We start from the raw sequence: 67961 nt of genomic DNA, 5'->3' as shown, positions 1-67961 counted from the left end.
ATGCTTCCCGACATAGGCAAAACAAAAGTACAACAGATGCATTTGATGAGTATTACACGTGTTGGAACAGGGATCGTAGGGTACGTATGCATCAAGATATATAAGTATATTATCAGTAGCAGCAAATCTACAGTATATATTGAAATTAATGCGGACTAGAAAAAACCAGAGGCGCCATCCGGGGTCATCCAACCCACCCCCAAAAACAACACATTAGCAGTATAGATGAAGGAGTTTAATCTGCCGCTATAGTATTGGATACAGAGGAAAGAAAACACTAGTCTGGGGATACAGAATAATACAGTCAAGCATCTGGTCTAGCCAGGGATATGGGAAGCATAAATCAAAAATGTCCACCCAAAAAGCCCAAAGCAAACCCCCCACATAACCCCCCACCCTGTACAACCCATCCCCAACTAAGGCGTACCTGGATCCCCTAACCATACCCCCCAGATACTATAGCTACGCTATACTAAACTATACTAACCTATAGAACCACCCCACCCCCCAGAAAAGGTAGTAAATTAGTGGTAATAGCCAATGGTAGTCCTAAACCACCTTATTAGCCCTCTTACCCACAACTAACTTACCCCTCATACCCTACCCACCCAGCCATTAAGAATTGTAGTCATATAAGCTAAAGGATTTAGTAAAATGGAAAAAAAAAAAAAACAGCCAAACAAATAATCCCACCCAAATTGAAGGATAATAAACAGTATGGACTGATTGGGGCAACAAAAAGGATAATAGGACATGTATCTAACAAAGGCATTACATTAATGGAACAAAACTAGACTAGTTCCCACTCTCCCGCAAGAAATGGCTGGAACTGCTATTGTAGATGCAATATTGCAAAAACTGACAGAATATAGTACACAAGTATACGAATATAAAAAGGACACAAAAAACATTAATAATAGAAATTGAAACTTTGCATTGGGAAAACAGACATCACCGATAGGCCCACAGTTCCATGACTTCAGAGATTAGAACCAGGATGCCGGACTCCTCCCATGGTGGTCCAGGATATGCAAAAGTAAAACCAGTGGCCATATACAGCAAGAGTCGGAATTTCAAGACATCGGAGGGCCGTATATAAGTTGACATTTTGGTAACCAGGATCATGCATGTGGCCGCAGGATCAGTTACAAAAGAAGAACCAGCAGGATATTCATGTAGTTGAATAAAAAAACGTAGAGTTGCCTTTAAGAGCAATGGAATGCTATTTATGTGAACCAGATCTTCTTCTGAGCATATAGCTACAGGATAGCAAGTATCCTTACATCGGGACAGATTCATCCCAGAGCACTTATCCTGGGAACGATTTGACATGGGAGCAGCAGGGACTGTGATATCATGTTCTTGAGTTATATCCACCCCATCTCCCACATCACATATATCATGAAGGTCGGAGAGCGAGAGAACATCCCCCCGCACATCAGTGAGCCTGCCGAGCAGCCTGTCAGTAGAGGCATTTATAGCCTGTAGGATTAACTGAAGAGAAGCCTCCATATTAATATGCAGAGTATACACAGCTGGAATTCCAAATATGCAGGTATACAGATTGGCTGCCGTGGAGGAGCTCTAATAATGACGGAGGTGGCTAGCACACCTCCGAGTCTGCAAAGAAGAATGGCAGCTGCAGAGTTTATTGTGCAACTGTATATTATACAATTGGCATAAATGGCAACAGTGGGTTTGGCAGTAAAAACTGCTGTATGGAGGAGTGAAGCAGAACAGTGCTATCTGGTACAAGCAATGTTAAAAGGTCCGCGGCTTGGGATGAGTGCAGTGGTTTTATGCCACTATCAGCATGGAGGCAGAGTCATAAGCAGGCAGCGCTGCTGAGCAATTAACATATCACTGGCAGCCCCAGGCCACAATACTGTAGGTATAGTGCGTGTAATGGGGCAGGTTACTGTGTATTGTAACCTGCTGGACAAGGATGGCTGCTGCCTGTCTCCTACCCCACGCTGCGTGGTGGGTCCTCCCCCGACTCCAGGAGTCTGGATATAATGATGCTGGTAGCTTTAGAGAGCCGTGCGGGAGGGTATGAGGTCCGCGATAGCAAGGAGCGCGTCGGGTGAGGATGTCACACAGCCGGATCGTGTCCTCCACGAGGTGCAGCAGCAAGATGGCGCCCACGTCAGGCCTCCGCCCGGGAGCTGCAGGATGTCAAACCTCAGAACTTGGCCCCGGATCCCCTTAGAAGTCACCGGAGATGCTAATGATAATCCAGGCAGCTTCCCCTACCACCAGAAGGCTTTTTAGATGAGCGCAAGTAGTCAGGATATGTAAAACAGGATAACTGTAGCGGGGAGCAACGGGAGAAAACGTCTCTTCACATGTCTGCTGAAGCCCCGCCCCTCACCAGGGCAGCATTTTCCTGATGAAATCCCCTCCACTGGAAAAAAGGGCAGGACACAAAAAAGGTGCAAAGTTTGCTATAAAAAGGGAATAAGAAAGCAAACTATTTTCCAGTGTGACACTTGCCCCGACAAACCCGGCCTATGTATGAAGGAGTGTTTTAAATTATACCACACATCTATGGATTATTAGGTTCATAATTTCACCGTGCTTCGGGGGTCTTGCTAATGCCACATAGCACCCACCATTCATTCCACCAGAATCTGAGCCACAAAATCCAAAAATCACTCCTTCCCTTCTGAGTCCTGCCATGCACCCAACTGGTATTTTTTGGTCACATGTGAGGCATTGCCGTACTCGGGAGAAATTGGGGCACAGATTTTGGGGTGCTTTTTCTCCATCATACCTTCTGAAAATGAAAAATTTTGAGCCAGAACTGCATTTTTGTGTAAAAAAATGTAATTTTTCATTTTCACTGCCCAGTTGTATCAAAATTGTTGAAACCCCTGGGGGTTTGAAATCTACACTATACCCCTAGATGAATTCCCTGAGGGGTGTAGTTTGCAAAATGGGGTCACTTGTGGGGGGGTTCCACTGTATTGGTGCTTTGGGGGTCTTGCTAATGCGACATAGCACCCACCAACATTCCACCAGAATTTGTGCTGCAAAATCCAAATATCACTCCTTCCCTTCTGAGTCCTGCCACTTTTTGGTCACACATGAGGCATTGCCGTACTCGGGAGAAATTGGGGCACAGATTTTGGGGTGCTTTGTCTCCTTCATTCCTTGTGAAAATGAAAAATTTTGAGCCAGAACTGCATTTTTGTGTAAAAAAATTTAATTTTTCATTTTCACTGCCCAGTTGTATCAAAATTGGTGAAACCCCTTGGGGTTTGAAATGTACACTATACCCCTAGATGAATTCCCTGATGGGTGTAGTTTGCAAAATGGGGTCACTTGTGGGGTGGTTCCACTGTATTGGTGCTTGGGGGGTCTTGGTAATGCGACATAGCACCCACCAAAATTCCACCAGAATCTGAGCTGCAAAATCCAAAAATCACTCCTTCCCTTCTGAGTCCTGCCATGCACCCAAATGGTATTTTTTGGTCACATGTGAGGCATTGCCGTACTCGGGAGAAATTGGGGCACAGATTTTGGGGTGCTTTTTCTCCTTCATACCTTCTGAAAATGAAAAATTTTCAGCCAGAACTGCATTTTTGTGTAAAAAAATGTAATTTTTCATTTTCACTGCCCAGTTGTATCAACATTGGTGAAGCCCCTGGGGGTTTGAAATGTACACTATACCCCTAGATGAATTCCCTGAGGGGTGTAGTTTGCAAAATGGGGTCACTTGTGGGGGGGTTCCACTGTATTGGTGCTTGGGGGGTCTTGCTAATGCGACATAGCACCCACCAAAATTCCACCAGAATCTGAGCTGCAAAATCCAAAAATCACTCCTTCCCTTCTGAGTCCTGCCATGCACCCAAATGGTATTTTTTGGTCACATGTGAGGCATTGCCGTACTCTGGAGAAATTGGGGCACAGATTTTGGGGTGCTTTTTCTCCTTCATACCTTCTGAAAATGAAAAATTTTGAGCCAGAACTGCATTTTTGTGTAAAAAAATGTAATTTTGCATTTGCACAGCCCAGTTGTATCAAAATTGTTGAAACCCCTGGGGGTTTGAAATGTACACTATACCCCTAGATGAATTCCCTGAGGGGTGTAGTTTGCAAAATGGGGTCACTTGTGGGGGGGTTCCACTGTATTGGTGCTTGGGGGGTCTTGCTAATGCGACATAGCACCCACCAAAATTCCACCAGAATCTGAGCTGCAAAATCCAAAAATCACTCCTTCCCTTCTGAGTCCTGCCATGCACCCAAATGGTATTTTTTGGTCACATGTGAGGCATTGCCGTACTCGGGAGAAATTGGGGCACAGATTTTGGGGTGCTTTGTCTCCTTCATTCCTTCTGAAAATGAAAAATTTTGAGCCAGAACTGCATTTTTGTGTAAAAAAATGTAATTTTTCATTTTCACTGCCCAGTTGTATCAAAATTTGTGAAACCCCTGGGGGTTTGAAATGTACACTATACCCCTAGATGAATTCCCTGAGGGGTGTAGTTTGCAAAATGGGGTCACTTGTGGGGGGGTTCCACTGTATTGGTGCTTGGGGGGTCTTGCTAATGCGACATAGCACCCACCAACATTCCACCAGAATCTGAGCTGCAAAATCCAAAAATCACTCCTTCCTTTCTGAGTCCTGCCATGCACCCAAATGGTATTTTTTGGTCACATGTGAGGCATTGCCGTACTCGGGGAAATTGGGGCACAGATTTTCGGGTGCTTTTTCTCCTTCATACCTTCTGAAAATGAAAAATTTTGAGCCAGAACTGCATTTTTGTGTAAAAAATTTAATTTTTCATTTTCACTGCCCAGTTGTACCACAATTGGTGAAACCCCTGGGGGTTTGAAATGTACACTATACCCCTAGATTAATTCCCTGAGGGGTGTAGTTTGCAAAATGGGGTCACTTGTGGTGGAGGTTCCTAACTTTTAGCATCTTATGGTGCCTAGAAACCTACATGGTGCCTAAAAAATAATCTCATAAAACGGAGGCTCCAAAATCAAGTAGGTGCTCCTTCTATTATGAAGCCTGTGGTTTGGTCAACGTGCACACTAGGGCCACATATAGGATATTTATGAAAACAAAAGAATTGGGGGAATCAATTTTTGTCACATTTCTCTAGTAAAATGTACTGTGTTCCTTAGAAAAATGTATTAAAATTGCAAATCTGCAAAAAAAATGAAATTTTGAAATTTCATCTACACTTTGTTTTAATTCCTGTGAAACACCTAAAGGGTTAACCAACTTCCAAAATGCTGTTTTGAATACTGTGAGGGGTGCAGTTTTTGAAATGGTATCATTTATGGGGGTGTCTCACATACAAGTCACTCAAAGTCACATCAGAACTGAACTGGTCCCTAAAAAAATCAGTGTTTGAAATTTTCTTGAAAATTTGAGAATTTGCTATTCATATTGTAAGCCTCCTAGTGTCCAAAAAAATTAAAAGGAAGTTGAAATAATGATGGAAACATAAAGTAGACATATGGTCTATGTTAGTTATTAACTATTTTGAGTGGTATGATTATTTGTCTCACAAGCAGAAAATTTAACATTTTGCAAATTGCTAAATTTTCCATTTTTTTACAACATTTTGGTATTTTTCACAAAAAAACACAGACTGTATCGACCCAAATTTACCACTAATTTGAAGTACAATGTGTCACGAAAAAACAATCTCAAAATCACTGGGATAAGTAAAAGCAAAAAAAAGTTATCCCCACTTAAGTGATACATGTCAGATTTGAATAAAAGGGCTCTGTCAGGAACGCAAAAACTGGCTCTGTCAGGAAGGGGTTAAAAGGTTGTCGTTCTTTATTTTCAAAAAATAATAAAGTATTCTGTACATATATCGATTGACATTTTCAATATACTTTCCTGGCGCTGTGGACTGGAATAGTATATTCCTTCAAGGTTTACACGTGTTAATAGTGGATATATGTATGACACATGCACGCTGTGTCTGAATCACATGTATTATACTGTAATGCATATAATCAATACATGACAAAAGAAGGAATGAAAAAAGAAAAAAGTGGAAAAAATGTAAAAGAAAAAATAAAATAAAATCAAAAAATACTAATAGTCTACACACGTGTGTCGTCAATTATCTGTCCAATAAATTGGAGGGTGTGTATACACTGGTTGAATGTGTACACACTGGATCGGGGATTCCTCAAAGGAATAAATGTTTAAACTCAGTCTGTGATTGCGGAACTGTCAAGCGGCGTCCCGCTATTTGTAATCCTCCTTTTGGTGTTAAGTTTTTTGAACGATCAATGATGGTACCTGTATAATATGTTTTCGTGTTCGGGAGCGGCTTCTCATCGGGAGGTGGCTTGGGATCCCAGGGTCCCGGACTTGGGTGCTGTGCCTGTCTACTACGTGGCACCAGCAGATCCGTGTGCAACACGGCTGACCGGGCTGCAGTGAAGGCAGACGCTACTCCCTGTCTGGAGATGGCGCGGCTCACAGTTTCTGGATGGGGATCCTTCGCGGTGACCGCTTTGTCCCCTGTACAGGACCCTGCTTGACCGGCCTGCTCCCCCTCCTCCAGATACTCACCACTGCCGGTACACACGATTCCCGTCAGTCTCACTCAGGTCTCCGTTGCGTGGCGGCGTGTGCACCCGCCGGCTGATTCGACGTGGGATCCTGTCAGGTGTTTGCTTGCTCGGTTCCTTGTAAGTGTGAGTTACCAATGGTGTCTCTGGCCCGGTTTTCCACTGAGGAAGAAAAGAAGGCATAAACCGAAATGCGTTGGAGGGTTCACACGCAACGGAGACCTGAGTGAGACTGACGGGAATCGTGTGTACCGGCAGTGGTGCGTATCTGGAGGAGGGGGAGCAGGCCGGTCAAGCAGGGTCCTGTACAGGGGACAAAGCGGTCACCGTGAAGGATCCCCATCCAGAAACGGTGAGCCACGCCATCTCCAGACAGGGAGTAGCGTCTGCCTTCACTGCAGCCCGGTCAGCCGTGTTGCACACAGATCTGCCGGTGCCACCTAGTAGACAGGCGCAGCACCCAAGTCCGGGACCCTGGGATCCCAAGCCACCTCCCGAGGAGAAGCCGCTCCCGAACACGAAAACATATTATACAGGTACCATCATTGATTGTTCAAAAAACCAAAAGGAGGATTACAAATAGCGGGACGCCGCTTGACAGTTCCGCAATCACAGACTGAGTTTAGACATTTATTCCTTTGAGGAATCCCCGATCCAGTGTGTACACATTCAACCAGTGTATACACACCCTCCAATTTATTGGACAGATAATTGACGACACACGTGTGTAGACTAATAGTATTTTTCGATTTTATTTCCTAGTCCCCCAGACCCCAATTTTGTACCCTTCTAATGCCCCCCACCCCACCCCCATCTACACAACTTCTCTATATGGCTTCCCCAGCTATATATGGCTCTATATGGCTCTATATGGCTTCCCTCTCTCCAGGGCCGGTGCAAGGCACCGGAGCGCCCCAGGCGAGTCGGGCTGGGGGCGCCCCGGTGCCGGGGTGGGGGGGGTGGTACCTGGCGTTCCGCGCTGCCTATTTAAAGCTGGCGGCGGAGGCAGCGGGGGTCCCTGCAGTCTATTAAAAACCACGAGCGCTATCCGCCGGGCTATGCGGAAGCGCTTCTAGTGTGAAAACACTGGCAGCACGCTGATTGGCTGCCAGAGTTTTCACACTAGAAGCGCTTCCGCATAGCCCGGCGGATAGCGCTCGTGATTTTTAATAGACTGCAGGGACCCCCGCTGCCTCCGCCGCCAGCTTTAAATAGACAGCGCCGTAGCTAGGACAGGTACCCGGGCGGCATTTTCCGCCCTCCAGTGGCCGGCGCCCTAGGCAAATGCCTAGGTTTGCCTAGTGGTGGCGCCGGCCCTGCCTCTCTCTTGTTCCTTATTCTGCATACCTTATTTTAATCCTCATTTCCATTCTCATCTCAACCTCCCTGTCTGACAATATTTTTATTTTCTTGTCCCCTTGTCCCTTTTCTTTCTTCTCTTCTAATGTTGATAAACTTTCCATTGTTATGTTCTGTTAACTATGTTATTTTTTCTTATGCAAATATTAGGTTTATGTCTGATACTCATTTATATCCTTGTCATGCATAAACCTCAGCTGTTTATTAACAGTAAACTTAAAAACTGTTCAATAAACTTAAAGTATATGATTAAAAATAAATGACATGAAATTGACATATATCATGTCAAATGCAAAACGGCTGTTAAGTACAGTAATTAAATTGGTGCAATGTAAATTTAAATTACCTTTACGTCTTTGATGTATTGCTCTGTTGCGTCAGCATTTAGTGCATGGGTCATGTTCTTCCTTATTTCTTGCTCTAGAGCACTCACTTCCAGAGATGTTGCCAACACTTCTTTTCTTTTCAACACAAATATCTCTCTTTCATTTGGACAATAGTGATCCTTGGATGATTCTTCCTCCGCTGAATGTAATTCTTTCTCTGTCAATAGCACAGAAGCTAGTTAACTATTCAGCAGAAAAAAAAAATCTCAAACAATCATTTTATTCTACTACAAAGCTCATTACGTTTTTACTTTAAGGGGTACATACACGTATTTTCCTTTTTCGCATTTTCTGAAACCGCACTTTCAGAATCGCATTTTTTCCTGAATTTGCATCTTTAGTGAGATGCAAATTTACTGCAATTAAAGGTGTGATATGGTGCGATTTTTAGTCATGAAAATGTGCGATTTTGGGGACATATGCAATTCTGTGTTAAAAAAATGAAAAAAAAAAATGGATTATCAGACCCGGTTCAAAAAATATGGGAGACATAAAGCGTAGGGGTACCCCGTATTTCTGAAACCAGCCCCAGACTCTTGATCCGATCCTGGTTCCAAAATACGGGGGGACAAAAAAAAAAGGGGGTTCCCCATATTTTAGAAACAGCACCGGCCATATCATGCTCACTGTGACGAGTCAGCCCTGGACGGGGTACCTGGGGGAGTGGGGACCACCCCAATAAAGGGGTCCCCTCCAGGCTTCACCCATCCCGGCAGGGCCGGTGTTAGGGTGTCCGGCTCCCCCCTGCAAACTATAAATTTGCGCCCTTCCATACTTTAAAATAAGGCAGCATGTGACTAAGGCGGAAGCTGAGAATAAAAGTTGTATAATGCCCGTAGTATTATTGCCTCTTATACACATAGGCCCTTATTCTGCTTCACTCGCAAAGGCAAATTCCTTCTCAAATGGACAAAACCATGTGCACTGCAGGTAGGGCAGATGTAACATGTGCAGAGAGAATTAGATTTGGGTGGGGTTATTCTTCAAAGTGAGATCTATATTGCAGTGTAAAAATAAAGCAGCTAGTATTTTCCCTGCACAGAAACAAAATAACCGGCGTCTCCCTGCTTTGCATCCTCTGCTGATCGGGTAGCGCCGGCCCTGTCCTTGGCATCTGTGGGCTGTGGACACTGGGCTTATACGCGTTAATGTGTAAAAAAAAAAAACATTGCTTTTTACAGGTAACAAGTCCCAGCATGCTGGGCATTAATGGGTTCCCTTGGATTTCTAGTCCACCTGTAAAAAGAATGGAAAAAACCCACAGACACAGAGAAAAGTAAAACTTCATTTTACACACACTCATTTTACACCTACAGCCAGCTCACCTTGCAGTCATTGAGGGGTGAGCTGCTGCAGCTGACAGACGGAAACAACGCTGGAGCTTGGGTTTTGTGAGTATACAGTAGGTGTCACATATCTCATATTGGTGGAGGATGGTGGCCACCATCTTAATTCATGATCAGCTGACCAAAAAGGGGATTGGGTGCAATAGTTAAGGCTCCACCATTGAGCTGACCAGCACTAGAACAAGTTCTCACTTGTAAAGCTGGGTACACATCTATACAATCCCTGTTTTCTTGCGACCGTTCGACTGTCCATAGACGTGTCGGACCACCCACAAACAACAGCCGATACGCGCGTACACACCGTATCTGACCATAGTCACCCTGCCTGTTGAGTACAATTTAGACACTTACCACCCGTATCTGACCATAGTCACCCTGCCGGCTGGATTTTAGACACGAACACCAAATAATATTTTTAAAGTAAAATCTTTTATTATAAACTTAACAAACTTGTAAACATTTAGAATATAAATATAAAAACTTTATAATAAATATAGAAAAACAACTATAAACTATCAACATTTTTTAAAGTGGCTGGTAATGGATGGGATCAGGATGATAAGTATCTGTATCCATCCCTGTTTGGGAGTGAGAAGGTGTTTCCCCCAAACCCTGGAAGGGACCACTGGATGAAACTGGTGGTATTGGCACTGGTGAAGGTACTCCAGTTTGTTGCTGCCATGGTTGCGTAGAAGTGTGAGACTGGGGATAGTGGGGATAATGACCTGGCTGGTACATTTGGTGGTGTGGTACTGGGGCAGGGTTGATGGGTTGGAATGACATAGGGGGGTCATCAGTAAGGCGAGTTTGTCGGGTAAGGGTCCTGACACTGGCCTGGTACAGGGTGTCACTGATGATCCGCTCAGCCTCTGCCCTTGTTGCAGGATTTCGTTTTCACAGTTTTTTGGCAACTGCATTCCCCACGTGGTCCTGCTCATCTTCTTCCAATGCCATGAGTCGATTGGCAGACTCCAGAATCTGCTGAGTCATGACCTCAGACGTATCCGCAGTCTGCCTTGGCCTTTTACGGCCTCCACTTGATGGACCTTCAGGCTGCTGCGTGGCTTGATGAGTGCTGGTTGTGGGTGTAGGCATAGAGCAGAGGAGGGGTGAAGGCAGCTGTGACGCCACATCTAGTGTCGGTGAACACTCCTCTTCCACAAATAGAGAAGGCTGTAAAACATACTGTAACAACAAAATCACTGATTTGTTTTTTAAGACCTCTTTACTTCTATATTTCAGTTCCCTCCCACTACTGAGGAGTGGCAAGCTATTGCCCAAGATTTCAAGGATCTTTGGAACTACCCCAATTGTGGTGGTGCCATCGATGGAAAGCATATCCGCATCATGCCCCAGGTAATAGTGGCTCTTTTTTCTACAATTATAAGGGATTCTTTGGCATTGTTTTAATGGCTATTGTCAATGCCAAATATGAATTCATCTTTGTGGACATGGCAGGGTGTCTGATGGTGGGGCTTTGGAAAAGACCATGTTCCATGACAAACTTAAAAGCAATGGACTTAATTTACCAGAGCGGACTCAGAATGTGCATGGTTTAAACTTTGTTTTTGTGGCTGACGAGGCGTTTGCCTTGCACGCCAATGTTGTAAAACCCTACCCACAAAGGTTGCTTAAGAGTGAACGCAGAATTTTAAATTACCGCCTGTCATGAGCTAGGCGAGTGGTTGAAAATACATTTGGCATACTAAGCAATATGTTTAAGATTTTTCATAGTGCCATAAATCTGCAGCTAGATAAAATAGACAAGGTAGTTATGGCCTGTTGTGTGCTGCACAACTATCTACGCAGAAAAACACAGTCTGCACACCCCAATGTTTCAAGCATGGATGACAGTAAACAGGTGAGGAGCCAGTAGGATTAACATGCTTGGAGACCAATCTAAATACAAGAAACGCTACTATGCATGCAAAATTGACCAGAGAGGAGTACTTGCAGTACTTTAATGGTGTAGGCGCAGTGGATTGGCAGGATGACATGATCTGCTAAATTGCTATGACATGCTACCCTTGTACTGTACTTTATTTGTACTTTTCATCTTAATTTTCAATAAATAATTCAAATGTGTGTAATCTATGTACTTACTGTGCCAGAGAGGGTTTCCTCAGGAACTTCAGGGGTGCAAGGTGTGGCGCATGGGGCAGCCTGGGCCAGCAGCCATATTGCTGATGGAGCCCCTCGGCAGCTCTTGGGCCACTGTGAATGCCAGCAGATCATAGTACCAGAGCTTTGGCACATAAACCTGGTCTGCACCAGCCCCTGATTTCTTGGATCCCTCTACCTTGTTCAGCTCCTTTTTGAACACTGTCATCATGTTGGCAATCCTTCCCCGCACCAATTCAATGTTAGCGGTGGGGTAGTAAGGGAGGCTGACCTTCACCAACACCCTCCAGCGCCACAGCTCTCTTCTCCCTTTTCAAGTAATCTCTGGATTTACTATTCCAGAGACAACTCTGGTCTCTGTAGGCCTCAATGAACTCCTTCATAAACTCCACGTTCTTCTCTGCCATTCTCCAAATGTCTGTTCAAAAATAAAACATAATGGACATTACTTTCATGATACACACAACATACATCAATAAAGCATTTGTCATAACAATTAACTGTGGTTGAGTAACTCACCAAAGGAAAGCGTGAAAGGAAGAGTGTGTATTCTGTTGTTTATACGTCCACGTATTTCTCCAAAATGAAGATTCTTTTGTGTCGCAAGCATAGAAAACCTGTTGCACGAATGCAGAGAAAACTGTGTGATTGGTTAATAGCGCTCGAATGACCTGCCCATGCACGTGTTCAGTGGCACAAACAATGTGCCTACAAGAAGCCATGTACTGCTCTCACATCACAAAACTGGCTTTTGACCCTGTATTTGAAAACCACTATAAAGACGGGGTACGCATCAGCCGGCAGGGTGACTATGGACAGATACAGCAAACTGACTGTAGTCGCGTACCCCAATCTTTATAGCAGTTTGCCGTATCTGTCCATAGTCACCTTGCCGGCTGACTGTGTAGACGCTTTCCCCTGTCTTTATAGCAGTCGGCAGGGTGACTAGGGACAGATACGGCAACCTGCTATAAAGATGGGGTGCATGTATATTATGATTATTTATTTAATTATACATGGGGAGAGGTGAACACTTCTTGTGCTGTAGGAGACATCATGCAGCTATGGAACGCCCACATGGGCGTTCCAGCTTTGGCAGTATAGTCGAAAGAACGGGCAGCATATCGATCAAACGTGCGTACACACTGCACTTTTGTTCCGATATGGGCCCGTCCTGTTGGATGAATATTAAACAGCACTGGACCTTCGACCGACCGAATATGGACGTAAAAGACCGTTTTTGGACGTACAGAGGGAGTCGGGACAGCGTACACACCTATACAATCTGGACGGCTGTCCGTCCCAGAACAGAAGAACGGCCCGATGATTGTATAGATGTGTACCCAGCCTAACCTGCTACTGGCACTCGGCTGCTATTCCTTGGTATATTCTGGTTCCTAATTGTGCGCCTGTTTGATAGTTCCAACTAGTACTAGTCTCCATTCAGTCTGCAAGTACCAGTATCCATTCTACACCGGGAATATCAACCAACAAATATAAATGACCATTCTACTCTGTGCACTTTATTAGCAAGTACCAGTTCCCATTCTATATTGTTCACTCATATAATAAGCACAGTGTGGTGCATTCTACTCCTCAGTACTCAATTACTATAGTAAATGAATCTCTTTATCTTGGCGTTACATAATTATCAAACGTGGTCCTCAAGACACCCCAACAGTCCAGATTTAGGGATATCTCACTGAGGTATTCTGTAAGTCATCTGTTCCTAAACATAGATATATATCCTTATAAATGGAATGTTGCAGTTCCTCGAAGACCACATTTGAGAACTACTGGTCATCATCCATCCATGACTGTGTGCGGGCTCTACACTTCATCACTATTCACCCACAGGACACTTGCTTATACCACTGCTAGTGACAGCTTTCCGATCATCAAACACAGTGCTCCCTACTTTGGCACATCCCCTACTTGCAACCATCATTTTAATACAAGTTAATACAATGCAAATGCTGGTACTCAATCACCTCTCACATGAGCCAACCCTTCTATTCCTCATCGGAGGTCACAACCCCCCACATGAGAAGTATACTGACGCTTCCCAATCATAACTCCCACACATCTGTTAACACAATAGCACTGCCATGAGTAACCCAGCTACCATTGAGGCATGAAACATCTAGTGCCAGCAATTACTACTGCCCAGAATAGAATAAAATATGCAGGTGGAACCCTACTTTTACCTACTGCTGTTCCTATCTTGCTATTGGTAGAAGTGGAAAGATAGGAAAATACTAAAGTATCTTGATTAGCAGTTTGTGTGAATATATGATGTGACACGTGAGCTGCCAGGTCCCGTGCAACTCTGCAAGCACTGGATGTCTATTTACCAAACTGTATCTTTGTCGCATTGCGATGCTTCTAGAACTAATACACCCGGAGACCGTGCTGATAAATTTGATACACAACTTTTGTATTGTGTTTGACTGTCTATATCAGGCATGTTCAAACTGTGGCCCTCCAGCTGCTGTGAAACTACAAGTCCCATCATGCCTTGCCAAAGTTTTGCTATTAGGGAATGCTAAAACTATGGCAAGGCATGCTGGGATGTGTAGTTTCATAACAGCTGGAGGGCCACAGTTTGGACATGCCTGCTGTACAACGGAACTTGCATTTTATAAAAGGTTCAGCTGCTATTCTTGAAGCACTTCATGTACAGAGCTTCGGTTGCACACAGATAAACAAGTGATTAAATGCATTTTATGCATAACAAAAAAGATGTCAAACGCTAGAAGAGTCTCTGGCATGTGGCTAACACATCTGTAGTGGGATTACAGCTTCATGCAAGGCAATGGAAGTGGCATGATGTTGTTTATGCGCCATTACACCCCAACATTACACAAATATGTGGTCCATAGACACAGCATCATTGATAAAAAAACAACATTTTGCAAATTGACATATTGTGCATACAGCACATCTGCTTACCTCAGATAACAAATCCTTATTTCACACAAAAACAAATGTATGTTCCAGTGAAGCTGGCATTTTAAATCAGCATTTGCTTTAAAAAAAATATAAAATATTTACCTTTATATGCATCTGCATCATTGTTGGGTGTGTTTGTCAATTCAGTCTTCAAACTATTTCTAAGTCTAAAACATGGAATAAAAATTGTGGCAAAAGGGGCAGTGTGCTACAAAGGAAGCAGGGGTGTGTAGGTAGAAAGCCCAGTGATGTCATGTAGTGTGCCTCCACGACACAGCATCTTTTCACTATTGATACAGATACTGTGCACAGGTTCTCAAACTCGGTCCTCGGGACCCCACACAGTGCATGTTTTGCAAATCTCCTCACAGAATCAAAATAGCTCCACCTGTGAATCTTTTAAATGGTGTCAATGAGTAATGAATACACCTGTGCACCTGCCGGGTGAAGAAAGAGTTTGAGAACCCCTGGTGTAGTGGATGCACAAAGTGACTTTTTAAAATTTGGCTGGATGACTTAAACCAGTAACTTTAAGAGAGTAAACATTCACAACCCTGTCATTAACAAACTTTTGCTCCCTAGTCCCCGGCCACTTACTGGCATCAGTCATCAATACAGTCAAACTCCACCTCCTAGAGACTAACAAACCACACTTGCACCTTGCTTTTTAAAGAAAGTTTTCTACAGGCGTTCTAACTTGCTCAGTCAGGCTGCAAGGAGTGATACAATCGAATCATCATGTAGATAAAATAATAATACATTTTATCCTTCTAATGCAGTGGTGGCCAACCCGTGGCTCTTGAGCCTCATGCGGCTCTCCCCCTTGTAAAGTGCGGCTCCTGCTCCCACTGCTGCCCGCCGCCCACTGTCCATCCCAGTCCCCCCTGCTGCTGGTTCCCTGAATTCCTTCTCCTTCTGAGGGGAGGAGAGTGCCCATCGCGCATCTCTCCTACCCCTTACTGTGCATCCTTGTGACTGGGCCGTCTGCCAATCAGAGCTTTCGGGCCAGCAGCCAATCAGGAGCCGGCCAGCGAGCTTTGATTGGTGGACGGCCCAGTCACAGGGAAGTGAGGGGGAAGGAGAGGCGTGGTGTGCTGTGCTGTGCTCTCCTCCCATCGGTGACATGACAGGAGGACTGCAGGGGGACACCAGACTGTCCTCTCTCTGCCCGGCAGCAGCAGCAACAACGGTGAGCACTGCTGCTGGGAAATTTGCACTGTGCGGGCATAGCAGTTTGTGGCACTGTGGGGGCATAGCAGTTTGTGGCACTACGGGAGCATACCAGCTTTTTGGCACTGTGGGGGCATACCAGCTTTCTGGCACCATAGGGGCATACCCGGCACCGTGTGGTGCATACCTGGCACCGTGGGGGGCATATGTGTATCTGGCACTATTGGGGGCATATGTATATATGGCACTGCACTATTGGAGGCATATTTGTATCACACCCACCCAAGGGGTCAAAATAGACTACACCCCTTTTTTTGGCGCATGCGCCTTTGGCGCGCGCATGATGTCGGCTCTTTAGCTTGACTACCGATATTTTTCGGCTCTTTACCTCTGACCGGTTGGCCACCCCTGTTCTAATGCAAGACTTATTTGGGCTTTCTAGCTAAACAACCCCAGTCCTTTGTAGCACAATGTCCCTTTTGCCAGGAAATATAGTAAATATTAGTAGCAAATCAGGGTGCAGCAGCCAATATAGCACATCATGGGGATTGACATGTCATAGGAGGCAAGGGCATGGCATAACATCTGATACAAGGTTTGTTGGCAACAATTGCATCATCAAGGTTATTCCCCCGTCTTTACACTGCAGAAATTACCAGTATTACACAGCTGTAGAAAGAGGGGGATCAGTATTATGATGCAATTCAGGGTAGGTGACTGGGTGGCAGGTAATGGGCAGCTTTGGGAGAACTGCCAGTACAGTATTGCCATTGATCAACTTTATTTGGAATCTATTAACACGGTCAATACTTTTGTTTGGTGCATTAATTCCCTGAGTTTCTAAAATCTGTACAATTACACATAAGTAATGGGGATCTTGATGCTCTACAAAGAGACTTCACTGTCAGATGTTATACTCATGGCAAGGCTTTCCTCAACCAAAATTAATTGAAGCAGCATTGTCCAAAATCAAATTCATTATTCACACAAATACATCATGTATATTAAAGATACATTATTTCAAAGATATGCATGTTAAAAGCACAATGCCAAGGTTCTGATAAATCTAATTACTGTACATCACTAATTTTACATATCAGACCAAAAACTGCACAAATCAATCTGCACTTAATATCAGACACTCAACCACTAGGAAAATGCATTGCTCAACAATTGTTCTCAAAGTTTTTCAGGCAATTCTGCCTTGAATCCATAAATGCGTCTTTGATGCCCATCAAAAAACTAGCTCAGCACAAGACTCCTGCCTTTTTCTTAACATAGCTGAGCTATGATAAGCAGATCTGATAACTCAACTAAAACACCTTATTCTTTCAAAATATGACATAGCAGATAGCCTTGAGATTGAATACCTGTATGCAAATTGTATTTTTTTCTGAACTTGTCTGTATCCCCCAGGTGCTAAAATTGCTCTTGTTGTGCACAAACACAATGATCAGTTAATTGGCTTGTTAAAAAAAAATCAAAACTAATGTGTTTGGAGCTTACTGGGGCTGATTCGGACTTAAACAGCAAATTATAGCACTTAGCCAAAACTATGCTGTACTGCAGAAGGGGCAGATTTAAAAGGAGCAGAGATGTACAGCATTAACAGGAAAGTGTTCAAAACTTAATTGCAGTGTAAAAAATAAAGCTGTCCAGTATAAGTGGGCTGCAAGCAAAATAATCCAGTATATACCCTGCTTGCAAATATAAATAACCTATTTTAACCCCTTGCACTTAACTTGGTTGCTTATAGGCAGGACTTGCGTGCCAATAGAATTTGTCAAAATAGGTGTGAACATTACCACGCAAACATTTTTATTCATAATGACCTGTAATATTTACCTTACATAGGGAATGTAATCTTTTTTCAAAACATTTTTTTAGTTGAATTTATATAACAAATGTGAGCGATGCTGGCACTTCTAGTCATACTTGTGGTGGATATTTTGCCCATAGGAGCAGACTCTCAGAGGCTCAGGCAAGTCATGCTGAAAGATAAATGTGTGCTGGGGGGAAAAGGGGGGGTTGGGGTTTAATAGTAATGTGTGCTGGGGAAAGGGGGTCATAGTATTGCGTGCTAGGGGGAAAGGTAGTCCCAAGGAGGGTTTGAGAGTGCTCAGACGCTGCCCGGCTACTCTCGTCCCGGCAGTGCGGCTCTGCGCAGCGTGACAATGTGACAGGTCACCAGGGATGTGCGGTGAGGTAAATGGCTGAAAAATCCCTGGCAAGTACCAGAGCCAGATTTGCACACAATATATGAGCCATGGGCTCATATTATACACATGTGCAGCAGTATACACACTGCTGGAGATTCGCTGAGTTTTAATAAGAGATGTGCAGAAAAGGTAGCCAGATGAGGCACTGCCTCACCTGCCATAGACTTTTCGCCTATAAAAATTATTAAAATGATAAAAATAAGAATTTTTTAAAATATTCTTAGTATTTTTGTCATACTTTATCAATTAAAAATGCCGGCATATACGCTAGTATGACAGGGAAGGCTGTGCCTCACCCCACCGCATGCCACTGCAGGTCACGCTACGCAGGCCACAAAGCTGCAGAGCATGTTTCCGGCTTCCCGACACCGCCCGGCACCCGTTTTCACTGCGCGTCCACCCGCCGGATCCTGGCTTCGCCCGCCCACTGGCTCGTGGCTTCGCTTGCCCGGCTACAAAATGCATGCCCAGCTTCACTGCCCACCCTCCCGGCCGCACCGCACATGTAAGTTAATATGCGGGGCGGCCAAGGAGGGTTTTTATTATTAGGGAAGCCAATCCCTGTATCGGGCATTTTTCAATCCCGACTACCAGGATTGGCATCCCTAGTGGTTACCCAGACACTGCCTAGGCATGACCCTATGGTGGTGTCCTCGTCCATCTAATTCCTTGTGGCAACAAGCATTTCACTCCACCCATGGCAACAAGCATGTAATCCCCCATAGCATCAAGCATGAAGGCACTGGCATTGAGCAAGAAATCCCTGGCAAATAACATGTAGGTAAGTGGCACTTATGTGGCATAATATGTAATAGCCATTGCAGTGTATGATATATGTAATGGACACCATGCTGTGTTGCATAATGTGTAATGGGCATAACAGGGTGTGGCATAATGTGTAATGGGTATCACAGGGTGTGGCATAATGTGCTATGGGTATCACAGGGTGTGGCATAATGTGTAATGTGCATCACGGTGTGTGGGAGCATGTGTAATGGGTATCACAGTGTGAGGCATATTGTGTAATGGGCATCACAGTGTGTGACTTAATGTGTACTGGGCATCACAGTGTGTGGCATAATGTGCAATGGGCATCAGTGTGTGGCATAATGTGCAATGGAAATCAGTGTGTGGCATAATGTGCAATGGGCATCATGGTGTGAGGCATAATCTGTAATGGGCATCACAGTGTGCAAAATCAAGAATAGAATTGAAGCAGAGGTGAAAAACAAAACATTATAAGACAGGTCAAGGGGCGGGGCTGGGGGCAGGTCAATGGGTGGGCTGGGGATGGGTCAAGGGGCGGGCCACTGTCTGAAAATCTCTCAACACAAAGTTGGTAACCCTAAGTACACATAAAATTCCAAATCTCAGCAGATGTACTCACTGGTCATTGTATTCCAAGGCAATCAAAGCTTTTTGTTCCAGCTTCCTCACAGTCTGCATTGCTTCATCTACATCTACATTAACAGGTCTCTTTTTCATTCCAGCTATTTCTGACATTAAAACCTGTTAAGTTTTAAAAAGCAGATATATATCAACAATAACTTTCGGGGAAAAGTGGGTGATTCAGGTTGGTTTGCAAAAGCAAACTCCTCCTTTAATGGACAAAACCATGTGCACCACAGGTGGGGCTAATGTAACGTCCAGGGAGAGTAACATCTGCCCCACTGGAAGAAGAATGAGGTTAGGCCCAAAGTTTGAATTAGGCCCTAAGTTTCAGATACCTTTATCGCTATATAATATATACCATGTTTTCTTCCCTCCCCATCATGACAATCCTTTTGTGGGCCTTGTCATCAGCAGATGATTAAAGTCCCACTGGACAAGTTGCGGGCTTAAGTACTCGAACATTGCTGAATAGCGGGGACAGTTACTGCCAGCACCACTATCAGGGGTGGGGGGGATGGACTGACGGGACGCCAGTCCCAGGCATGGACAGAAGGGGGGCCTAGTACTGTCTATCAAGTATAATTTGCCCTAAACAAAGGTCACATTTCCTATGAAGCAATGTAGAGGTATAGTAGTGCCGCAGGTCTCACCAGATTGTAGTAGTGCCAGAGGTCTCACCAGACTGCAGGAGGGATCAGAGCAGGTATTGGTATTTTAGGTATTTGGCACAGCATAAGATGAAATTTTACAACAATTTTGGAAATTTAAAAAAAAATGAATGCCTGGGCAACGCCGGGCGGGTCAACTAGTAGAATATAATTCGGACAATAGATGAATGTCCTCATTCAGTTGTGCACAGAATGAGGATGTACTGTAATTACAACAGATATATTTACTACTTTGAATTGGTTCCTTAAGTTTCAGCAAGTAGAATACAATTGTAATTCTCTAACCAATTACTGTACCTCGTGTTGTATTGAAGATTGAGAATTCAAAAGGTAATCTATGTATGATTCATATGCACTCTAAAAAATATAGGGAAAACAACAACACACAATATTAATAACAATTCTGCAGTAGTAGTAATTAAAATATAGTATTATCAGAATAAATAAATAAGTTAAGATGTATATTATACCAAATACACCATAGTTATTTATCTACCTATTAGCACAAACCTATCACCTACACAATGCAGAAGCAGCTACATAACCACTGTTATAATGGGCCCAAGGCAGACCTATTCCCAGAGTTGCCAATTTGCAGCCCTGCCAATTATCGATAGCCATCACTGGTCGTTCCCAAAATGGTTGACAGACGGCTGGCATTTGTAGACAGTATCCCAGCATTTTTCTGCATGCCAGTAGGAGCTGGTAAGCAGGCTGCAAAGAAGGGGACAGGACCCAGCCGTCCATCGCAAAATACGGGGAATACTGAGAACTCGGCAGATTAGTAAATTAGCCGAGTTCTCACGCCATATTTTCAGACTAATCACAGCCGTTTATACAATGTCCTCCTTGGTTTTGTTTTGGAAGCAAGTTGCCATGTTAAAGTGCTCAAATTATCTAGGCAATTGCTGAAATGCAGCTGTTACAAGAACTATTAATAACAGGCTTTTTCCATATGCATGATATTTGACTTAATGTTAACATAATTAGATTGTGCACACACGGTGTGATTGGTGCCTGCTTAAATCAAATCGATATTAGTGGACCCAGTATCTGGCTGGGCACCAGCGTCGACTGTCAGGGTGGGAGGGACGGCATGTGGGGTGGGGGGGGGGGGACATGCTATATTAAGCAGCATGGCTCTCGTTCTGTCATAGTAGATATAGACCATGCTGCACTGTCTATTTCTACTTTCGATTCAAATAGCGTGGGGCCATGCATCGAGATTGGATTCAGCAAAACATGGTGCAATTTTCACTGCTTTTTTTTCACTGCGTTTTTGACTAGTCAAAATCTAGTGTGTGCAAATCGCATCGGGTGTACACATCATTGCACTATTTTATTGTTTTATTCCTAATCCCTAAGAGCTGATGTGATATTAAAAGGAATATAAAGATAAAAGAAACACATAAGTTAATCTTTATATATATTCGATTTATTTATACTTTTTTGGAATTTATGAGCATTTTTTTTTCTTGAATATTAAATAAATACACAAGAGGGCGCCATTTCTCCTTTTCTATTTTGTAGGACTGACTGAACAGCATTTTTTTGTGAAAAATACAGTTACCTGAACTACAGGGCATATACAGTAATATATCTAGGGCTGGTTTTTGTTTAATGAACGGACTAACATCTAACAGATTATTAATACATTTTTAATAATATATTATTTAAATCTGCATAAGCAATGCACATGTAAATTGATTTAAGAATTTACTGGTATTTCTAATTTTGGAGAAGGCCATGAGCAATTTGAACTATGGCCAGTTAGATGTAGGCCAAATACAGTACGCTGTGTGGCAAGTCAAAATGACCTTGCCTGCACAGTCTATTTTGCCGGGCAATAACAATACCACACTGCCGCGCATCGCTTTCACGCCCAGTGAACACATGGTGCCATTCTGGCTAGCTTGCTAGGTAATTTATTCTAAATTTAGTTAATATTACCTAGCATATCGCACTGTGGGGGTCATTCTAATTTGCTCGGTCCCTGGCGAATTTGCATTGGGGACCAATGTCATATGCGCATGTGCAGAGCTGATGTGTGGGCACCTTTGGCAACCTGCACATGATCGTTATGATAGTCGTAAAATGGGGAGGGGATTGAGGTGGCCAGGGGGCATTTGCATGCAAATGCCCTGTGTTCCCTGGACGTACCCACAAAACGGTGGGTGCACCCAGGAAATGCTGGGCCATCCCCAATGCGAACGCAGGCAGGTGGCTGACGTCCCAGGATATCAGCCACCTGCCCCGTTCTCGGACTGGAAGGTGCAATTCAAGGTCAGCCCAGACTGACTTAGATTTGTGAGCAGCGTAGAAATCATTCCATGATCTGCAATATCCATTCGTAAAGCAGCGGGGATGTGCGGTCCACAATGGGGGGGTGGACATTCGTGCGGGTGGTGGCCGGTGTTGGTTGTGTGTACAAAGATTAAGGTTGATACTTTGTTGTTAGCACCAGATGTTCAAGATAGTAAGGTGGTGGAACACATACAGCAGAATTAAGGGTCCCTTCCTGGTTATGGAAGACTTCAAGGACCAAAAATAAATAACATTAGATGTAGCCTGCTCTCACCGAGTCAAGAGAAAGGAGGTAAGTACTACTTATCTAGGCCAAATGGAGGGGCCCTCGTGGGGCCTGAGCCAGCTGCTGAGGGGGCCATTGTTCACATTTGCAGCACTGCTGAGGCAGGGGAGGATCAGTATGTGGCTAATAAGTGTGATTTGCCGGCCCCAACACAACACTTGTCTATAATATATTGCTGGGCGTTGTATAGCAAACAGTGAGCAAAGGACACAGGTACATATAATTTTATAGAATACACTTGCTAAATATTGCTTCAAAGCTGATTGGTTTTCAAAGACAACTTCTCTCTTTTCATTGCTTCATACATATCCCCCTCACTGCACAACATGTAAATGCATATACACAGCTATACAGGCACAGCCTGCATTATTTGGCAGGGTTCTCACTCCTGGAGCTGCCCCTGTGAATAGCACATGGTAAAGCCTCTCACGTGTGGTCACAGTCCCCCCAGGCCCATTTGAGCTATTGACAGCCCTGATGATGGGAGCCGGTGGAGATAAGGGTCATTGAAGTAAATGCTGCTAATGGGCTCATTGGTGGTCGGCCCTCATAGAAGGGCACAGCAGGTACTCCCATACACAGGCCTTGGATGCACAAGCCACCCCAACAACTTCAAAACTGGGTCTCACTTAGAATGATTTGGGATTTCACCAATTTTTTTTTTTTTTAACTGCATTGTAAAACAGGTTGGCGAGTCTCCTGGGCCCTAGATGATCACACATGTTGCCTAACCAATTATCCAGCTCTCTTAAACCACCATGTGCACTCATATCCTTATCATTTATTCACCATGCTAGGGAGAAGGTCATGGATAAATATGACCAGGCTTCTCTGCCCTTTAGCCAAAATACAATAAAACATTAAAGTTTTTTTCCAGGGAGTGAAACATTGCACATGGACTGGACTATAAAACATGATGGGTTGCATGACAAACTATTACTTATTTTTTAGCAAGACACAAGGATAATTCATCCACATAGAATGTACCAATAATATTATTAGTACAGATATATGTGTGTGTGTGTGTGTGTGTGTGTGTGTGTGTGTGTGTGTGTGTGTGTGTGTGTGTGTGTGTGTGTGTGTGTGTGTGTGTGTGTGTGTGTGTAAAATATTAAATACATATATTACATGTTTACCTTTATTTGTCTCAGTATATTTCCAAACACAGAAGAATCATTGCAAACATGTTTGAATATTTCAATGTAGAACTCCAGATGGGCACAATGTGGAGACCTTGTATCAGGAAGTCTCTGAATAAGAAATTGAAAAGAAAAATAAATTAGGCAACAGACAGGTTAGTACAGTGGTTACTGCATACTCTGGCCTGCATCTACTGTGTCATTTGCCAAATTTAATGTGCCTCAAAATGTAAAAAATCCAATTTATATTACCTAACCGGCTAAGGGCTTCTTTTCCCAGAGTTCACTGATCCAATCGGATCCCTCCCAGTGTCCCTTGTAGCACATGCCTCAGCTGACACATCTGCAGATGTTACAGATGTAGCGCCTGTCATTCTTGCAGGGGCTGGCGGTAGATTCGCCAGCCGCCAGAAGGGGACACACGCGTGCACACGAGACGCACGCATATCCCCTCACTACGGAGCTCCCCGCCGGTTCCCACCATTTCACCGTCGGCCCTCGATGCCCGATTCCACCTCCCCCCTAACCCTGCCTTTCTCCCTGTGGAGACAGGCAGGGTTCGCATCCCCCGCCGACAGGAAACTGGGACCAGTCAGGAAATCCAGTCAGATGGAGTGCCATTTCCCCAGAGGGGGCAGTCTGGAAAGCCCCAGCGCTGAATGAAGGGCGCTCCATTTGTATTTACTGCTACCTTGGTACTAGGACTTTTTACAGGTCTGAAATGTGTTGCGTAAGTGACCCTTATAACTATTCATTTTTATACAAGAAAGTTTTTCTCCTCCAAAAGAGGCAAGTTTCCCTCTGAGTTTGTACTAAACAAAAAGCTAGGTACAGGTCAGGTAATAAATACAACTTTTTGTAAATAACTTTAACAAAAGCCAAACAGTGGGTCTCACTTTCTGCAAAGCAAAGGATCAGACCATAATAACTATACACAAACAAACATACTGTAATAACATTTACAAGATATAATAATAATAACTTACATCTACTTTACTAGATTTATTATGCAGTCTAAAATATGTCCCAGCGTTTCATGGACGTGTCCACAAAAAGCGGTGGGTGCGTCCATGAACACGCTAGGCTTACCCCTGCAAACGCAGGTGAGTCATGACGACATGACGTCAGCGCTCATCCCACATTTGCCCATCTCCGGCCAAATAAAAGTCAGCCATGACTGGCTTTTATTATAGAACGGAAGAGAAATCATTTGATGGTGAGCGACCGCATGCGAGTGGATGTGTATATGCAGCCTAGCGAACAGGTCTGAGTCAGGCCCTTTGTTAAAAATCCTTCCACTTGACCTGAAGGCAGGGCATTGTACACACAGGCTGTTATACTTCAATGTAACAATTTATTTTTCTAAAACAATGTTGCAGAGTCTCGCTGTTGATATTTAGGGAATACTGTATTAAGGAAAGTATCCTAAGTGTCTCTCTAACTTTGCACATCTGCAACTGGTGTTCTGTGTGGGGATTGGGGAGATACAGAGGCCACCAGGCCAGGTACTGTTTGGTACAAAGATTTGGAGAGGTTTTTGATGCCATCATTCCTCTGTGAACTGCTGGGTCCACTTTGATGCAGCTGCCTCCAAACTCTACAAGTGTACAAGAAAAAGTGGGATGGACTCAATCTCAAGGTGCTAGGTAATGTATGGAGACAATACACATATATATCCCTGTTGTTTGCATGCTGTAGGCATTCACAGTCTTATTCGTTCTTCTCTTTGATATGTTAGATTGTGTATCCAGAGTCATGAAATGTGAAAATATAAACACCCAATGTGTAGAATAGTCAATATATCTAATTAACTTCACCAGTGACCCCCTAACTGACTTTGCAGTAAGGTCCATTTGCTGGTTCCCACATAGGACTCCATGTTAAACTTAGAGTCCTATGGTGGGAAACGCCTTATTAATTTCATAACATGGAAGCCTATGGAGGAGCGTACAGCCTATCAAGTGTGGAGCTCCCCTGGAGTTCTGACCTGATAGGCTGAGGGGAGTCCCATTGACTGATATCACTGCGATTTTCCTCAATCTCAGGGAGTAGCTGCTTTTGTACACAAGCAACTCCTTGTGTCCTGCTGGTTACACAGGTGCTCGATTTGTTTTTTTTTTAACCCCTTGGATGCCTACTATGGACCAAAGAGGACACGATCTACACTGGAGGAGGTAAATATAAAAGAAATTCCCATGGGTCCGCATGGGATTCTACTAGAGAACTGGACCAAACCTATGGGGTCATGATAGGTGAGTATGTATGTTTTTGTATATAAGTAATAAAGTTATAACTTTGTTAGGTGTGTGTCTGTGTGTGTGTGTGTGTGTGTGTGTGTGTGTGTGTGTTAGCAGGGAGCTAGCTGGTTTGACAGATACAGTACTGTAACCTGCATGGATGAGACAAGGTTGTTTACTCACAACTGTCCACACGTAAAAATACGTAAAAGATGACACACAAATGATGTACCTAGAGTTATGGTACAGAGATATAGGTAATATTACTGATCTCGTAACAATACGAAGGATGGTATAAGTAGTGAATCTGATACTCCACCAGAGATGACAGATGAAATAATCACCCTGATGTATTCAGATCCCTACCAAATAAATGTGTGGTGTTTTACACAGTATATAATCTGGAACACACCAAATGGAGTAGTGTGTTACCAGATTTGATGATACCGACTGGAAGTACCAGAATCGAATGTGTCGGCAGAACCAGAACCTGTATTGACACTAAGGAGTAATGGTAGGGAGAACACACCACTCCAAAGCTCACATACAGGTAAAGGCTGGAACTCGCTGCAGCTGTTCCAATTCAGTGTTCTAGTCTCAGGCTGGAAATCCCTCTCAGAGAACAGACTAGCAGGATTATGGGCCCCATACAACAGCAATCACAATTAATGGATTTCCAGATCCAGGGATTTTTTTGGCCAGATAAATGGATTCTACAATCTATCTGACTTTGCCCACACATTACAGATTTATTTCAGTGATCGGCAGATTTTTCCATCTAAAGATTGCATCTTCATATCTGGAAATTGCCCAATCGATTGTCATTTCAGCTGTTCATAATGTAAATAGATGAAGAAGCCGTATTGGGAATGCCCACACATATAAAAAAGATCCGCAGAGAATACCAGATTATTAAGCATGTTTAAAAATCTGATTAAGCAATCGATTGGCGATCCCTATTAATTTTTGATTGGGACTGCCAATAGGGGGAGCCCACACATCTAAAATTAATTGTGGCAATCATCTCCAGATCTCAGGATTGTCACAATTAATTGCTGATGTATGGGGCCCATACATCTAACAATTTGTACACAGATAAACTGGCTGACTAAAGTCTCACAAATTACTTCTTTAACCCCTTCCCGACATTTGACGTATATATACGTCATGGCCGGGATGTACTTCCCGACACATGACGTATATATACGTCATGACTTTAAACTGTCCCCGCGTCTATAGACGCGGTGACAGTTTAAACATGTCTGCTGTCCCTGACAGCAGACATGTCCCTGCATGCCCAGGGGGGGCTGCGATGCCGCCCCCCCGTCGGCGATTGCTGTGATTGGCTGTTCAGTGTGAACAGCCATTCACAGCGTTTTCCTGTGTTACCGGCGAATCAGACGCTCGGTAACACAGGTGTCAATCACCGCCGGGCGTCAGGGGGCATGAGGGGGTCATCGGTGACGACGACACCTCACCCCACCTGCCCCCAAGGCTGTGATTGGCTCGTCGGACCGACGAGCCAATCACAGCCAAGGCGCGCCATTTAAACTAACGGTGACTGCGCTGCAGACGCCATTCCGGTCTGGAATTGCGTGCAGAGCGGTCACCGGCCACTCTGTCCTGCTATACATACCTGAACCTTGCCTTATACTTACCTGATCACCGCTGATCACCGCTGGTAGCGTGCTGCCAGCAGCTGGATGCTTCCTGGATCTTGTGACTTCCTGTGTCCTGCTGCTGCAGTGTCATAGAGTCCAAGATAGTGATAGATAGTGAGAGATAGTGACAGAGAGTGACAGAGAGTGATAGAGAGTGATAGAGAGTGATATATTTTGTGTCTGCTGCACCCCCTTTTGTGCTGATCACTATATCTGAGCTGATCAGCAACTTTTTGGGGGTGCAGAGTTTTTTTTTTATATATATACACCTGTCAGTTGCACCAAAGGTTGTGCTGCCTGTGCAACTGACTGCTGCCCCCCCTTTTGTGCTGATTAGTTTAAATTAATTAATCAGCAACTTTTTGGGGGTCCAGGGTTTTTTTTTTAATATATATACCTGTCAGTTGCACCAAAGGTTGTGCTGCGTGTGCAACTGACTGCTGCCCCTCCCCTGCTGCCCCCCCTTTTGTGCTGATTAGTTTAAATTAATTAATCAGCAACTTTTTGGGGGTCCAGGTTTTTTTTTTTATATATATATATACCCTGTCAGGTTGCAAACAGTTGTGTGCCTGCTGCCCCTCACTGCTAATCAGTGTTCACTGATCACTGCATCACTGATCTGCAGTTTTTTTTTTTGGAGAGTGCAGTGGTGTTTTGTTTTTACACCCACGTTGCTTTTGTGGGTGTCCTGTGGCCGCTGAGCGCTGATCAGTGACGTACAATCACTGAACAGCATTTTTGGCACAGGGTTGATATAATTTTTTTTTCTGCAGTTTTTTTAAATTGTTTTTTTTTTTTTTGGAGAGTGCTGTGGTAAATTTTTTAAATAGTTTTTACACCCACGTTGCTTTTGTGGGTGTCCTGTGGCCGCTGATCAGTGACGTACATCACTGAACAACATTTTTGGCACAGGGTTGATATAATTTTTTTTCTGCAGTTTTTTTAAATTGTTTTTTTTTTTTTTTTTTTTACACCCACGTTGCTTTTGTGGGTGTCCTGTTGCCTTTGAGCGCTGTTCAGTGACGGTCGTTACTGACCAACATCTGTGCTCAATTTTTGGCGCAGGACCTTTTTTTTTTTTTTTTAACCCCTTCAATTTTTATTTTTTTTAACCCCTTCAATTTTTTTTTTTTTATTGGGATCAAATTCCTGTATAAAGTATTTTTTTTTCTGCACTACATACACACTACACACTACATTCCACCCGTGTTGAAATAAAGTTTGTACCCCCCCTACACTATACACGTGTTGAAACATTACACTTACAGAAACACAAAAATAAAAATGGCATCCCAAATGTCATCCCAAATGTCATCCCAGTCCTCCAGAAGAATGTATTCAGCGGAGGAGGCATATGCCATGCTTGCCTCTGACTCTGACACAGCCAGTGAGGCAAGCGGGGAATTTGAAGGATTCGTCTTAAGCTCCTCTTCCTCCTCTGGTGATGAGGGACCCCCTCAAAGACGCCCCCGTAGAGCAGCTGAGACTTCCCCCCCAAATGATTGATCCCGTATGGACCCCACCACCAGACAATTTTGAGCCCCAGGTTCCTGAGTTTTTGGCCATCCCAGGAATCCAATTTGATAGTACAGGTCTCAGAGAAATTGACTTTTTCAAATTTTTTTTCTCTGATGATTTTATAAATTTAATGGTGGACCAAAGTAATTTATATGCCCAGCAGTTTATTGCTCAAAACCCCACGTCATCATTTGCTAGGTGGACCTCTGTAGATGCAGTAGAGATGATAACGTTTTGGGGTCTGGTGTTACATATGGGCATAGTAAAAAAGCCAGAAATTAGGCAATATTGGAGTACAGATGTTCTGTACAGCACCCCATTTTACCGTATGGCCATGACTCGGACTCGTTTTGAAGCAATCCTTAAATTTATACATTACACCGATAATGCACAGTGCCCACCCAGAGATGATCCCACCTTTGACCGGCTATTCAAAGTCAGGCCGGTCATTGATCATTTCAGTGCCAAATTTGCAGAGATGTACATCCCTGACAGATTTATTTGTATCGACGAGTCCCTTATACATTTTAAAGGAAGGGTTAAATTCCGCCAGTACCTTCCCAGTAAGAGGGCAAGGTATGGCATAAAAATGTATAAACTGTGTGAAAGCACCTCAGGGTACACCCACAGGTTTAGGGTTTATGAAGGGAAGGATTCAAGAATTGAACCGCCAGAATGCCCCCCCTCCCTCGTAGGTGTTAGTGGAAAAATTGTCTGGGATTTAGTGCACCCCATCCTGGATAAAGGTTATCACCTCTATGTGGATAACTTTTACACTAGTATCCCCCTGTTTAAGGCCCTTGGTTCAAGAGGTACAGCAGCTTGCGGTACTGTGCGCAAGAACCAAAGAGGCCTCCCAAAAACGCACATTGCCCAAGTACTGAGAAGGGGTGAAAGCAGGGGAATATGCACCGAAAATATGTTGTTGGTCAAATATAAGGACAAGAGGGATGTCCTTATACTGACAACAATTCATGGAGACAGTACCACCTCCGTCCCTGTACGAGGTACCAGTACCCACACCTCAAAACCTAATTGTATCCTAGATTACAATAGGTACATGGGCGGAGTGGATCTTTCAGATCAGGTACTGAAGCCGTACAGTGCCCTGCGGAAAACAAAAATCTGGTACAAGAAGCTGGCCGTGTATATCATCCAGATGGCACTGTATAACGCTTACGTGCTATTCCGTTCTACCAGCCAGAGGGGGACATTTATGCACTTTCAAGAGGAAGTCATAAAGGGCCTAATATTTGGGAACCAGCAGGCAGAGGGCCCCAGTACTTCTAGTACTGGCCCCCGTATTGTACCAGGGCAGCATTTTCCAAACGAAATCCCCTCCACTGCAAGAAAGGGCAGGACACAAAAAAGGTGCAAAGTTTGCTATAAAAAGGGAATAAGAAAGGATACTATTTTCCACTGTGAAACTTGCCCCGACAAACCCGGCCTATGTATAAAGGAGTGTTTTAAAATATACCACACATCTATGGATTATTAGGTTCATCATTTCACCGTGCTTCGGGGGTCTTGCTAATGCCACATAGCACCCACCATTCATTCCACCAGAATCTGAGCTGCAAAATCCAAAAATCACTCCTTCCCTTCTGAGTCCTGCCATGCACCCAACTGGTATTTTTTGGTCACATATGAGGCATTGCCATACTCGGGAGAAATTGGGGCATAGATTTTCGGGTGCTTTTTCTCCTTCATACCTTATGAAAATGAAAAATTTTGAGCCAGAACTGCATTTTTGTGTAAAAAAATGTAATTTTTCATTTTCACTGCCAGTTGTATCAAAATTGGTGAAACCCCTGGGGGTTTGAAATGTACACTATAACCCTAGATGAATTCCCTGAGGGGTGTAGTTTGCAAAATGGGGTCACTTGTGGGGGGGTTCCACTGTATTGGTGCTTCGGGGGTCTTGCTAATGCGACATAGCACCCAGCAACATTCCACCAGAATCTGTGCTGCAAAATCCAAATATCACTCCTTCCCTTCTGAGTCCTGCCATGCACCCAAATGGTATTTTTTGGTCACATGTGAGGCATTGCCGTACTCGGGAGAAATTGGGGCACAGATTTTGGGGTGCTTTGTCTCCTTCATTCCTTGGGAAAATGAAAAATTTTGAGCCAGAACTGCATTTTTGTGTAAAAAAATGTAATTTTTCATTTTCACAGCCCAGTTGAACCAAAATTGGTGAAACCCCTGGGGGTTTGAAATGTACACTATACCCCTAGATGAATTCCCTGAGGGGTGTAGTTTGCAAAATGGGGTCACTTGTGGGGGGGTTCCACTGTATTGGTGCTTCGGGGGTCTTGCTAATGCGACATAGCACCCACCAACATTCCACCAGAATCTGAGCTGCAAAATCCAAAAATCACTCCTTCCCTTCTGAGTCCTGCCATGCACCCAAATTGTATTTTTTGGTGACATGTGAGGCATTGCCGTACTCGGGAGAAATTGGGGCACAAATTTTTGGGTGCTTTGTCTCCTTCATTCCTTGTGAAAATGAAAAATTTTGAGCCAGAACTGCATTTTTGTGTAAAAAATGTAATTTTTCATTTGCACAGCCCAGTTGTATCAAAATTGGTGAAACCCCTGGGGGTTTGAAATGTACACTATACCCCTAGATGAATTCCCTGAGGGGTGTAGTTTGCAAAATGGGGTCACTTGTGGGGGGGTTCCACTGTATTGGTGCTTCGGGGGTCTTGCTAATGCGACATAGCACCCACCAACATTCCACCAGAATCTGAGCTGCAAAATCCAAAAATCACTCCTTCCCTTCTGAGTCCTGCCATGCACCCAAATTGTATTTTTTGGTGACATGTGAGGCATTGCCGTACTCGGGAGAAATTGGGGCACAAATTTTTGGGTGCTTTGTCTCCTTCATTCCTTGTGAAAATGAAAAATTTTGAGCCAGAACTGCATTTTTGTGTAAAAAATGTAATTTTTCATTTGCACAGCCCAGTTGTATCAAAATTGGTGAAACCCCTGGGGGTTTGAAATGTACACTATACCCCTAGATGAATTCCCTGAGGGGTGTAGTTTGCAAAATGGGGTCACTTGTGGGGGGGTTCCACTGTATTGGTGCTTTGGGGGTCTTGCTAATGCGACATAGCACCCACCAACATTCCACCAGAATCTGAGCTGCAAAATCCAAAAATCACTCCTTCCCTTCTGAGTCCTGCCATGCACCCAAATGGTATTTTTTGGTCACATGTGAGGCATTGCCGTACTCGGGAGAAATTGGGGCACAGATTTTGGGGTGCTTTGTCTCCTTCATTCCTTGGGAAAATGAAAAATTTTGAGCCAGAACTGCATTTTTGTGTAAAAAATTTAATTTGTCATTTTCACTGCCCAGTTGTACCACAATTGGTGAAACCCCTGGGGGTTTGAAATGTACACTATACCCCTAGATGAATTCCCTGAGGGGTGTAGTTTGCAAAATGGGGTCACTTGTGGGGGGGTTCCACTGTATTGGTGCTTCGGGGGTCTTGCTAATGCGACATAGCACCCACCAACATTCCACCAGAATCTGAGCTGCAAAATTCAAAAATCACTCCTTCCCTTCTGAGTCCTGCCATGCACCCAAATGGTATTTTTTGGTCACATGTGAGGCATTGCCGTACTCGGGAGAAATTGGGGCACAGATTTTGGGGTGCTTTGTCTCCTTCATTCCTTGTGAAAATGAAAGATTTTGAGCCAGAACTGCATTTTTGTGTAAAAAAATGTAATTTTTCATTTTCACAGCCCAGTTGAACCAAAATTGGTGAAACCCCTGGGGGTTTGAAATGTACACTATACCCCTAGATGAATTCCCTGAGGGGTGTAGTTTGCAAAATGGGGTCACTTGTGGGGGGGTTCCACTGTATTGGTGCTTCGGGGGTCTTGCTAATGCGACATAGCACCCACCAACATTCCACCAGAATCTGAGCTGCAAAATCCAAAAATCACTCCTTCCCTTCTGAGTCCTGCCATGCACCCAAATGGTATTTTTTGGTCACATGTGAGGCATTGCCGTACTCGGGAGAAATTGGGGCACAGATTTTGGGGTGCTTTGTCTCCTTCATTCCTTGTGAAAATGAAAAATTTTGAGCCAGAACTGCATTTTTGTGTAAAAAATGTAATTTTTCATTTGCACAGCCCAGTTGTATCAAAATTGGTGAAACCCCTGGGGGTTTGAAATGTACACTATACCCCTAGATGAATTCCCTGAGGGGTGTAGTTTGCAAAATGGGGTCACTTGTGGGGGGGTTCCACTGTATTGGTGCTTCGGGGGTCTTGCTAATGCGAGATAGCACCCACCAACATTCCACCAGAATCTGAGCTGCAAAATCCAAAAATCACTCCTTCCCTTCTGAGTCCTGCCATGCACCCAAATGGTATTTTTTGGTCACATGTGAGGCATTGCCGTACTCGGGAGAAATTGGGGCACAGATTTTGGGGTGCTTTGTCTCCTTCATTCCTTGTGAAAATGAAAAATTTTGAGCCAGAACTGCATTTTTGTGTAAAAAATGTAATTTTTCATTTGCACAGCCCAGTTGTATCAAAATTGGTGAAACCCCTGGGGGTTTGAAATGTACACTATACCCCTAGATGAATTCCCTGAGGGGTGTAGTTTGCAAAATGGGGTCACTTGTGGGGGGGTTCCACTGTATTGGTGCTTCGGGGGTCTTGCTAATGCGACATAGCACCCACCAACATTCCACCAGAATCTGAGCTGCAAAATCCAAAAATCACTCCTTCCCTTCTGAGTCCTGCCATGCACCCAAATGGTATTTTTTGGTCACATGTGAGGCATTGCCGTACTCGGGAGAAATTGGGGCACAGATTTTGGGGTGCTTTGTCTCCTTCATTACTTGTGAAAATGAAAAATTTTGAGCCAGAACTGCATTTTTGTGTAAAAAATGTAATTTTTCATTTGCACAGCCCAGTTGTATCAAAATTGGTGAAACCCCTGGGGGTTTGAAATGTACACTATACCCCTAGATGAATTCCCTGAGGGGTGTAGTTTGCAAAATGGGGTCACTTGTGGGGGGGTTCCACTGTATTGGTGCTTCGGGGGTCTTGCTAATGCGAGATAGCACCCACCAACATTCCACCAGAATCTGAGCTGCAAAATCCAAAAATCACTCCTTCCCTTCTGAGTCCTGCCATGCACCCAAATGGTATTTTTTGGTCACATGTGAGGCATTGCCGTACTCGGGAGAAATTGGGGCACAGATTTTGGGGTGCTTTGTCTCCTTCATTCCTTGTGAAAATGAAAAATTTTGAGCCAGAACTGCATTTTTGTGTAAAAAATGTAATTTTTCATTTGCACAGCCCAGTTGTATCAAAATTGGTGAAACCCCTGGGGGTTTGAAATGTACACTATACCCCTAGATGAATTCCCTGAGGGGTGTAGTTTGCAAAATGGGGTCACTTGTGGGGGGGTTCCACTGTATTGGTGCTTCGGGGGTCTTGCTAATGCGACATAGCACCCACCAACATTCCACCAGAATCTGAGCTGCAAAATCCAAAAATCACTCCTTCCCTTCTGAGTCCTGCCATGCACCCAAATGGTATTTTTTGGTCACATGTGAGGCATTGCCGTACTCGGGAGAAATTGGGGCACAGATTTTGGGGTGCTTTGTCTCCTTCATTCCTTGTGAAAATGAAAAATTTTGAGCCAGAACTGCATTTTTGTGTAAAAAATGTAATTTTTCATTTGCACAGCCCAGTTGTATCAAAATTGGTGAAACCCCTGGGGGTTTGAAATGTACACTATACCCCTAGATGAATTCCCTGAGGGGTGTAGTTTGCAAAATGGGGTCACTTGTGGGGGGGTTCCACTGTATTGGTGCTTCGGGGGTCTTGCTAATGCGACATAGCACCCACCAACATTCCACCAGAATCTGAGCTGCAAAATCCAAAAATCACTCCTTCCCTTCTGAGTCCTGCCATGCACCCAAATTGTATTTTTTGGTGACATGTGAGGCATTGCCGTACTCGGGAGAAATTGGGGCACAAATTTTTGGGTGCTTTGTCTCCTTCATTCCTTGTGAAAATGAAAAATTTTGAGCCAGAACTGCATTTTTGTGTAAAAAATGTAATTTTTCATTTGCACAGCCCAGTTGTATCAAAATTGGTGAAACCCCTGGGGGTTTGAAATGTACACTATACCCCTAGATGAATTCCCTGAGGGGTGTAGTTTGCAAAATGGGGTCACTTGTGGGGGGGTTCCACTGTATTGGTGCTTCGGGGGTCTTGCTAATGCGACATAGCACCCACCAACATTCCACCAGAATCTGAGCTGCAAAATCCAAAAATCACTCCTTCCCTTCTGAGTCCTGCCATGCACCCAAATTGTATTTTTTGGTGACATGTGAGGCATTGCCGTACTCGGGAGAAATTGGGGCACAAATTTTTGGGTGCTTTGTCTCCTTCATTCCTTGTGAAAATGAAAAATTTTGAGCCAGAACTGCATTTTTGTGTAAAAAATGTAATTTTTCATTTGCACAGCCCAGTTGTATCAAAATTGGTGAAACCCCTGGGGGTTTGAAATGTACACTATACCCCTAGATGAATTCCCTGAGGGGTGTAGTTTGCAAAATGGGGTCACTTGTGGGGGGGTTCCACTGTATTGGTGCTTTGGGGGTCTTGCTAATGCGACATAGCACCCACCAACATTCCACCAGAATCTGAGCTGCAAAATCCAAAAATCACTCCTTCCCTTCTGAGTCCTGCCATGCACCCAAATGGTATTTTTTGGTCACATGTGAGGCATTGCCGTACTCGGGAGAAATTGGGGCACAGATTTTGGGGTGCTTTGTCTCCTTCATTCCTTGGGAAAATGAAAAATTTTAAGCCAGAACTGCATTTTTGTGTAAAAAATTTAATTTGTCATTTTCACTGCCCAGTTGTACCACAATTGGTGAAACCCCTGGGGGTTTGAAATGTACACTATACCCCTAGATGAATTCCCTGAGGGGTGTAGTTTGCAAAATGGGGTCACTTGTGGGGGGGTTCCACTGTATTGGTGCTTCGGGGGTCTTGCTAATGCGACATAGCACCCACCAACATTCCACCAGAATCTGAGCTGCAAAATTCAAAAATCACTCCTTCCCTTCTGAGTCCTGCCATGCACCCAAATGGTATTTTTTGGTCACATGTGAGGCATTGCCGTACTCGGGAGAAATTGGGGCACAGATTTTGGGGTGCTTTGTCTCCTTCATTCCTTGTGAAAATGAAAAATTTTGAGCCAGAACTGCATTTTTGTGTAAAAAAATGTAATTTTTCATTTTCACAGCCCAGTTGAACCAAAATTGGTGAAACCCCTGGGGGTTTGAAATGTACACTATACCCCTAGATGAATTCCCTGAGGGGTGTAGTTTGCAAAATGGGGTCACTTGTGGGGGGGTTCCACTGTATTGGTGCTTCGGGGGTCTTGCTAATGCGACATAGCACCCACCAACATTCCACCAGAATCTGAGCTGCAAAATCCAAAAATCACTCCTTCCCTTCTGAGTCCTGCCATGCACCCAAATGGTATTTTTTGGTCACATGTGAGGCATTGCCGTACTCGGGAGAAATTGGGGCACAGATTTTGGGGTGCTTTGTCTCCTTCATTCCTTGTGAAAATGAAAAATTTTGAGCCAGAACTGCATTTTTGTGTAAAAAATGTAATTTTTCATTTGCACAGCCCAGTTGTATCAAAATTGGTGAAACCCCTGGGGGTTTGAAATGTACACTATACCCCTAGATGAATTCCCTGAGGGGTGTAGTTTGCAAAATGGGGTCACTTGTGGGGGGGTTCCACTGTATTGGTGCTTCGGGGGTCTTGCTAATGCGAGATAGCACCCACCAACATTCCACCAGAATCTGAGCTGCAAAATCCAAAAATCACTCCTTCCCTTCTGAGTCCTGCCATGCACCCAAATGGTATTTTTTGGTCACATGTGAGGCATTGCCGTACTCGGGAGAAATTGGGGCACAGATTTTGGGGTGCTTTGTCTCCTTCATTCCTTGTGAAAATGAAAAATTTTGAGCCAGAACTGCATTTTTGTGTAAAAAATGTAATTTTTCATTTGCACAGCCCAGTTGTATCAAAATTGGTGAAACCCCTGGGGGTTTGAAATGTACACTATACCCCTAGATGAATTCCCTGAGGGGTGTAGTTTGCAAAATGGGGTCACTTGTGGGGGGGTTCCACTGTATTGGTGCTTTGGGGGTCTTGCTAATGCGACATAGCACCCACCAACATTCCACCAGAATCTGAGCTGCAAAATCCAAAAATCACTCCTTCCCTTCTGAGTCCTGCCATGCACCCAAATGGTATTTTTTGGTCACATGTGAGGCATTGCCGTACTCGGGAGAAATTGAGGCACAGATATTGGGGTGCTTTGTCTCCTTCATTCCTTGTGAAAATGAAAAATTTTGAGCCAGAACTGCATTTTTGTGTAAAAAATTTAATTTTTCATTTTCACTGCCCAGTTGTACCACAATTGGTGAAACCCCTGGGGGTTTGAAATGTACACTATACCCCTAGATGATTTTTCTGAGGGGTGTAGTTTGCAAAATGGGGTCACTTGTGGGGGGGTTCCTAAATTTTAGCATCTTATGGTGCCTAGAAACCTACATGGTGCCTAAAAAATAATCTCATAAAAAGGAGGCTCCAAAATCAAGTAGGTGCTCCTTCTATTATGAAGCCTGTGGTTTGGTCAACGTGCACACTAGGGCCACATATAGGATATTTATGAAAACAAAAGAATTGGGGGAATCAATTTTTAGTCACATTTCTCTAGTAAAATCTACTGTGTTCCTTAGAAAAATGTATTAAAATTGCAAATCTGCAAAAAAAATGAAATTTTGAAATTTCACCTACACTTTGTTTTAATTCCTGTGAAACACCTAAAGGGTTAACAAACTTCCAAAATGCTGTTTTGAATACTGTGAGGGGTGCAGTTTTTGAAATGGCATCATTTATGGGGGTGTCTCACATACAAGTCCCTCAAAGTCACATCAGAACTGAACTGGTCCCTAAAAAAATCAGTGTTTGAAATTTTCTTGAAAATTTGAGAATTTGCTATTCCTATTTTAAGCCTCCTAGTGTCCAAAAAAATTAAAAGGAGGTTGAAATAATGATGGAAACATAAAGTAGACATATGGTCTATGTTAGTTATTAACTATTTTGAGTGGTATGATTATTTGTCTCACAAGCAGAAAATTTAACATTTTGAAAATCGCTAAATTTTCCATTTTTTTACGACATTTTGGTATTTTTCACAAAAAAACACAGACTGTATCGACCAAAATTTACCACTAACTTGAAGTAAAATGTATCACGAGAAAACAATCTCAAAATCACTGGGATAAGTAAAAGCAAAAAAAAGTTATACCCACTTAAGTGATACATGTCAGATTTGAAAAAAATGGCTCTGTCAGGAAGGCAAAAACTGGCTGCGTCAGGAAGGGGTTAATACTGCTAACTGACTGACTAGACAGGATTTCAACTAAGTACAGGCAGACTAATTAATCACAGAGGGTAATGGGCCCCATACATCAGCAATTAATTGTGACAATCCTGAGATCTGGAGATGATTGCCACAATTAATTTTAGATGTGTGGGCTCCCCCTTTTGGCAATCCCAATCAAAAATAAATAGGGATCGCCAATCGATTGCTTAATCAGGAGCCCAACTAACATATGAGTACCCCAAAAAAATTTTTACTTTACTAAATCTGCCCAATGATATACAATTTTGATTATTTATTAATTGTTATGACCTTGTTGTTTGCTATGATTAACCATTTCACAGTCACAAGTCATGCCTGTTCAAGGGAGAGGTGTTGTGATAGGTGAAATTTGAAAGCTGATTAGAGACTTATCAGATGCATGAAATATTATGGCACTCTCAATACAGGTTTTAAAGTTCATCATTCATAGATGTTCACTTCATACTGTACCTTTGCTAAGTGTTTTTTATAGTACTCAACACATACATTCTTGTGGAAATCTTTTGTCATATATTGCTTTTGAAGAATTTCTCTTTCAAATTGCAAAAACTTGTGGAACTGATCGGATTTGGTCAGACCGGTAAAGTAAGAGGGCATGAACTGACTTTTCCCAATATAATCCTCGGATGTTCTAGTCCTCTTGAAAAGAACATTTGGTAGTTTTAATTCAGGCAGCGGCAGCTCTTCCATCAGTGATGACTCTTTATGATGTGTGCACTCCAGGTTTTCCATGTATGTCCCCTGTGACTGCGTTCCCAGACTAGCAAGTGGGGTGTTCTTTGGTGCAGCTGGGCCAGCTTGCTTTGTGTTTCGAAAAGCCTCACACACTGAATCTCTCTTGGGATCCTCTGGAAGCAAACGTGTATTCTGTGCAAATAGTTCTTTTATCTTTTTACCTGATTCCCAGGGCAGTCTCTGATCTTTGGCTTTGTGAGGTTGTAAGTGCGATGGCCTTTTTCCAGAATTCCAGAAAACCTTCTCTTCTAGACCATGTGGCTTGAAAAGATGGTTATGATTTAGATGTCCACCTGTATAATCCCATGAATCACTTTTGTTTGCTCTTTCTATTCCATCCAAAAGTTTTCTGAGGGGTACAGGTTTAGGCTGTTGCTTAGTACTGAACATAATAGGTACAAAAGTAATTGATGCGATGGAAATGTGCACCACCAAACCTGGTTACAAAATACAACAAATATATAGTGTTACATTCATACATCAAATATATAGTGTTACATTCATACATGATACATAATCTAACTATTGCATAGGTGCAATTTCCTTAATGTGTTATTGGTGCAAATGAGATATACCACATCAATTAATGCTGTGCTATTCCTGCTATATTCTTATTTCATTGTAGTCACTGACATCATAGAGCAAGTTCAAAAAGTCCCTCTGCAGTGACAGTGGGGGTTATTCTAGTTCACTCTGACAAATTCCTTCTTAGATGGACAAAACCATGTACACCGCAGGTGGGGCAGATGTTACTTGTGCAGAGAGAATTAGATTTGGGTGGGGTTTTACTTCAAAGTGAGATCTATATTGCAGTGTAAAAATAAAGCAGCCAGTATTTCCCTGCACAGAAACAAAATAACTCACCCAAATCTAATTTTCTCTGCATATTTTACATCTGCCCCCTGCAGTGCACATGATTTTGTCCATCTAAAAAGGATTTTGTCAGAAAGAGTGAACTAGAATAAGGCCCAGTGTGCTAGCCAAGTCTCTCTGCTGAGAATGTGTCCCGATGGTGGTGCAGGGTCTCTGGCAGCTCTGTAGTTACCCCGCTGGCTTTGTGCCTCTCTGGCTTCCCACAGGTGCAGAAGAGATCTGCAGACAGCGCTCACTGGGACTTTATGAACTCTCTGTATTTTACAATGTCATTGCTGTAGGTCTTTAAATATTTTCCCACATTGACACTGAATTTACAGCATGAATCGTACCCTAAGGCGTCAGGGAACGTTTTTACCATTTACCCTAAAATATATTTATATACACTGATGTTGCCCCCTTGATTTGAAAGGAAGGAAATAAAATAATAATATTAATAATACACACTGTACCCCCAGAAATTGATGATCTTCCCTGCTAGTCCGGTACACATTATATGGAAAAGAGGAAAAGGGACTGTTATTTGGGACGCACACTTCAAAGTAATAAAACTTAACTTTTAATACAGTTTATTTAAATTCACTTCTAATACTTTCAGAGAAATAACAGTGAAATAAAGAAGTTAAAATCACACAGACAAAACATAGACACATATATTGTGCTCGAATATTTAAAGAGGTGTATTAAAACCATGTATTGTTGGCAACATGTTGTGTCAATATTTTGCATAACCTCTGCAGAATGGCAGTTGTACCAATGCCACTTGTGATTCTGTATATCTTTAAATATTTTCGATATGAAGTAAATGAGATTGGTGGCTCAGAATGTAATCTCCAGTTTTTTCTGATGTTGAGGAGATAGTGAGGATTATATATATTTAATCCCCAGTAATAAAGGGGCAGATGTATTAAGCCTTAACAAGAGAAAAATGCAAGTGTGATAAGGAGAGATAAACGTCCAGCCAATCACCTGCCAACTGCCATGTTACAGGCTGTGTTTGAAAAAAGTCAGTAAGGAGCTGATTGGCTGGACTTTTATCTCGCCTTATCACACTTGAATTTATCTCTTGTTCAGGCTTAATACATGTGCCCCAAAGTGTGCTTTTATTATTACTCCAATAGGTGCTTTATTTACAGGGAACAAGTCTTATTGTGCACTAGATGTCCCCCTCTAGATGTGATTATATTAGGTTGTATTGCCTTAAATCAATCCGTATCACTGTTTTCCAGATTTACATAATGATTTATTGAAGCTCTACTGCCATCTAGTGCCCATATGCAATTAATTGGTACTCTGGTTCATTTAGTACTAAAACTCTGGGTACTTATGCAGTTTCACAATGACAGTTACCCCGTCAGCGTAGCGTGCCTGTCCGAATCAGCGTAGTCAGAAGTAGCGTAGTGTTCCCGCAGCCAGTGTAGTCAGTCAGAAGTAGCGTAGTGTTCCAGCGGCCAGCGTAGATAGCGTAGTCAGTCAGAAGTAGCGTAGTGTTCCCGGGGCCGCTTAAGCGTCCCTGTCAGATCCAGCGTAGTCAGTCAGAAGTATTGATTGTACTGTAATGTGTTAATAAGAAGAAGAATTAAAGCAACTTATTATTAACTAAAATCCAGTTACAAGTTAACACACGTCGTCATTACTGTCTCTGATGTAGGATATGGCATGTGTGAATGTGTTCCTGAAACACCCCCACTATCCACGGCAGCCCGAAGCGTGGCGAGCGCATGCGTTACGCGTCCTCCCTACCTTTTTATACCCCCACTATCCACGTCGGCGTGGATTTGATCTTATAAAGTGTGGCAAGCGCAGCAAGCCATCGAGCCCGAAGCGTGGTGAGCGCACGCGGATTACGCGGCATCCACTCGCCATGCTTCGGGCTCGGTGGCTTGCTGCGCTCACCACACTATAGAAGATCAGCTCCATGCCGATGTGGATAGTGGGGGTATAAAAAGGTCAGGAGGACTCGTAACGCGTCTGTTCGCAATGCTTCAGGCTGCCGCCGATAGTGGGGGTTTCAAATGGAGGCATTTGCCAGTATGTAACATGGAGCACTGGCAACTGACTCGATCATTGTAAATGAGACGCACTTGCGTCCACACCCCCTCTTTGAACAGGAGACGCACGTGCTACAGAACCCCTAACCCTGTCGGCAGGGTTGCTGTACCCTGCCGAAATAGCTACTCAGACGCAGGAGCGTCTTATTGCTGGAGCATCTCAGACGCTCCTGCGTGTCAAACAGATGGAGCGCCTCTCCGCCGGCGCCACCATGATCCCCTCTCTGCCAAAGAGAGGGGATCATGCTGGCGCCGGCAGTGTGAGAGAGGCGCTGACTAGGCTTGCCAGAGACAGAGATGCAGTTCCCGGCAACAGTACGGTAGTTACTTGTGTAGTTTCATGACGGCAGCCTACACTGATAACATAGCCTAGGCTGCCACCGTGAAACTACACAAGTAAGGCAGACGTTGGGCTATGCTGATAACATAGCCTAGGCTGCCACCGTGAAACTACACAAGTAAGGCAGACGTTGGGCTATGCTGATAACGTAGCTTAGGCTGCCACCGTAAAACTACACAAGTAAGGCAGCCGTTGGGCTACGCTATTAGCGTAGCTTCAAACGTAGCGTAAGCTGCGCCGTGAAACTACACAAATACCAAACTCTGTCCTCTTTACCATGTATTGGGCAGATGTTGTACTTTAATGATCAAGAAAGAGTTTTTAATGAAATATTCTGTGCTTTCTTTGGATGGATAGGCATGAGCCAGATACTAGCACACACGTCTATTTCTCATCCATTAATCCTTGGTATACGGCAGATATAAACTTAAATGGTTAATGGAGTATTTTATACTTTACTGACTAGAGCAAATCTAAATCTCAACTGTGAGAGGGTCTATTATGTCCTTTTAGCCTATTATTGGCTAGACTGTCCCCTCTGTTCTATGATTTTATTGCACCAAATTGAGCTACTAGGTTATCAGGGCTCTACTGCCATCTAGTGATCATGTGTATTAATATTAACATCAATTTATTTCATATTGGGATAATGTTACTCACAATATATATTTTGCAGGTATTGCGTTCAGAAAGTCAGTGAGGTACACTGCACCACATTAAATTAATTGGATGTGGGTTAGATATTCACATACGTGTCTACCTCACAGCTATTGAGTACCACTGTCATCGGTACCACAATCCAATGGTACTCACCTGTCAAGTCACAGTTATCTGCTGTAATTAAAGTCCCGTACACAGCCTGGCAGCAATCGGTGATGATGATGATTACCATGTATAGCTGTGTGTGGTATAAAATTTGTACAGCAATTTGTATAGCCATGGATAATGTGAAGCCCAGACAACTCAGTGACAGTCTCTGCAGTTTTTCCCCCAGACTAGAGATGGGTATTACTTGACAGGAGCCTATAACCAGGCAAAGAAACTCGGCGCTGCAGCGGCAGTACAGACTGTGCGCTGCCAAGATGGTGCGGCACCTAGTCGTTTACACTGAAGAAGTGGGCAGACTTGGAGGCGGGGCCAGGGGCATCATGCAGGGAAGCTTGTTATACACAAGGGTCTGACACACTGCACTGCGTCAGGTCCTTGTACACTACAGTACTGTAACACACACAGCCAGGTATGCATATAGAATGTATATATAGATTCTATAAGCAATGAAATGAAATTCCTTGGGGTAATGGATGGTTGTGCTGCCGAGACACAGCCGGGTATGCATATAGATTCATATGCATGCCTGCCTGTGTCTCTGCAGCGGGACCGTCCATTACCCCCAGAAATTTAATTTTTACCCCATTTGGGGTATTTTACCCATGTTCCCTGACCACTGTCCTAAAGGGATAATAATAAAAAAAAGAATAATCATTGCAGACCATCTATGCACAGCATAATGCTCATCACTACATGTGAAGGCCCTGACCCCATAACTTTCTCCATGCAGGTATATACCGTATACACATATATTTACAAAGAAAATAAAAAAATAAAGTTTGCTGGACAATTAGCTAAATTTCACCATCACACTCAAAGATGTTAAGATGACTGTTCATAAAACTACAAGATACAGATCTCAGGCTCATTTAATATTAAAAAAACAATATGATATAGCCATTAATACTGTAAAGTCCACTTGATTTCCAGGCAACAGATTCAAATACTGCAGCTACTGTACAAACACATTGATATAATCACGTTGTTCAAAGCCTCACAGAGACTACATGTTATAGAGCTTTTCAAGCAGAACACAAATCACTCAGAATCAGTCATGCCGTTTTTATATAGTTTTCTACATATATGTTATACTTTACCTCAGTCAGAAAAATCCTACGTATACAGTCCAGCCCTCAAATGCCGAACACTGTGGGACTTTTGTAACAATGCGGTTGCCATGGTCATGAAGTAAACAAGAGCTAGAGTTGTTGGCTTCTTTGTCACTATATCATACCTACTGGCTGATTGCAGTTTTGCAGCATTCCATGTCCGTCCAGTGTTCAGCTCTGTGTTTTAGCTATAAATGCACATTAAAGTAGACACTGATTTGCCTTTTGTAATGTTCTACCAGACTGAAATAATAGATTTCAAACCTGTAAATAAAAATTACCTGTATTAAGTAATAATTTATATAAGTTTGCATATAAGGTTACATGTATTACCCTATTCCCAGTGTGGATTACAGAATCAATGCCAATCTTACTGCTTATCAGCACTATAAATATACAGAGTGATCATATGGAAAGAGTAAATAGGAGGGAGTACCTTTTGCATGTAATTAATTCTGTTATGGTACATTGTGACCATAACCATTATAAGTTTTCTTTGCACTCCATAGAGCAATGCACAGCCTACTGTGAGAGGGCATGAGGGAGGGGGTTGTGCTGGGGAGGAGACGGAGGAGGCTTACCTCCATCTCCCTCTGGCTGGCTCCCCTTTGGTGCGGCGTTGGCGGCGGGGTCCCGGCCAGGAGGAACTTGAGTCCGGGAGGATTAAAGTTCCTCCAATCGTCGTCCGGCATTTTAAATGGCGCGCTCGCGGTGGAGCGGCCAATCAGAGGGAGACACGGAAAGCCACTCTGGGTTTGCCGCGTCATAGCTCCGCCCCTCCCAGCATCTTATATTAGACACTGCGGAGTGGCGGAGCTCAGACCGTCGGTAGAGAAGGAGCAGTGAAGCGCTCCTGAAGAAGGCAGAGACGGCGGCGGAGCCAGAAGCGTCAGAAGGCATAGAAACGGCGGCAGGGGCTACCAAAGCGCCCAAAGCCAGAAGCTGAGGACTGGAGAGTGCTGCAGTAGTTGGGAGGCAGAAAAGCTAACAAAGCTCCTTGCTGCAGCCTTTCCCGCCGGACCTGGTAAGTGGGCCTGGGCGGCCACCACTTACCTATAATCCCCCTAGACCACCAGGCGTTCGGGCGTTAGGCCCGTGGGTTTGTTCAGGCCCTCCAGGCCTGTGACCCAATAGTCAGGCCCTTCTGGCCTGTTTCATCACTTCCTGCCTGGCCCCATTAATTCAGGCCTCCTGCCTGTGCCTACCATATTCAGGCCTCCTGCCTGTACCTACCTAATTCAGGCCTCCTGCCTGGGCCTTACAGTACAGACACAAGGCCTGATCCCCATTTCAGCCGTTTTAGGCCTGTTGGCCATTTTGGGATTTCCATTCACTTATAAGGGAGGATTGATATACAGTATCCTCCTGAAAGAGCCTGGGTCCTACGAACGGTGGGCTTTGCAGCAACTCTTTTCGGGGGCCCAGGTTGCGAACGGTTCAAACGGACGTTGCTTTAGATGTTACGTACCTTGGAAGTAGCCAAGCACTACTGGATTCTCCCCATTTTTCTTGATGTTTGGCCGCCCGGGGCAAGATGCCCAGGAATTCCATTTGTCCGGATCTAGTGAAGATGGGGGAGAATTGCCGATTGATTGGATCACTGAACATCAACAGTGGTTGAAAGAGTCCAAGGACATAGCTCGGAGAATGATAGCGGATCATTCACACCCCCCTGCTGGTGGTTGAGGGGCAGAGCCTCTTCATGTGAGTCAATGAGTACTTGTCCGTATGGTCCACCCGGGGAGGAAGCTGTCGGAAAGTTGGGAGGTGGTGCCATATGTGGTCAAGATACGTTTGTCAGAACAAGGTCCGATTTATGAGGTAGAAGCGATGGATGGAACGGGTCAGTTGAGGATCCTCAATCAGAACAAGCTGCTTCCCTGTCCATTTCCGGAGGGCATCGAGGAGGAAGAACTTCAAAATACATGGCCCTTACCATCACCAGTTCCCAAGAGAGGCGATCCAAGCGAAGATTGGTGGGTGCCCATCAAAACACCTAACGAGAGTGTGGCGCATGACGTAGAAATTCCCGGTCCAGGGTCTGTTCCTCTGCCAAGACGTTCTCAGAGAACCCCAGGCACCCATAAAATAAAAATGCCTGGCTTTGTCTTTGCACCGTGACCATCCATTACCCCAGGAATTTCATTTTTACCCCATTTGGGGTAATTTACCCCTGTTCCATGACCACTGCTATAAGCCATAGGCGATAGACATGCAGTACAAATGCCACTCGTAGCTGTAGCGTACAGTCACTGTTGCCGGCAGGTGCATTACTTGCTTTTGCCCTGGATGGGGGTCTGATGCCATGTTGGAGGTTGGTAGTCTCAGCAGGGGCCTAATTGCAGAGGCCTGCAGGAGTATGTGGTTTGGTTTCTGGCCAGTGCCGCCATCTTGGATATGGGCAAATGTACCATTGGCCAGTCTGCACTCTTTTCCTGTGCTTCCGGACTCTCAGTCTATGGGAGGTGAGTGCTGGGTATTTAGTCTGGCCTCTCGGACCAGAGAGCTGTCAGTTTAAAGTTTATTTCCTTGTGTGCACTACATGGAGCCTGCAGATTCCCTGAGGCCTATGCTGGTTACTCTGCTCAGCCTGCCACAGCTTTCACCTGAGGATCTTCTTTGCTACACCTGCTGCAGATTATATCTCTCCATTTACTGTTCACTCCATCAGCACAAGTGGATGATACTGTGCTGCCTCTGTCCTTACTGGCTCCTCCCAGTGGCATAACTCCCGGAGGCAATGGAGGCTTTTGCCGCCAGGCGTTAGCCACCAGGGGGGGTACAGAGGAAGATCTGCGAAGCGTATGCCGGCCGACCAAGCCGTGCGGACGTCTCCTGCAGCACTGTAAAATTGTCTGTCTATTTACTAGTCCTTATCAGGACTCTAATGTTTCTTATTTCTTAGGTCTGTTCAGCACCTTATGGGCACTGTATGTGCTCGAGCAAGCTCACGCTAAGTTGCCTTACAGCCTGCTGTCTCCCCACAAGAGGCAAGCAGCTGACGGCAACAGTGTATCATACCACCAGCGCCACTGGTCACTCAGCCGCTATAATAAAACATAGTAACATCACAGCTATATTGTTACTGATAAAGTGGCCCAGTTAGGCATGCTGGTAGGAATGACCAAGACCTGCTACTACTGCAACAAGCAGCACTTTATAATAAAACAGCGTGTGTTTGCCTATAACTGCAATATCCTCTAGTGTGTACGGTATCTGCAACTCAGTACACTCATTGGTGCCTCTGCACCGTAAGGAACGAGAATACCAGCCTGTACACACTATAATAAAGGATATGTGCACAGTATAATGTATAGAGTGAACCCAGTGGGCACAGTACAGCTCATCTAAACACTAACAAAAAAAACAACCCAATACAGTACTGAACAGAACCTAGGAGGAATATATAGACTGAGTAGACACCGCTCCTAATATGATAATATGAAATAATAAAGGAGTAATATGCGGTGTCACCAATAATATCGCCATTAGCGCATACCAATAAATACAGTTGCTCAGGACGCCGCACGTGCATTTTATATTGCACTGTAATCACTTGTTTAATGTTGTATGTTGGTTTGTATATTTCGCAGTTTTAAAATTTTATATTAAAAGATACATTTTATGAATTCTTTTTTTCTCTAAATTGGTGCACTACTAATGACAAACCTTCTCTCTCTGACTACAAAGGGTAGAGAGAACAGGCACTAGCAAAAAAAAAACCCGGGCCCCCACCCTGCTCTGAAATGGTCTCCAGCGGCTGGATCAGATCTCTATTACAGATCTGATCCGCGCCGCTGCCCTCCCTTCTGCTGTGAGCTGACAGCTCAGAATCCAATGATATTTAAAACTACAGCCTGCAGCACCCTGATTGACTGGTGCGCAGGCTGCCCGGGGGAAGGAGGCCGCGGCATCACTAGGGAGTGTGGATCACACCAGGTTCCTTCCTAATCCTGCAGAATACCCGTCCCTGCCTCTGCCGGTTAGGAATGGAGGTCCACAGGGTGGGAAGTGGGGCTGGTCCAATGCCTCAGCCCACCCATCTTTTTATGCTGCTGCAGAAGCAAGCAGCATTGCTGGTCATCCGATTTAACAATTAGTATGTTACACCAGCGGTGGGCTGATGCACTGGCTGTCCCCGGCTCCCTGCACCTCACTGACCCCTACTTCCTGCACCTCCCTGTCCCCGGCTTCCTGCACCTCACTAAACTCTGCTGCCTGCACTGCACTGTCCCCAACTCCCTGCACCTCACTAACTCCCCGCTGCCTGCCACTGTCCCTGGTTCCCTGCATCTCACTGACCTTGTATCCATATCACTGCATCTCACTTTTCCTGGCTCCAGCTTCAGCTTCCTGCACCCCACTTTGTTGAAGAACCTTCTATACCAAAGGTAAATATGGAGCAGAGAGGCAAACATTTTAGAAGGGCTGGTTGGGGGGGGGGGGGGTATGACATGCTTGTTGCAGTATTAGCAGGTCTTGGTCATTCCTACCAGCATGCCTAACTGGGCCACTTTATCAGTAACAATATACAGTAGCTGTGAGGCAGTAGTATGTTAACTTATGCTGTGCATTAAACATATTTGGAGAGGGGCAGGGTGTTGATGGGCATAAAATAGGGGGAGTGGGGTGATGGATATAAAAAATAAAAAGGGTTTGAGTAATAATGAGCATAAAATATGTAAGGGGGAGTAACAAAGTTATTTTAATAAAAAGTGAAGGGCGATACATAATGGTGTCATTAGGCTGGTGCGGAGAGCGGGTGTCACTATATATGTGTGTGTGATATATATGCATAAGTAATGACCACTTCCGGTGTAATCCTAATCGTGTTTAAAATCTAGCATGCAGTAACACCGCACCATATTCACATGATCCTAAAGGGATCGCCATTGACATTGTGGCCTATTGATGGAGATGGTCCTAATTTATTTGCCATTACATGTTTATAGTATTAAAGAGTAGAAGTCCTTACTCTTCCGGGCTAGAAACCGGAAGTCACGTCACGTGATACGCTATGTGGAACGCATGCGATTGTCCGCGATGTGGTTACCGCATACATTCATGTATAGGTCAGGTATCTACTATTAATCCTGTACTTAACACCTGTTGCTTGTAAATTAAATTACCTAACATACGGTGTAGGCTAGCGGAGTTTCATGCCTCACGTAATTTCTACCATAAGTAATGTCACGGAAGTGACGTCACTTGAACCTCATATTGGAACGCACACAGTGTAAGCTAGCGGAGCTTCATGCCCCACGGAATCTCTACCTGAAGCGATGTCTTCTGAACCGCATATTGGAACGCACGTGGCTGCGGATGCTTTAACCATTATACCACTATTACCACTTAGTGCCTAATCATTTAGGTTTAGCCTTGAACTATGTATTGCCTTTATACAGTAGATGTCTATTGAGTATTAACATACACTCAGAGCACTGTTTTAGTTCACATTTTGCCGCACAGGGGTTACCACACCCACAGGAAGTAACATAGAAGTAACATAGTTGATCACTCACTATATAAACCCTGGTCATAATCCAGGTGAGTTACCTGCAGTTGGTTGTCATTCGCCTGCTGAGATCTTATTTCTTGAGGTATGCAAAGACTGAAACTTTCTTTAAATTCTACCCTGGCTTGTAAATTGATTAAGTATGTATAAGTGTTTGTTTTTGTTAAGCTATTGCTTAAAACAATATGGATTCAGACAAATAGACAAAAATATTGCCATGTTGACTATGGTATGTCCCAGATACCATTACAACTCATTGGTTTTAACTCTATAGGGTTTGGCTGTAAAAAATCCACTCAAGACCTGCGTTTTAAGAGATACTTATGGAAATTGGTATGTGCTTATCCCATTAGGAAAAATTGAAAACGGTCTGCTCTTGCTCTTCTCCTCACATTTTTCCCTGCATACTTTATTACTTGTGTTGTAGATGCGGCTGTGCATCAATATTAGGATCTCCAAGACATCCATCTATATACAACTTTTGACATCCTGTCAGTAAGTTTCTTACCTGGAGTGAATATTTATATTCACCGTGCAATTACCTACGGGTATGTACATTTATAATATCAAAATTACAATATCCAATATTGTTTTTATAAAGTAAGTAATATGGCCTCTTTCCACCACCTAGAAAGTTACTCCTGAGGAAGTCGTTTTGACGAAGCGCGTTGGGTGTTTTCCTTGCTATACCGAATTGAACAACTGACTTCATATGGATGAAAATGTTTTTATTATATATTTAAAAAATTTGTATTAAAACTGTTGTATAGTAATTTGTCTCTAATTACTACAGCTCGTTTATATTTGGTGGTGGAACCTCTCTAATAATGGCGCACTCCGTCTCTCGTTTTATATATACTCATGATGTGGTCATGAGTAAGGCCACGTTCTGTGGCCGAAACGTCGACCTGACATGTATGTATTTGTGTATGATCTGCTGATGGAATAAACACAGCAGCACGTATTTCAAGCTGACAAGCCCTGGTGAGTGCTATCTTTATTTGTGGATATATATTTACTATTAGATGGCACCACTGGGGGGGGGCCGCACCAACACTATCCATACCGCCTCCAGGCATCTCGTATGAACTTACACCACTAGCTCCTCCCCCTGCATCTCATCCAAGTCATTAGGATTCAACTAATGGGCCCCATACATCAGCTATTAATTGTGACAATCCTCCATTCTGGAGATGATTGTCACAATTAATCTTTAATGTGTGGGCCCCCCTTTTAGCGATCCCAATCAAAAATTTATAAGGATCCCAATCGATTGCTGAATCAGATTTTTAAACATGTTTAAAAATCTGGTTTTATTGGAGTTTCATTTTTGTATGTGTGGGCATTCTAACAGGAAAAATCTGCCGATCACTGAAACAAATCTGTAATGTGTGGGCAAGTCAAATAGATTGAAGAAACCATTTATCTGGAGGGAAAAAAAAAATCACTGGATCAGAGAAGCAATTAATTGTGATTGCTGATGTATGGGGGCCATTAGTCACAGCATTCTTGTTTTTCCAAAGCTAAAGTATTCAAAGACTTTTATGTTCTTCTTAAATGGTTTTAGTTTTTCACAGTATTTTCATTCTTTCAAATCAAAGCTAAAGCATTCAGAGTTTGTCAATGTTTTCCTTAAAGCTACAGTATCATCATTCTTTCAAACCAAAATTAAAGCACTCAGAGACTGACATGGTTTATCTTAATGTCACGGTATCACTGTTTCTTCAAGTCAAAGTATTACAGATTAAAGTTATGATTAAAGTCCTATTCAAGTTATACTATTTTTTTTTAACTCTTTATTTTTTGAAGGAGAAAGCAATGCAAGTACAATTCCAGACTCAAGTGATAGTAACATATAAAACATGTACATTTCTCCATATCTTTTTCTATTTAGTAAATAACAATAAAAAAAGGAAAAGAAGAGAAAAAAAGGTAACACAAAAGGGTGGGGGGAGTAGGAGGGGGGGGGAATGGTCGATGGTGGGTGAACCCAACAGAATGCACGGAGGTCAGAAAGAGTTTAGAAAGACTATGACGAGGTTATCTATTACAGGAGTAGTTATTTATTACATGTTTTCCCCTACTTTAAGGTAGGACTGCGGGGGGTTGGTCAAGGTACTGTGGTATTGTTCAGATCGAGGCCAAGTTATGCTATTTCAAGTCAAAGTAATTGTTGGTATAGTTCTTATTACTTCTTGTTCTTCGCAGTCCTGAAGTTAAGGCTGATAATTATTTCTTGCATGGTATATTTCTAAGTTGACTTGTATCTTTATGAACAACAATTATATAAAACCTGCACGCTTTAACCCTAAGTTGTCTGTGTCCATTACTCCTACTACATCACTGACTAAACAAACACTACAGTTGTGACACTGTACCTTTCACAGCACTAATCTAGTAACAGCATACTGGATAGGCTGGGCGGTGACTTCAACTTTACAGGGGCCCCTTAAGTAGAGTTGCTGAGGGGCCTACATAGTTTGTTCTGAATGACTCTTTATATACATACATATACACACATGCACACAATGTCCATTTGTCCATCCCAGTTATACACAGTGACTATGCCCTGGTGCAGATTGGTACCCATGTAAAGTTCTATACGAATAAAATGGCCACTTCTTACCTGAAAGCATAATCCATACCCCAATGTGCCTTGTCAAAGGCAAGTGGAATAATTTTCTGCTAATAATAAGAATTTGCTATACAGCATCACATTACTGTATGGCATCTTTTTTCTCTAACTAATAAATAAGATAATGTACGTTACTATTTCATTTGTATCAAAGATGTCCCTTATTCCCTTTTTTTGCTACCAATTGATCCATACATTAGGGAATGCTAAATGTTACAGAGCACAGTTGTTTTTCTGTATATTTGTCTTTTGATGGTGTGTCGGGAGACACTTGCCCTAGTACCGGATTGCATCTCCTGGACTGTATTTTTGTTAAAATGGTGTTTAATGAATTCGTGAGTTATGTGGACCAGTTCATCTCTATTGTATGCCTGCCAATGATGTGCTCTTTCTTTTGTATCATGACCTTTGGGAGGTGCACTCTGAATTGTAGCTTCCCATGGGACTGATTTATGTATTGTATTGCAGCCAATGGGATTCACACTATATTGTGTGGTGATGACTAGGATGTGTGCTGCATTGCCTGGAGAACACTATTTTCTCTGTATTGCATGTCACAAGGATGCTGTAAGCTTTGGGTACAGGTACTGCGATTATTTTTTAATGTAACTGTCTGGCATGCAGTTTATGTGGTCCTGCCTACATTATATTTTTTCCCAGGGCCACTTTTACATTGCTTGAAGGGGTGGATTAGAAGCCCCCATCCACTACGTAGACATATCTGAAGCTGTAAATTTCTTCAGATTTCCCTTGAACTCTCCCAGGAATCTGATCTGAACCTGGGCTAAATTTTATCTCTATTAACTTCAGATACATCTGATCAATTCTATATTAAACCCATGACAGCTTCAGATCAGATGGATCTTTGGTGCAGCACGTAAGATTTTTTTGTCAGATGGAGACTCAGCCGCACATCTAATAGAGCTAAGATTTGGCCTTTTTTCTTCAGATCAGTACAGACAAAACGGGCAAAATCTGACTAGTCAATGGGGGCCTTTAGTCACTCATGGTCAAGTTCCACACCTCTGAAAAGAACAATTTGACTCCATTTAAAACCACTGTTTAATTTTATGCAGCTAGGCTGATTCAGCATTTTTAATGTTCAGTTTTAATTAACTCTTTATGAAAACAATGAAAAATCAAAAAAAAAAGTACACACACACACAGATCAGTTTAATAAATTCTTTACTGTATTTAGAAATAAAAATCACAGCATAATTCCCTAAAGTTACCACTAAAGGTGATCAATTTTGGAAAACATTTATCATAAAATATGTGGCCTCTGCAATTTCATGCATCTTATGTGGCAGATTTTGAGCACCACATATTTAATGATACATACATTTTCCACAACAGCAAAAAATATTCAATAAAAAAAATATACAAATATCTGTTATTTTTTATAACTGCAAATGAACTGCCTTTAAAAACTAATAGCAATTTGCAATATATCTGTATGTCTACAAGTATAATACATAAAATATATTTTATATTTATTACATATCCACAGAGCTTTTAATTTTGTTCTAAATTGCATACAATATGTATATCAGCATGTTCCTTTTTTTACATTTATTTACAATTCAACTACAGCATACAAGTAATCTACTGTACAAACTTAAAATCTATTTTTAAATATATATATCAAAAATAAGGAAGATACACATGTACATTATTTATAAGTCATATGCAAAGTTAAGACATTTTAAAATTATTGCACTTGCATATTTTTGTTCATTTTTCTATTATTTAACAAATTATTTTAAAAATACTAAATTACACAGATTACTTTTGCAGTCTACATATAACGTTAGATCAATAGATCCAAAACATATTACAGTATAAGCTATTTTACCTTCAAATTAATATTTTTTTTTAAATAAGTCCTTATTTTTTTTTTACTTTTTGATTTATTAAACGTAACCCGTATTACTAAATATCAAACACAGTTTTTGGTCAGCAGGCAAATAAAGTGAACTGCAAAAGTGAATAAATTTGTAATCTGCAATGTCTTTCAACATAATTACATAAGTATAAAGCCTAAACTACACAGTCGGTTTGAAGTCTCTGCAACTGAATATTGTGATATGAAATTGCTTATATAATAAACACTGTGCAATTTATGTTACTATGCGCAATTGCCTGAGATTAAACTATATGTATCTGAAATCTCATCACAGAGACCTAAGGAGCATTTCTGCTTGGAAAAGCTATAAAAATGTTAAATGAAAACTGAAACGGCATGAATTATGAAATTAAACAAAATTGGATCATCATAGGAAATATAGATGATCCAAAAAGGTGTGCTTGAGTAACTCAATGATTGACTGAAAATCGCTTGTGTAGTTTAGCACATAGATCTAAATATTAATAGTATTTGCAAAGATTCAGAAAAAAAATCCATCTATGAGTAGTTTGAAACATTAAGGGGTTAATGCAGTTGTAGTAGTTGTAGTTAATTAACATTAACATTCAATCTACCACAGCCATCTCCCGACAGGGGAGATGGCTGCAGGGCCCTATTCAATGCTGTCTTCTCCGACAGCATTGAATAGGGGATCTCGGCAGAACGAGCCCGACTTCACAAACATCATCGCCTGGCAATTTCGGAAAGCAAATGTTTGCCAATCAAACACTGACTTTCATTTTAAAAAGAACAATTAGAAAGTTACCTAATATAATTGCCTGTGTTAAATTAGAACATGTTTGTATTTACCTGTGCACCAAATTACACAAATGACACCCACCATAGGCAGCTAATCACAGAGAAGGTAAAGGGGTGTACACATGGGGAACTAGCTGGGGGATTTTGACTAGTTCCGTAAGTAGAGGGAATTCAACAATTTGCTTACTTTTAACCCTGTTTTTATCTAACACGTACTGTAAATGTCACCATTACTTTTAACTTATTAGTTAAATATTCAATGAAGAATAACTTTTTATATTAAAGCACTGAAGATAACCAATGTCAATAAATTAGTAGACACTGCCCATACATAGCGCGATGGACAGGTGGGATGTGATAAGCGCTCCCGCATACACACCACATCACACAGCACAAAAAGTATGTGCTGCCCGCACTCTGAACTAGATTGCATCACATATAGTTAAAAATGTTAAAAATGCATGGTGCTTTAACCCATTGCATCTGTTTTCAACACACACACAGGTTGAATATCCCTTATCCGAAATGCTCGGGACCACAGCATCTCCGGTTCCACTGTGCCTGTGAATGCACCCGTGGGACCGGAGATTCTGCTGAAGAGGATTCTGGAGGTCGCTGTGGATACCAGGGGATGAGGTAATTATGAATAAAGAGACTTTGGGGGAGAGAAAAAAAATATTCTGAAAAACCACGGTTTTCGGAATATTTCATTTTTTTAAATATACGGATAAGGAAGACTAGACCTGTCTACCTGTGTGTGTGTGTGTGTGTGTGTGTGTGTGTGTGTATATTTAAGAAGTTAACAAAATCACATTATGTTGCGGGAAACTCACTTTAATTATTCCCTTATATAAACAAACATATATCCCCACTTTGGTATCCTATATTCTTGGGATATTTTACATCTTAAAGTGAAAAAAAGGTTTTAGATCAGCACCTAAAGCTAAATTGAAGCCCTATGGAGATTTTCAGTTTGAGCTAATTTATCAGATAAATTCTATTGACAGAAAGAAAGTGCATAGTATGAATTGTATGCGTTTATATGAGAATGTGAAATGTGATTTTATTACTATTTTAACGGAGTCCAGATTTTTGTGAAAGTGCTGAAAACCACAATGTATCTTGTATGCACAGTATAGGGACATTTCTGAGGACAAAGTTTTTAATGCGGATACTGTTCCTAAAAGTTAAGGCCCAAACACGCTGGGCGACTTTGAGCTAAAGGCCACTCAAAACAGCAAGTTTGAGCTGCTTTCAACACAAAGCCGCCCAGTGTGTATTTCCCGGCAGATAAGCAGTTATGCGCACTCCGGCATAATCGCCGGGAAAGACGCTCTTCTACCAGCAGATGAGCAGCTTTGAGGACGGCTTTGCATAGCGCTGTGCTATGCAAAGCCGTCCGCTACCCACTGGCCATGCCAGGCAGATGGAGAGCCGCTCAGTGTGTATGCAATGAGCGGCTTTCCCCCAAGCGATGACAGAGTCATGGTTGTCCATACACACTGGGCATAATCGCCCAGTGTGCATGGACCTTTATGGATAATTGTTAATCAGATTCATGGAGTTTTCAAAACTGTTCTGCAAAATATTTGTATCATTCGCCCAGTTCTCAGAGCAGGAAACCGCAGATGTAAGTCAGCATAGACTGACTAAGATTTGCGAGCACTGCAGATATCATTAGATGGTCGGCGACCATGAAATAATTTTATGCACACACGCAAGCCCGCAAATGGATGTTATGCAAAACATCCATTCTCAATGCGCCAGGTTTCTTCGCTGAGCTGTGGGGGCAGGCATTTGCAAGCCCGTGGGAGGCGATACATGCTGTTCTGCTCCTCAATGCTCCCCCCACTGCTCGCCGATATTGAAATGATATTGGCAGCCACCGGATCTGCCGGTGTGGACAAACCTTAAAACATCAACAAGCATGCAGATGCTGTACTCAAGTGAAAGCAATGGAGTATTGCTGAGTGCCCATCAAAATATACACACTTTCCGTGTACTGAACAGGACTCCATTGGTCTCATACTCAGTGCATGAGAAATACATATCCTTACACAAAAGCTTTTCTCTGACAGTGGGACGCATGGACAACCCTGTCCTAAAAACTATTTATTTTCAAAAGATTTGTGCAAAAAGTAGCCAATTCAAGTGACAGGTCTGATTCACAAAAATAAACTTCTATGTACATAAGAACAAAACGTGTTCAATCTCCACAGGGTGACCGTTTAAGATTTCATGTGGTCAAGATTTTCTTCAGTATGAGCAGCTATTGTGCAGTAATGCCATCACAATAAGTGTGAATGGGCATGTGCCGCATACCTGCAGGTGCCACAGGGAATATACTATACATTCGCACCCAGGACTATTCACAGCCAGCTACAAATAATCATTGCCACAATACACGCGCATGTGCAAAAGGATGAGGATAACGAGGCTGTTAGCATCTGTTACTGTTTTTGTCAAATACGTGACCAAATCATGTCTCCATTAAACAATAAAAAGGAGCGGTGTTTGACAGAAGAATGCATCAAGTATTGGTGGTCAATGCTTTCAAAAAAGTTAAAAATAGAGTAGTAAAATAAGAAAACTTCATATAGACTGTGTGTGTACAAAGGGTATATTTGTGGAAACAATAAACAAAAACACTGTTGATTTAAAGTATTCAAATAACTTTACGGTATGTCAACAATTATGTCAACTGAAATGGGGGAGCTACAAAAGTGCTTATAAAGTAATTTATATGGACTTCCTGGAAGCCCATTTAGAAAATATGGCTGATAGTGTGTCAGAACCAAATATAAACTGTATAAGAAATGAACATGAATGTACTGTACATAAAGGGGTAAAGGGCCTGTAATTAATCAGTGCAGTCAGTGGTGTAGCTAGAATTTTTTCTCCCCCTTGCCAACAAAAATTCCATCGTACCCCCAAGAAGGGGGGAGGCAATAGACTATGGGCGCTGCTGGTTACGTTGACAGACGACCCAGGAAGCAGTGAGCGCTAAGCTGGTCCCGCTCCATGCATATCTAATAAGCGGGGATCCAGCACAGTGCATATTTAATAAGCAGATCCCTGCCCCCGTGCATATGTAATGAGCAGGACCCGCTCCTTAAATATGCATGGGGTGGGGACCCGCTCATTCAATATGCACTGCACTGGGTCTCTGCTCATTAGATATGTACAGGGCAGGACCAGCTCCGCTCTCACTGTTGCCCGGGTCGCCTGTCAGCTCAGTCAGCGGCACCCGCCGCTCCCCCAAGCCGCCGCAGGGACTGCCACATATGTAGCTATGCCACTGAGTGCAGTATAACTGAAAGCATACAATAGACATTCCCTAGTCTGGTTTCCTACCCTCTGCACTGATCTGTAGACACTGCTCTAACAATGATAGCATATTATAGTAAAACAGATGTTCGATTCAATCTTCTAAACTATAAATTGTTGTTTAATCTAATTGGGGAGCATGTTACAAGTTGTCCACATTTCAGAATGTGGACTTGGATGGAAGGTCCACATTTCATCATTATGAATGTCAACAGACAGAATGTCAACAATCAAGTCATGTTGACATTCAGAACATATACTATGCCAATGTGGGTTATAGTACTTTTTCTCTGCACAAAAGCTAAGATGGAGACAATACAATCCTCTCCCACAACTCTCGGAGACTGATATGTTCTTTGTAAAACAATCTTAAAGCATAATTAAATTGAGCAACGTAATTAAACTTTATGATTTATGCTTGCATTAGCAAAGTGAATATATTAAGACACAAAATAATGTACAACTAATCTACAGTATATAGTAAGGTCTCACCCCCTAAACAGATCCCACTGTAACTAAGGGACAGACCCCGGTGCTGAGAGAAAGACCACTACACTGGGAGCAGGCAAGGCTAGTGGTACAGGAGGGAGTAGACAGAGGTCATCTGCCATATTTCTTTAAGTCAGGCAGGATAACAAGTTTAGTTGGGCCAGAATCTACATCAAGACACTGAACGTGGTTATCCTAAATAAAGCTGGCCATACATCTACAGATCGATTGTCAGATTGGGCTGGTTGGAACAAAATCCTGGTAATGGATGAGAGCGAAGAAAAAGGATTGTCTTTTTTATGGTGCACTGGATGTAATGGCGTAATGGATGAGAGCAAATGACAGTTGACCATAAGCTTTTAAATGCTGAAAAACTGCCAAAAACGGTCTTTCAGATATTACCAGGTTTTTGTTCCAACCAGCCCAATCTGACAATCGATCAGTAGATGTACAGTATGGCCACCTTAAGTTTAGTTCTCAGAGCTCCCAAACAATGCAAGTTATCCAAGTTTACAGAAGCGCAAATGAAAGTATTAGCACCACTTGTGAATTTCAGAAATTGTGTCAGCAAGTAATAAATGCACCTGTGATCCATCAAAGAGATATAGAAAACATGCACTGTTAGTGTGTACAGAGTACCAGAATTGGTTAAAAAAAGAAACTGTTAATTATTGTAATACAGAAGTCTGTAATTTAGTCTACACTGCGTTCTTATACTTAAAATTATGCAGCCTGTATTATAAAGTGATAGATTTGCTTTTTAAATGATGTAAAATCTAAGCACTCATTTGATTGTAGGGAAATTAATTTTGGGGGAATAATAAACTATATTAATATTCAGATAAATAAATAGGAAAGTTTGACATTAAAAACAAAATATTTGTTTGAAAAAAAAATTGCATTTAAAGTTCAAAACATTCCTATAATGATATAGATTTAATGGGTATATGGGTGGCAGACAATGCCTAGGTCGACAGTCAACTCAACACAAACCAGATGACATGAAAAATGATTGACACATGAAAAGGTCAACATACTGTAAATTTTAGATTTGTTAATTTTTTTTCTTAATTTTTCAGTCTTTACCATACATGTGGCCTCTGAAGTCCTCCGAGCGCAGCGGTAGCAGAGTGAGGATCCTGGGCCAAAGCGTGGCAAGTGTAGTGAGCCACGCAAATGGATGCAGTGCATTAATTGGAGGTCCAAGTGCTTATGTGTCCACATTGACACAATAAAAACTCAATAATCAACCTTTTTGGATCAACATTTTGCATTTCAACCTTTTGCTTGTGTCAATCTTTGGTCAGTGTCGACCTTGTACATGTCAACCTTGACATTGTCTGTGAGCTATAACATGTGTTTTGTTATACATTACCACTTATCACTTTATGTGACACATTAAGGTACAGAACGGTTGGCTATCAAGATTAACCACCTTCTACCGTATACAGTAATCGGTTTTTCATGGTTTTAATTGGTACATTAAAGCAGTTCACATCTTGAAGGCAGAGTTTAGTGTAGGTGTGTTTTTTCATGATATGGAAAAAGGAATACAAACTAGATCTTGAATATCGAAACCCTGTAGTATACGAATAGTATGCATTTCTGCAATCATGCTCTTCAATTATATTCTGAGGGATCAGATCTTTTTATTGCATGAATACTACATTTCCTACTTTTAAAACCCACCCATCAGTGTAATTCTAGAGAGCAGGTTTAAGGGATAAGTGCATGTGTGTGACTATACAATTTGCATACTCAATATCTCACACATTGTTGTACACAGTAGTGCCATAATGCCATTATGCAGCAGCTACAGTAACAACTTGCATTAAAGAAAGAATAAAGTAATGCAGTTTAAGACTATGGCCGGCTCTGCCGGGAACCCAGGATGACTCTCTGACACAGTGAGATAAGCAGGAGTCAAATCATATATTCATTTCTTGAAGCAAAAAAAGTCACTACTGTACACACATGGTGTGATCTATAGCGACCAATAAGATTCCATCATATCTAGTTAATTTTCTACTAGACTAGTTCCTAAGGGTTACACTTTAGAAAATGTGATCACATTTTTTATTTCTTAAATAAACCCTAAGGGCAAGATGTATCAAGCTTCAAAAAGTGATCAAATGGGGAGTGATAAACAGCCAATCAGCTCCTAACTGCCATGTTCCAGGCTGGGTTTGATAAATGACAGGTAGTAGCTGAATGGCTGATTGTGTATCACTCTCCACTTCATCACTTTTTGAAGCTATACATCTGGCCCTAACACTTTAATATTAGCAATACAGTATAGAAGAAAAACTATTTCATTTTCCACCAATTGTCGATCCAAGCGACAACCAAAAATGGTATACTATGGAACCTCCACGTGATAGTACTGTATTAACAGCAAGTGATTAGAATAGGATAGACAGGTTGCTCAATTGATCTACTGTAGTTGACATTTATATATGGAATGAGTATGAAAGTTAAAAATTGACAAGCAGAAACAGCCAGTTCACAGTGCAAATACATTACATGTCCCTGCTTCTGTAAGTCTGCATTTTTCTGCACTAGAACATTCATATTGATTGAACCCTACTAAATAATAATGTTACGCTAACTATTAACTGTTAATATTGTCCATTCAATAAAACTGAATATGAAGCGCCTGGATCTCTGATCTCAGCAAGTTAATCTGGCAGGGCATAGTAGTCAATTTTAGAAAACAAACTGCAGTTCGGTCACAGTTATTAGAATGTGCAAAAGAAAATGGACTCTAGACATCATGAAGAACTCCAATCTTAGTCACCATAGCTAAAAATGGATTGTGCCTTCCTGCCTGAGCTGAATCCATGAACGAATCCTCTGAAGGATTTTGACAGTCGCTGGTCCAAATGCACTAAGCTTCAAAAAGTGATCAAGTGGAGAGTGATAAACAACCAGCCAATCAGATCCTAACTGAAATTTTTTAAACCCAGCCTGTAATATGACAGTTACTGCATGAGCTGATTGGCTGGTTGTTTTGAAGCTTAGTGCATCTGGCCCAGCATGGAAAACATCTTTCCATTACAAACATCTTTGGAGTCTTTGCATACGTTCAATGGACAAGATTGTTAAATACATAACATTATAAATGATATCATCAATATGCAAATATAAACATTATCAACAAATATAGGTTTTACATTTTCCTGTGTTTAAGTGCTACCAACTCTTAGTACGCCTTACAAATAAATACATCTAAATTGACTTATTTTTCTTAAAAAGGTAAACTCCTGCCAATGTAGAAGCCATGGTTTTCCAAGCTACTTATTAAATTAGGATATTTTTGTCATCAATGTCGCAGACAAACATACTGTAGGATCCAAAAAAAAAAAAAGTTTATGTCACACAATATTCACATTTTAGCTGCAGCATTTTAGTACCAGAAATAATCCAGCAGATATTACACAGTGAACATAAATAGGTCCAAACAAACTAAATTGCTGAGCACTGTCATTTTACTTAATATTATCGACCTATCAGAAACAGTGTTCAACTTGTGTCTGACGTTCCAGAACACTCCCTTTACCCCTGATACGCTGGCATTGTTCTTCCATTTTGTGAACACTTTATTGTTACCACAACCCTTTTGTGTCACTTCTTTGCTTCTATAAATAAAATGGACATTGCAGATCAGTCATCAATCTTAACAGGAAGAGAATCTGATGAATCTGTTGCATTTGACTGAGAGGGAATCCAAACGGTGGTGTCCTCTCCCCTGGAGATTTTCTCCCACTGATGTAGATTATCCCTTAACACAGGAAAACATAAAAACATAAAAGATAAGTTTCACATAGAGGTATTGGGAACAGATGGTCTGGGCATGCAATCTTACATTCTATTTATTTGTGAAGATACTGCATTTATAAAGAAAGCATGGTCACGTCAATTTAAAAAAAGTACAAGATAACCCTTGTGCTGGGCTGCAACTGGGGGGTGGGGGGGGGGGGCATGACTTAGGTGATGGTTGTGGTTCCTGTAGGTGCATGCAGGGGAGGGGGAGATAGGGTGGAACCAAATGCTTTGCCCTGAGTGATAAAAATACTCAATTCAGTCCTGCTAGTTGCAAACAATCAACCTACATGGTAATACCCCCGAATGTAAGGCAAACAAGTGCCTTCATTGGCACAATAGTGATAGAATGAGTGAATTAAGTAGCGATATTGATTTGATAATGGTTTCTACTTAGTCACATCTATTTCTTGTTTAACAAATTTAGTTAGTGACATACGGATAGGTAGGTAATACAAATCTGTAATGTTAATGGACACTAAAGGGCTGGTCCAGAATTGCACACAAACACTGGCATAACTATAATGGGTACAGCGTGTGTGTGTACATGTGTGTGCATGTGTGTGCATGTGCGTGTGTGTGTTTGTGTATACATGCATCCAGTACCAATACGGCATCCACTTCAGCCATTCATTTTTATTTTTTAACTAAATATTTTTATTAAGGAAATTTTTTATTACAAATTATGCAGAGCAGAATCAGCGCGGGAACAATAATGCACAGTTATAGTCTCTGCCGTCAACATAAAACACATAGTATTAATACAATTTCACGTTGAGAAAGAATATACTATAAATGAAAAACAAAAAACAAAAGGGGAAGAAATTAGATAATTAAAAGGGAGGTAGGGTGGGGTGTGATTCCATAAAACCTTGTATGACAAAAGTTATATATAGCAGAGAGGGATAAAGATATCTATAATATCCCCAGTGAGCTATGACTGTGGTGAGGGTAGTAGAGTCTCCTAATAGTCAGACCAGGGAAACCATTTAGTCTAGTGATGGCTAACCTTGACACTCCAGCTGTTGAAGAACTTCACATCCCAGCATGCCCTGCATCAGTTTTAGCATGGCCAAAAAAGTAAAACTGTAGCAGGGAATGCTGGGATGTGTAGTTAAACAACAGCTGGAGTGTCAATGTTAGCCATCACTGATTTAGTCAAAGGAATATTTAAATCCAATGGTTTCCATTTCGTAGCTGCTATTAGCCAACCATTTTTAATACTTACCCTCCAGAGTTCCACATTGGTAAAAGCAGCTTTGCAGACAGTTATGCATGTGTATTAGGAATATCATGGTGAAAATGGCAGTGCCAATTTCCTAGAGACCTGCACACTAGGCTCTCGGATAGCACTAGTTTTGGAAATACATGAGGCCTCGCTTAATTCTAAAATTTAGGCTGTCCAGCAATTGTTTACTGTATGTAAAAACAAATCGCTATTTTCTCTATATTAAATGAATTTCTACCCATGCATAGCAACATGGTTTATTCCAGGAGTAAAGTGATCCTTCCTCTGCTTGTACTTAGAAACCCCTGAGGCACAGGAAGCATAATCCCCAATAATCAGTTGCTGGGACCCGCGGTAACAAATGTGATGGGAATTTATTTTATACCCAACCCCCAATTATTTCACCCCATCGTCAATTCATTTATGGCTCAAAAACAGCTGTTAATTGGATACTGTGATGATGACCATCGTTCATTAATCATTATATCCAATGTTTTTATGGGTTGAAAAAACATCATGCTCTGACTATTGAACCACTGTCTGCTTACATTCGCCAGTCCAGGATGGTAAAAGGGATATCAGTTGGCCCGAAAGACTATAAAATCTCATTGTTTGCAGATGAGGCATTACATACCTTATCTTCCCCCCAAACATCACTCCCTAATCTATTTACTATTCTTAAAACATACGGTTATTTATCTGGTTATAAGATCAATCATACAAAAACTGAGGCTCTACCTTTTCATTTGACTCATGATCATTTACTACCTCTTAAAGCAAAATATAACTTTACATGGAAGTCAGATAAAATAAAATACCATGGCATTTACATTACTAGTAATTATAATTCACTATATAGTGCCAATTTTCCAAAAATTCTCTCTTCTATAAAAATGGATTTACACAAATGGCAACCAAATTATATATCCTGGTTTGGTAGAATAGTCGCTCTTAAAATGAATATTATACCACGACTTCTCTATTTATTTCAAACGCTGCCCGTAGAAGTTCCATATCAGATTATTTCCCAGCTACATAAATGGTTTATAAAATTTGTCTGGAAGGGGAAAAATCCTAGAATTAGTTTTTTTACTTTACGCAAGGAAACCTCCAGTGGTGGACGTGGGTTTCCAGATATTAAATTATATTATTTGGCTACACATCTCAGTCAGGCGGTGGTCTGGTTTGCTTCTACTTTGGGTCCAAGTTGGGTGGATCTTGAGGTTACTTCCAGTGGAATTGTGACGATCCCTCTCGTAGTAATGCTTCCCTCGAAATATAGACACCCTGAGGATTCTTCCAACCCTGTAATTAATTTCACCTGTTCAATTTTGAATCAAGTGATCAGAAAATATAAGTTATTATCTGAACCTTCACCCCTATCCTTCGTATAGGTTGCCCTTATATTCCGCCAATAACGTTTTTCTGCCAAATATACCATCTCTTCCGGAAAGGAAGTGATGTCACTCCCCTATCACTATATATATCCCGACTGGGGCTTCAGTCAGATCACCTGGAGTCTGGTCTAGCTAGTGACTATCTAGCACTACGTGATTAAGGTATGTAAGGATGGTTTTTCCTCCAAATTGTTATGGCTTGTAACCTTTACAATATCTTTGGGATGTTTACTTAACATTTAGTCCACTTTTGTGGCAGCTGTAATTTGGTCTGTTCTGAATGGAGTTCTGACTTGGGATGCTAATAATCCTGTATATTGTGACTATATTAAGTTACCTGTGCCAATTGGAATTGAGTGATATTTTCACCAACTGTATTGGTCCCTATTCATCACTTACGGTACTCATTAACATTGTAGGATTTGGCTACTACAGTAAGGAGTTATCTGAATTCCCTCTGGATATTCCCTTATTTTCCCTGTTCTATATGGAAATTGGTATGTGCTCATTCCATTTTATTTTATTTGGTGTATCTATTTTGCTCAAATAAACTTGCTCTCCTCCTGACATATTATGTATATTTTAGACTTTGTTTTAGATGCAGTTTAGCATCAGGATTGAGATCTACAAAGGGTCCTCTCCCTCATATCTGTATATTGAGTCTAATTGAAAGCCTTTTTACACTGAGAAGGAAACATCTTTCTCCAAAGGTTAGGTTACCTACGGGTATGTACCTTTAATACACCTAGTGCTCATCATCAGGTCTACTTACCTTTGAGCTGTGAATAAAATGTAATATTGCTTTCCTCTACCACCTAGACGGTTACCCCTGAGGAAGTAGTTTTTAACGACGAAACGCGTTGGATGTCCTTATACTGTCGACCGTTGTTTGAACTTATGACTCCACACAGATGAACAAAATGTTTTATTGTCATTTTATATTTATATTATAATAAATCTGTTGTATTGTGATTTATATTGTCACAAATTCTTATGGTGGTGGACATATTCGAATAGGGCGCACTTTGTTACTTGTTTGATATATATATATATATATATATATATATATATATATATATACACACACACACATATATATATATATATATATATATACACATATACATATATATATATACACACACATATATATATATATATATATATATATATATATACACACACATATATATATATATATATATATATATATACACACACATATATATATATATATATATATATATATATCTCAAAAGGAAAACAATGGCGGCACTCGAAGGCTTGTGAAAAAAAATTCTTTTAAATAATCATTAAAATGGTGCAAAAGTAACCAACGTTTCGGGGATGTCCCCCGTTTTCAAGGTGCAGAATTCAATGTTGTATTCTGCACCTTGAAAACAGGGGACATCCCCGAAACATTGGTTATCTTTTGCACCATTTTAATGATTATATAAAAGAAACATTTTTCACAAGCCTTCGAGTGCCGCCATTGTTTTCCTTTTGCTATCCTTTGTATTGCAAGGCACCCCTCCACACAATGTAGTAGATACGAGATAAAGAAAGGCTGGCACTCAGAGGTCAATAAATCGTGCTGTATTGTGTCCAATAAAACATAACGTTTCGGGGTGTCAACCCCTTTGTCAAGGTGCTAGTGAGAACCTGGACACAATACAGCACGATTTATTGACCTCTGAGTGCCAGCCTTTCTTTATCTCGTATATATATATATATATATATATATATATATATATATATATATATATATATATGAGAAAGGCAATAAATGCCGAAACGTTAGATCAGCACCAGCAGTTGTCGGTCTGCTTTTTGTATATATAACCCGTTGAGTGCCGCCGCATTGTATCAGCCGATACATATATATATATATATATATATATATATATCACTGACCTTAATATAGCTGATCACCATGTGCAGATCCTGGCGGTGGGGATGGGATCAGACCCACCCCTCCGCCCAGGAATGATGACATCATCCTACTTGGATGTGTCACATGTGAAACACCATCACCAGGGAAACCAAATAGACAACAAAGACTTGAACCCAAGACCAAGTATAATATTTCAAAATAAACATATCAGAATCGGGTATTACATTATGCATAAAGAAGATCTATCGG

The 67961-nt window shown here is 42.2% G+C and overlaps 2 protein-coding genes across 9 annotated transcripts in view; both read right to left on the bottom strand.

Moving 5' to 3' along the window:
* Window positions 1–8487: 8487 nt before the first annotated feature.
* C3H6orf118 (chromosome 3 C6orf118 homolog) lies at window positions 8488–44809 on the bottom strand. Of its 2 annotated transcripts, XM_083176474.1 has the most exons (9): window positions 44729–44809; window positions 41763–41965; window positions 39255–39976; window positions 23892–24005; window positions 20463–20522; window positions 19493–19614; window positions 14819–14883; window positions 12284–12381; window positions 8488–12182 (listed from the first exon to the last, which is right to left on the bottom strand). In XM_083176474.1, the coding sequence occupies exons 3-8, from the start codon at window positions 39927–39929 to the stop codon at window positions 12323–12325; spliced, it is 1095 nt and encodes a 364-aa protein (XP_083032600.1). In that variant the 5' UTR covers window positions 39930–39976; window positions 41763–41965; window positions 44729–44809; the 3' UTR covers window positions 8488–12182; window positions 12284–12322. The 2 variants fall into 2 exon arrangements, with proteins under 2 accessions (XP_083032600.1, XP_083032599.1); XM_083176473.1 differs by having other exon boundaries at window positions 8488–12381.
* Window positions 44810–54058: 9249 nt separating this feature from the next.
* Window positions 54059–67961, bottom strand: part of PDE10A (phosphodiesterase 10A) — a 400353-nt gene continuing 386450 nt past the window's right edge. For all 7 annotated transcript variants that reach the window (XM_083176481.1, XM_083176480.1, XM_083176485.1 and 4 more), the window contains one exon: window positions 54059–63152. In XM_083176481.1, the coding sequence (XP_083032607.1) occupies window positions 63035–63152 (118 nt within the window). In that variant the 3' untranslated portion in view covers window positions 54059–63034. The remainder of the gene's footprint in view (window positions 63153–67961) is intronic.

Source organism: Crinia signifera, chromosome 3 (genome assembly GCF_055691185.1).
Source record: "Crinia signifera chromosome 3, ASM5569118v1, whole genome shotgun sequence".
Taxonomy (NCBI): Eukaryota; Metazoa; Chordata; class Amphibia; order Anura; family Myobatrachidae; genus Crinia; species Crinia signifera.
This window is presented reverse-complemented; position numbering and strand designations above follow the sequence as displayed.

Bases quoted from the DNA above. Each gene is read 5' to 3' on its own strand.
- C3H6orf118 (XM_083176473.1), bottom strand. From the start codon at position 39,929: ATGTTCAGTACTAAGCAACAGCCTAAACCTGTACCCCTCAGAAAACTT. The intron at 24,006-39,254 runs GTACAGTATGAA...TTTCTTATTCAG, and splicing joins ATAAAAAACACTTAGCAAAG to AGACTTCCTGATACAAGGTC. The intron at 20,523-23,891 runs GTAAACATGTAA...TATATTTTTTAG, and splicing joins ATATACTGAGACAAATAAAG to AGTGCATATGAATCATACAT.